Source organism: Callorhinus ursinus, unplaced genomic scaffold (assembly GCF_003265705.2).
Source record: "Callorhinus ursinus isolate GAN/ISIS: 27379988/994484 unplaced genomic scaffold, GSC_fseal_2.0 scaffold20, whole genome shotgun sequence".
NCBI lineage: Eukaryota > Metazoa > Chordata > Mammalia > Carnivora > Otariidae > Callorhinus > Callorhinus ursinus.
In genome coordinates, this window is record NW_027397082.1 from 16607345 (window position 1) to 16668292 (window position 60948).

General features: G+C 51.9%; 1 protein-coding gene across 1 annotated transcript; it reads left to right on the forward strand.

Moving 5' to 3' along the window:
* Nucleotides 1-9188: 9188 nt before the first annotated feature.
* On the forward strand, nt 9189-60253 carry COL17A1 (collagen type XVII alpha 1 chain). Its single transcript, XM_025880941.2, has 57 exons — nt 9189-9381; nt 14924-14986; nt 17148-17192; nt 18591-18695; nt 19689-19820; nt 23256-23303; nt 24447-24482; nt 25552-25599; nt 26984-27127; nt 28408-28566; nt 29155-29226; nt 30871-30942; nt 31698-31766; nt 32830-32991; nt 33365-33445; nt 34575-34619; nt 35528-35716; nt 36245-36466; nt 36742-36771; nt 36955-36981; nt 38369-38395; nt 38496-38558; nt 39282-39386; nt 39976-40038; nt 40675-40710; nt 41289-41342; nt 41601-41636; nt 42118-42153; nt 42838-42900; nt 44084-44119; nt 44387-44458; nt 45237-45263; nt 46182-46217; nt 48215-48250; nt 48447-48527; nt 49612-49647; nt 50177-50254; nt 51158-51211; nt 51349-51390; nt 51545-51598; nt 52241-52300; nt 52633-52659; nt 52943-52975; nt 53063-53116; nt 53409-53459; nt 53955-54080; nt 54843-54980; nt 55467-55532; nt 55882-55986; nt 56286-56375; nt 56480-56590; nt 57021-57167; nt 57356-57712; nt 58310-58447; nt 58692-58754; nt 58921-59001; nt 59373-60253. The coding sequence occupies exons 2-57, from the start codon at nt 14935-14937 to the stop codon at nt 59423-59425; spliced, it is 4473 nt and encodes a 1490-aa protein (XP_025736726.1). The 5' UTR covers nt 9189-9381; nt 14924-14934; the 3' UTR covers nt 59426-60253.
* Nucleotides 60254-60948: the final 695 nt, after the last annotated feature.

Genomic DNA, 60948 nt, shown 5'->3' on the forward strand with positions numbered 1-60948 from the left:
GCTCCACGGGAAGCCTGCTTCTCCATCTCCCACTCCCCCTGCTTGTGTTCCCTCTCTCGCTGTCTCTCTCTGTCAAATAAATAAATAAAATCTTTAAAATACTAATACCAACACCATATTCAATTATGTATGGTTATGCTTTATATATATAGCGTATGCTTGTATGTAAGTAAAATGAAAGACAGCAGGGTCGCCTGGGTGGCTCAGTTAGTTAAGCATCCAACTCTTGATTTTGGCTCGGGTCATGATCTCAGGGTTGTGAGATTGAGCCCCACGTCAGCCTCCTCGCTCAGCCACAAGTCTGCTTGAGGTTCTCTCTCTCCCTCTGCCCCTCCTCCCACTCGTGCTCTCTCTTTCTCAAATAAATAAATGAAATCTTAAAAAAAAAAGAAAGTAAAGAAAATGGCAAGTTTAACCACAGACTGGGATGAAGTAAATATCTGCAAAAACACCTCTCTCTAAAAGGACTTATACCCAGAATATATAGAGAATTATCAAAATTCAATAATAAAACAACCCAATTTGAGAATGGGCAAATATTTAAATAGACACTTCACCAAAGAAAATATATGAATGGTAAATAAACACATGAAATGATGGTCCACATCTTAGTCAACAGAGAAATGCAAATTAAAGCCATAATGCAATACAACTCCACACTTATTAGAATGACTAAAATCAAACAAACGAACAATACTAAGAGCTGCCAAAGATGTGGAACAGTAAGAATTCTCATACATGACTAGTGGAAATGCAAAATGGTACAAATATTTTTTAAAATAATTTGTCAGTTTCTTAACAAATTAACTCTATATTTATCTAGGTCAACATTCCACCCCTAGGTATTTGCCCACAAAAAATAAAAACTTATGTTCATACAAAATAAATACATAATGCTTTTTTTTTTAAAGATTTTATTTATTTATTTGACAGAGAGAGACACAGCGAGAGAGGGAACACAAGCAGGGAGAGTGGGAGAGGGAGAAGCAGGCTTCCCGCGGAGCAGAGAGCCCGATGCGGGGCTTGATTCCAGGACCCTGGGATCATGACCTGAGCCGAAGGCAGACACTTAACGACTGAGCCACCCAGGCGCCCCTAAATACATAATGCTTAAAGCGACTTTTTTCATAACTGACAAAAACGGGACACAATCCAAATGGCCGTCAACATATGAATGTATAAAAATTGTGTATCCAAACAATGGAATATGACTTAGTAATAAAAAGAGGCAAACTAATTATGTACACAACATGGATTAATCTCAAATGATAGTCAAAGAAGCCAGGCTCGAAAGGCTATGAATTGTATGATTCCATTACATGACATTCTGGAAAAGGGAAACCATAGGAATGAAAAACAGATTAGTAGTTGACAGGGGCTGGAAATGGGAATGAATTACAATGGAGCACAATGGAATTTGGGGATGTGATGGAACTGTTCTAGATCTTGAATGTCGTGGTTATACAACTACATGCACTTGTCAAAACTCATGGAGCACAAAAAAGGGTGAATTTTACTGAATTCAAATTATTTGATTTACATCTGATTCTGGCAAATGACTAAAATACAGGAGCCCCAAAACACAAGTTGGGAACCACTGATGTAAGAATAGTTTGAAAATTTTTAGATGAGGGGCACCTGGGTGGCTCAGTCAGTTAAGGTCTACCTTCTACTCAGGTCATGATCCCAGAGTCCTGGGATCTAGCCCCAGGTCAGCCTCCCTGCTCAGTGGGAAGTCTGCTTCTCCCTCTCCCACCCCTCTCTCGTGCTCTCTCTCACTCACTCTCTCTGAATAAATAAATAAAATCTTTAAAAAAATTTTTGGATGAGTGTTATAATCACTGGAATGTTGAGTCAATGAGCATGTCAGGCAACAAGACATGATTTTCAGTGAGTCTGTGTACTAGAGGTATACCCATGAGGAAAATAGTGGTAACCACAAACCAGATAATAGGGTGTGGTCTTCATCTTAATGAAGATAGTCCTTGTGTGGACATGTTTTGTGAGAACCAAGCCTGTCTTCTGAATCATGGCCTATAGTACAAAAGAATGTTCATCACCTGATGCAGACATTTCAGATCTTTGGCCTAAAAGCCATTAAAATCCAGTAATAAATCCATCTGTCAGGTGGCTTCCTGCTATTTTGTTGAATTGTTTTTCCTTGCTCCCCAATAGAGATCAAGTCTAACATACATTTTAAACAACTGGTCTATTTATATTCAGTAATTCATTTTTGAGAGCTCATCTTTTTTTCTATGAGCACTATTGAACTGTTCATCTCCTTGATGATTCTGACATCCCTTCCATGTAGTTTCTGAGCACATAAAGTACAAATAACTTGGCTTACCCCAGTTCTTAGAGAGGCTTAACACTGCCAGGGTGGGCAGGTGAACAGTGCCAAACAGAAGACTAGGAATGACTTCCAGCCGAAACAGGATTTTCATTTCTTCCATAAATGGGGGAATCTTTTGGAATCTAAGGAGTATATTTTCTCTGATAGTGAAAGGGTAGCAACTGTTAAGACTAACACTTCACATATTTTTCTTTGGCTCATTGCTGTCTTTTGATAAAAAGTAATCTATAAATGTTTAGTTATTAGAAATAACTTACAGGGGTGCCTGGTTGGGTCAGTTGGAGGAGCATGGGACTCTTGATCTCAGGGTTATGAGTTGGAGCCCCATGTTGGGTGTAGAGATTACTTAAATAAATAAATATTAAGGGGCACCTGAGTGGTGCAGTTGATTGAGCGTCAGACTCTTGGTTTTGGTTCAGGTCATGATCTCAGGGTCATGAGATGATCCTCGAGTTGGGCTCCAGGCTTAGCTCAGAGTCTGCTTGAGACTCTCTCTCCTTCTCCCTCTACCCCTCCTCCACCCCTCTCTCTCAAATAAATAAGTCTTTTTAAAAAAATAAATAAATATTTTAAAAAAGAAAAGTTACAGATAATTTAGTAGAGCATATGTTAGAAATAACACATGGTGGTTTTAAACTAATTAAGAGTATTATCTATAGGTGATATATTTTAATATTATCCTATTGTCTTAATTCTAAATTCTTCAAGACAGAAAATGAAACCATTTTTTTTTTTTTTTTAAAAACTTCCCCTGTGTTAGGTAATGAACATAGGACAAAATGGAGGCAGGGAAAAGTCCAAACCAAGGGAATGATCTTTTTTTTTTTCCCCATATCCTTCTGTCAGCTCTAACAGGTGGTCTTCTGAGGAAGGTAGAAGGCCTTTTGAGTTAGGGAAAAGGAGAGAAGTTGCTGTGGTCAGTGGTTGGCTTGGAAAAATCTCGGTGTCATCCCAAGCCCTACGCTCTTGCTCATCCTAGCAGCAATCACTCAATGCTCTGTGTCTTCCCAGCCTCCCTGATATTGGCGCCCTTGATTCCTTTCCTTTCTTCATCTTTGCCTTGCTAAACTTCAGCTTTATCTTTCACCTCAACTACTGCCCTGGTGTCCTTTATTGGTCTCACTGTCTAATCTCTTCTGGTCCACTCTACACCATCACCAGATTAATCTCCGTTCTACCCAGTTCCCATCATTCCATTTCTCGACTTCCCATAAATCCCTCTCACCCACAGACCAACGTAGACATTCTTCAGACTGGCATTTCAGATTCCCCATGATCCAACCGGCACATCCTACACTTCCAACCTCTCCCCATCTACTCTTTTTTTCATGGTATATTTTACCATCCTCCACCCAAGCCTTACTGTTTCCTAGGTCTGTGCCTCTCATGCTGGACTCTGTGCTTGAAATTTCAGCTCCAGCCTCAGTTTCTTAATACCACCCATCCTTTTAAGTCCAGCTCAAATAACAACTCTTTCATCAAACAATAGCTGACACCCACAGCTGAATATCCATATACCTTTTTTTCATACTGTAAATTCCTTAAAGGCATGTTTTACATCTCATCCTCAATTGTATCTATACACCTAATGCCTTGCTCAGAGTAGACACTCAATAGGTATTTGTTTACTCATTCAACAAATACGTATGGGTTCTAAGTGGATAAATGAATAATAGATCTGAAATTAGAAATGGAAGGAAAGAAACCAGGTGCTTTGTTATTATATTAAAGGCAGCAAAGAACACAGTTTGGGAACAATTCAAGAACCATTATAGACAGGAAAAGCAGATAGAGACCTAAAGCCCAAGTGTGAAGGGCAGGAGTTGGTATGCTGTATCTCAGCTGCATCCTTCCAAAAGCCAAACTGCTCCATAAACTGTGACATATGCTGTTGTCATAATTGTTTACAGGGAAGTCTTATTACCCAGGAGTACATGCAACCAAAGAGAAAGCTAGGTGGAAATATGGTCTTCTGGTCTTAGAAATATAGTAGCAAACTGCAACAAATAATTATTGTATCATTTTTATTTTAATATGTAGGAATTCACTTTTTTAAAAAATCAGTGGATTTTCTATCCAACAAAACAGCTGAATCACTGACTCTAGGTACTGGAATTATCTCATTAAATATAAAATTATTTTCTCTCACCTCCTCAGTGGACTTCTTATTGTCTCTTAGGAATGCAAGGCAAGTATATCCCAAAGCTTCAGGATTCCTGGATGAAAGTATCATCAAAACAAGATATCACTATCATGTGATGTTGTTTTATGAAAGGAAGGTCACAAAGTCCATAGAAATCCATTGATAGGGTACATTCCTTTAAACCAAATAAAGAAAATTCAGTGTTCACAAAGATTAACGAGGTAGTGAATAGTCATTTGACAAAAACACCCTGTCACCAAAAAATGGATTTACACATCAATTTTCAGAAACTTGGCAGCCACGTAAAACGGGGTCCACCTATACTCAACATTGCTCAGCAAGTGATGAGAATCTGGTCACCAGGTGCCAATCTGGGCTATGCGTGAACAGGCATCCTTTCTCCCCAACCTATTTAAAAGTCAGTAGATAATTTGGGGAGGATGAATATTTTTCCGGTTGCCACTTAAGGAAATTTTCTTTCTAGTCCATCACAAATAGATTAAATGTGACTCATTAACACAGCTCTGAATGGAGCAAGGAACAAGAAACACCTTTCCGGTGTCTTAGTCACTGCTATGTCCTAAATCTGACTCTGGTCCTTCATTTCAGCAAGAATTTCGCTTTTTTCTGTTAAAAGACAACTCCCTTAGTACCAGGCATATGGTAGGAACTCAATATATGAATGCTGAATGAACATAAGATTTCTTTCACTCCATGTACCAAGATAATTTCTTCTTATAAATGATTTTGCCAAGCACAATAAATGATGAATGTTGAGTACCTGGAATATAAACACTTAAATTCTTTTAATTTCCTTCTATCCCAAAGTGCTTAGTACAGGACTCTGGAAACAGCATACACATGCACACATACACATAGGCGTATTAGCTATTGAGTTAGCTTAGGGGATCTTGATGAATTACTTTGGGGTTTATCTATTTTGGGTCTGATTTTTCCATTGTCCCTGGAGAATTATGTTATTACAGGACCCCAAGGGGAAAAAAAAGCCATGCTGATTCCAATGGTTGGTTAGCATGTCTAGGTTTATACAGTCATTATAGTTAAATAATTGGTCTATGGTTGCCAAGTCCTAATAGATAGATTTTTATCTAAATGCATCAATAAATTATACCAACACCATAATGCTGTTGGCAGCAAATATCCCCACTATTCAGATGGTTTTCATTCTGATTTAAGTTGTCATTTGTTCTTGGCCTGATCTATTTTGATAATGCCTATTTTCTTTCAGTTCAAAGCTATGGGCATATTTAAATTTTAATGATACACCAGGTAGTGGAAAATGAGAGTTCAAGAGCTGAATGGAATATAGGCTCTGCCACTGTGTGTAAACAAACAAACAAACAAACAAAACCCCAACTGAGTCCTCCTCTTGTGTCTTCCTTTACTCTCACGTCACTGCCAAGCCCACAGCACTGTGGACACTCTGGTCACCAAATGGGGGTCAGGGGGCAGGGGGAAGGGTTCCCACATCAGGCAAGTCCACAACAACAGCTGCGTGTCCCACAATTTATCTCAATTCTGACACTATCTGCTGGGAGACAGTGTCAGATCCCCCAGGGTAGGGGCTCAGTCCCGCGAGACTGCCCCCCACTGCAGATGCCAATTACAAGTAATAGATCCCCAGGTTACCCACAACTTCTGTCCAACGTGGCAATAAATCAGAGGTTCCCATGACCTCCTCTCTCTTGGATTCAATTATTTGCTAGAGGGGCTCGCAGAACTCAGGGAAACATTTATGTTTGCCAGTTTATTAAAGGACATGATAAAGGATACAGATGAACAGCCAGATGAAGAGAGACATAGGGCAAGGTCTAAGAAGGTCATGAGCACAGGAGCTTCTGACCCCCTGCAGCTGTGATGTCTCACCCTCCTGGTATGTGGATGTGTTCATCTACCTGCAAGCTCTCTGAACACTGTACCATTGGTTTTGTAAGGAGCCTTCATCATGTAGATATGATCAGTCATTAACTCCATTTAGAGGCCCTCCGCCCTTTCTGGAGCCACTTATTAGATATAAAATCTTTGGCCTGGTTACTCAACTTCCCTGAATTTCACTTTTCTCAGCTATAAAATAATAAGAAAAATAATAGTATACACCTCTTAGAGTTGATATAGGGAATAAATAAAATGTATATAAAATATCTGGTGCACAATAGACCTTAGAAAATGTTAATTTCAGTCTCTCTTCTTTCTTAATGATCCAAACACTCACAGGTGCCAGTACGGAGTTGCTTTCTAATGTCAATTTAAGAACATTTTCCTAACACCTAAAAACCCTCCCTCCCGTGGCTAATGAGGCCTTCTGTGATCTAGCCCCTGCTCTCTCTCTCTCTCTCTCTAGCTTCTCTCCTACTGCTACCCTCCCTTGCTTTGGGACACTTAAATAGACTGGCATCACTTTTCGTCAAACTTACTTGGCTTCTTCTACTTCAGAGCCTTCTCAAAACTTTTCTCCCCATCTAGATTCTAAAGCAATCTAGATCCTTCCTTTCACCTGTATGACCTCTGCTCAACCTTCCTCTATTAGTCTAAATGTTACCTTCTTAGCCGGACTTGCCCTTCCATCCCTCCTCCGGATGACCTCTCCTCCTCTCTGATAGAATCCAGAATTCCTTCTTTATAATAGTCATCACATTTTTAATTGTATATCAATGCATAATTGTTTGTCATGAACATCATTTGTTGTAAATTGTGTCCCCCTCCTAAAATTCAGATGGTGAAGCCTAACCCTCAGTATCTTAAAATGTGACCACAATCTGGAGATAACAGCTTTAATGAAGTAGTTAATATGAGGCTGTTAGGATGGGCTCTGATCCAATCTGACTGGTGTCCCTATAAGAGATTAGGACACAGAGTGAGACAGCGGGGATGCACAGACACACACACAGAAAAGGCCATATGAGAACACAGCAGGAAGACAGCCCTCTGCAAGCCAAGGAGGGAGAGGCTTCGGGATAAACTTAGTTGCTGACATGTTGGTCTTGGACCTCCGCCTTCCAGAACTGTGGGAAAACTAATTTCTGTTGTGTAAGCCACCAGAATTTTGTCCAGGCAGCCTTAACAGAATAATATATTGTTTAAGACCTACCTTCTTCCGCTAGACTGTGAACTCCGTAAGGACAGAGACTATGTCTACATTTCACCACTGAACTCTCAACATACAGTTTAACGCCTGGCTCCGAGCAGGAGCCAACATGTTTTTGTGTAATTCATGAATTAGTGAGTAAATGAATGAATGATGCAGGCTTATGTCAATTTTATGCTGAAAGCTCCCCCTCTTCTAGATTCCCAGTGCTCTTCTCCTAGGAGATTGACAGCAGACATGTTGAGTAAGTATTTACTTGGGGTGGGCAGGAACATCCCAGAAAGCAAGAACCCAGTACTGTCACATTCTAGGTCATCAAAAGGCTTCTGAAATGCGTGACTTCAATGCAGAATGTTGGGGGCTTAGGAGTGAGCCTCCTACAGGTGGTGCTCGGTGGTCCGCTACCCTTCCACGTGGAGCGAGTGCCCACAGGAGCAGGGTGCAGACACGCATTAGTGCTACACTGCAGGAATCCTACAGCTCCCCTCTGGACTGGGAATACCACCAAAGTGAGTTCCAGGGTCAGACTCCCCATAGTATCCATACCAAGGGTCTCAAGCTAGTCTCTAGGGGTCCTAGAAAGCCAGATCCTAAGCAGGCATTCATTGGTGTAAATTGACCCTTTAGGGAAGACCAATGGCTCCAGGGAATGAGCTGAGACTAGAGAGTTTCTGGGAGTCCACACATGCCTTTGGGTGTATGGAGACTGTGTTTGCCTGATTTGAACGGCAAAAAGGCCCTTAACCCTCCTCAGCAGTATCTCTCTGTTATATGGTGGCAAAGTGCCTAATATCTTGTCACTAACACATCCCTCTTTGGAGTCAACATCACTATATCTGGCTGCCCCTTTTTAAAAAATGAATCCCTGGGGCACCTGGGTGGCTCAGTCGGTTGAGCAGCTGCCTTCAGCTCAGGTCATGATCCCAGGGTCCTGGGATGGAGCCCCGTGTCAGGCTCCCTGCTCAGCGGAGAGCCTGCTTCTCCCTCTCCCTCTGCTTATGCTATCCCTCTGTCAAATAAATAAATGAAATCTTAAAAAAAAAAATGAATCCCTGTGCCATCAATTGTCCCACATTTTCAGTCACTAACATCTTATTCTGAACGAGTTCACCCCTTTCCTCCAGGCGGGCTTGACCTGGCCTGGTCAGAATGAAGGAAAGAGAGCAAAGGCATGTGTAGGAGAAACAGGTCTTGAATGTAAATCCTGCCAACTTCACAGTTTTTCTAGGAATCAAACGCTCTGACCACAGGCCCCCCACAAGCCTGGCCACACCATGAGTCATGCACCTTAGGATTTTTACTATTCTGTGGCCACAAGGAAGGGGAATACCAAGTTGTGGCAGCTCTGTGATTATGAAAGATAAGGAAAAGTCCTAAAGGGCATTTCCTTTACCTTTGTTCATTTTTCCCCACAAACCCATAAATGGTTAATGGGCCTATCCTGGTTGGAGAGATGTTCTGCCTCCTGTGAAGTTTGATTCCTGGAGGCAGATCTTTTTTAAAGGCTGCAAGTGTCCAATAATTGGAAGGGTGGAGTAACTGTAAACCTGACACACCTTTGTCAGGACTTGTTAGGGAGCAAAGAACTGAGAGAAACAAGGGGGAGAGCAGGAGAAGTGAACATTTTTGGAAGATCACTCAGCTCTAACACACCTGGGCTGGGTCTGGATAAAAAAAGTGGTGCCTGCAAACATCTTGGAGAAAACATCAGGAGGAGAGAGAAAGAGAGAGGGGGGTATATTCAAAGTTGTTTCCAGTCCCTTCCAAATCTCAAAGAAGGTAAGTTACAGGAAGGTTTTGCCCTTTTTCTCCCTTCGTCTGGGATTTTGACTTGGCATTTGCTAGTTGGAATTTAAGTGTTTGTTGGAGAAAATAAGATGAAATTGTTATGGTTCAAGCCTTGCGGTAGTAGGGGCAGTTAATTGATTGTGAAAGGTTGCTTTCTGCATTTTGCTTAGGGCAGGTCTTTTAAAGGAACAGTAAGAAAGATTCATCTGTGGGAAGGAGAAGAAAAAGGCTGGTTAAGATAAATTGGGTTCTAGGGCGCCTGGGTGGCTCAGTTGGTTGAGCAACTGCCTTCGGCTCAGGTCATGATCCTGGAGTCCCAGGATCGAGTCCCGCATCAGGCTCCCTGCTCAGCGGGGAGTCTGCTTCTCCCTCTGACCTTCCCCCCCTCATGTGCTCTCTCTCTCTCTCATTCTCTCTCTCAAATAAATAAATAAAATCTTTAAAAAAAAAAAAAAGATAAATTGGGTTCTAGTGGCCAGTTGGGTTTTTCTTTTTTGGTATTATTTTCAGTATTGTAAAATGGCTTATGTTAAATTGTTTTATTTAGAATAAGATAGAATTATGATTCCTTAAATCTCAGTCTCTTGCTCCCGCTCTCCCCCCTCCCTTGAAGGCAGAGACTAGTTCAGAGGTGAAGTTACAGTGTGGGTAAGTGGGGGCTTAGTAGAAATCAGCCCCTGAGCACCAAGAGCTGAGTTGCCACCTGGGCTGTGCGCCAGCAGGTCCTGATTAAGCTCGAGAGGATGGATGGACATTGTTGTTTATCATACTCTCAAAATACTGCCTCTCATCTAAAGTAAAGTGTAACATCTGAAATGATATAACTAATCCAGGAATTTCCTGGAGTCAAATTTAGAGCAAGAAAAAAGGGGGGATGTTCTGTCTGTGTACACACATTTACTGGCGAATTTTGCCCCCTCTCCCCAAATCATTTTGGGGTGAGAATGACCAACTTCAGTATCTCACTGGACAGCCTTAACTGCTCCATGACAAATGACCACACATTGCTTTTTCAAGTGTAGGCAAAGGGTCTGGCACATCGCTTCATGTGAGTAGCAGTTAATCAGTAGCTAATGGTTGGATTTGTTAATGTCCATAAAATATAATGAGGTTTTTAAAAGATAGTCATTTGAAAAGCAGAACCGTTTCTCCTCACCCCTGTCTGCTGTGTCTTAGACGTAAGGGACAGGTCTAAGTCAGCTCCTGATGGCTGCCCTTCAGAGAATCAGAGGCACCAGCTTTACTCTGAGCCCCTTCAAAACACCCACACACATCTGACCAGAGTTTACCTGGGGACAGTAAACAGAGTCTTGCTTCAGGCTTGGTTAAAAACTCAGATTCGTGAAACTGACCCCACCTAAGAACCAACCTCATTCTCAGATTATGCTTGACCAAAAGAAGACTAGGTCCGTGCGGTTGGGCTCATTTGCTATTATTAACGGCAGGAGGACTTCACAAAACAGGGCTGTGAACAAGAGGCAGAATCACAAAGCTGGTGCCCAAACTCCCCCAACCCTAAATTATGGAAATCAAGGATGCCAAATGTAGCTAGGGGCACACCCACTGTCGAGGTTTGTAGAGACAAAAGCCTCTGAGACAATCCACCCTAGGGCGCTGGTTTTCCTGGCCTTCAAACTGCTTGCCCCATAGAGTAGTGCGTGGTTTTCTCGCACTGTGACCATTTTGTTGTTTTGTTTTAAAATTTGAAGCATTCAGAGATGGGAGTAATAGAAGCTGTAAAAATACTTGCGGTTCCTTAGCAGAGGCTAGGGAGATTTAATTCTTAAAATAGGAACTAGAAAACACTTGGCTTCTTCATCCCCTTCCTTACTGAAGACCAAGTGTTTCATGGGTCTTTATTTTTTTTATAAAGTTTTTTATTTTATTTTATTTATTTATTTGAGAGAGGGAGAGAGAGAGCAACATAGATGGTGAGCGAGCACACGAGAGGGGAGGATAGGGAGAGGCAGGCTCCCCTCTGAGCAAGGTTAGATTTCAGGACCCGGGGAGCATGACCTGAGCTGAACCACCCAGGTGTCCCTCATGGGACATTAGATAAGGTCAGTGTGAGAGCTGACTATCCCTAAGAGCGGTTTGTCCTTGCCTGTGTGTGTGCCATCATCGGAATAGTTTTAGGTGAATGTGACATCATTTAAATGCAGTGGAAAGAAAAGAAAATTCAAAAGAGTAGAAAAATGATTTTGAATTGCGTCTTCCTGCATAAAAAAATATCATGGGATCGTTTTTTTCTACATCTTCTAAAGCACATTAACTATAAATAACCACGAAGCAGCCCCTTAGCACTATGGATGGAAATTAGCATCATTTTGGAATTGAGAACCTAGAAACCTGCTCTTCCTTGGTTCTAGAGAAGTGGCCTAAACATCGAAGAAGTTAAAATTTAAAAAGTTAAACATTATGTTACTTGACAGTGCTTCCATTAAGTAGTGTTTTGGGAGGAGAGCACGCGGGTGAGCTTGGCGGGGAGAGGCAGGCTCGGGCATGTGCCCGGGCTTGTAACTTTCCTTTCCCTAACGTTACACTTCTTAAAACCATCCGCACTGAGAATGTTTAAAAAGGAAGTCCTGCAGGAATACCGTAGGTCCTATGGGATGATTCCAGTCTAGGTTTGTGCCTCGACCCATCACTTTCCTTTCGATGACTCAGTCTTAATGTTTGGTTTAAAGGAATCCCCTCCCAGCACAACCCTGCTTATCAGACTATCAGTGGCAAAGTCAACAGAACTCTGGGCTGGGTATTTTAGGCCCAGGAAATCATTCTGCACAGCCTGGGACTCAGCCATTTCAGGGCCCTCAGGCTGAAAGAGAGGCAGGGGCCCATCTACCTGCCCCAGGCTCAGGCCCATTCTCTACCTGAGCACCTTCCAGTAAGGAGCCCCCAGGCCCTGGAGGAGGGTATCTGATTTCTTAGCAGGTGGTCCCTCTCCTTGTGCCCACTGGAAGTTGGGGAACCCTTGGCATTTTGCTGTACACCTCAAAGCTCCATCATTAGGACTTGAGAAAAAGATTGGGAGTACCTAGAACAGTGGGTTATTTTTCTGGGTCCAGAAAGAACAAGAAAACACTCACTAGGTTTGCTGTCTGGACACGGAGACCCTTATCAGTGGGAGCTAGCATCAGCCTGCCTTGATGGCTACAAGTAAAAGAAACCCAACTGAACCCAAATGTATGGTTTCTGGCTGCAGCTTTCTTTAAAGGATCAAAACACACAATAACTTGCGGGAAGTAAAAGCCTCCATTGCCTGTTATAAACAGTTCCTTTCAGGATAGTGTTTCACATCAGTTCAGGTACCACCCTAGGTGGCTCCCCACCAGCAGCCAGGTGCATTTGAGTGTTTAGTTTCCAAAATGCCTCCTGGTCCACAGCTAATGACCAATTAAAAAAAAAAAAAAAGCAGAGGGGCTTCAGAGGTACCAGAGGCAATTACTGCTTAAACAAAAGATTTCAAAGAGGGTGTCTGGTGGCATGTAGGTTTGCTTGCCAGTAGTCACACAGGTTAGAGCCCAAATGCAGACACAGACACAGGCCAGGTTTGGCCTTCTAAAGAGGCTGGACTCCCTCGTGAAATTGTTTATGGAGTCCCTCTTCTTTGGCTCTGGGAAACATACCAGAGCCAGAGCCACCTTCTGTGGCTTCTCAGATCCAGTCACGAGTTTTTCCATGATGCCTCATTCCTTGCCTAAAGCTGCATTTAAGAAACTCCAATGAGCAAGAAGTTGGCACATTCGACCAGGCCCGGAAGCTAACTGTGCCGATCTCAGAGCAGCCAGTCTCCTGTGGTCTTGGTTTTCAGCAGGGAAGTCACCCAGGGCCGCATTATGACTTTCGTGGGCTCTAGATGCTTTTGCTTTTGTGGACCCCTTCCTTCATTTAAAAAAAAAAAAAAGAAAAAACCTTAAAAAATTATATTTTGTAACTGCATTGAAATAATACAAACCAGGTTGGATTGTGTTCATTTCTCCTTCTGATTGTAAAGATTTTCTTTTTAAGATTTATTTATTTATTTGAGAGAGAGAGCATTCATGAGTGGGGAGAGGGGCAGAGAGAGAGAATCCTCAAGCAGATTCCCCACTCAGCACAGAGCCCGACGCAGGGCTAGATTCCAAGACCCCCGAGATCGTGACGGGAGGCAAGATCAAGAGTTGGACGCTTAACCGGGTGCCCCATTTCTCCTTCTGATTTTAATTTTTTTATATTTTTATTTATTTATTTGAGAGAGAAAGAGAGCATTAGCAGGAGGGAAGGGCAGAGAGAGAAGCAGACTTCCCACTCAGAGTAGAGCCAGATGCGGGGCTCGATCCAGGACACAGAGATCATGTCCTGAGCTGAAGGCAGATGCTTAACCGACTGAGCCACCCAGGCGCCCCTCTCCTTCTGATTGTAAAAAGAAATTAAAACACTTTCGTGGGCCCCCAAAAGTATGATAGGATTAGGCATTGTGCCTATTGGAGAAGTTGACCCTGAAGTCACCAAGCAGGTAAAAACGTCTGAAAGGAGAAATCGTCAAGCAAGGGGCATCCTGGGCAGGAGTGGCTTGCCCAGAATTCTAGAATCCAATTTGAACTGCATCCAAAAGAGGAAGGGAAGGTTAGGGGGAGGAGGGAGAACCACAGGAAAAGCCAGATTTCAAGTCCTCCCAGACATGGAACTGGGAAGCCCAGCAAGAACCCAGTTGGGATGAGGATGCCTGTTGTGCTCTTCTGTGTGTTTAAGCCTCACCCCCACCCCAGCCTCTTGCTGTCACATGGCCTCAGTCCATCTACACTTCAGGACACAGTGCGCAAGATCTTAATGGTTTTCCCTTCCGGAAGCAGTGAGTGAAGGGAGAACATAGATAACATACAAATATGCCTTTCCTATATATTTCTGTAGATTTTACACATTTTCTTCATATATTTTTCCTACTTGTGTCTGAAAATAAGCATAGTGGGGCTAGCTTGCTATGAAGGGAAAGTTCCATATTGTGAGAAGTGTTAAGTGCCATACAAGTACCAACAATACAATAATTTTTTTCCCCAAGTTAAGTCCATCAAATGTCATTCTCCCATCTAAACTCTAAATGATGAAGCATGAATGTCTTCTGTTTATCCAGTTCCCTATAGAACACTGAACATTACGGGATACAACAAACTGAGTTCGTTAAAAGCACCAAGTGCCTTGACAGATACCGTTCAGCTGTTACTTTGGCAAAGAATGAAGTTTTACAAAGGTCAGGGCACCACATCTTCCATGTAATCCTGTTAATGCTCAGCAGGGGGCAGCCTGGTCAATGAGATCCTGAAAAATGAGCTCTCCATACAGAATAGAATCCAAAGTGGAACTATTAGATGACTCCCTCATAACTGAATCAAGAAGTGGGAAGGACCCTGTAAAAAATATGCACGAGAAAGAATTATGCCTTGAATTCTGGGAGTCAAATGTTTTTGGTTCTCAGCTTGCCTAGTAGGGACCCATGCTTCCTAAAAGTGATGGTCAGAGTCATGGCTGATCATGGTTTCTGGATTTTCTTCAGGTGGCTATGGTATGGATGTAACCAAGAAAAACAAGCGAGATGGCACCGAAGTCACTGAAAGAAGTAAGATCATGAGACATATCATTATAAAAGTAATAAAAAAATTGAAAAGAGTAAATAATTCATGCCTGATTCCATCACAACTACTGTATCATTTCTAAATTATTTATAGTTTTTCTTGGAGCTTTTTTTTTTTTGCTTTTTTTCACTGTATTATTTAAAATGTTTTCCTAAGTAGACTTTAATCCTTCCCATAAGATAGCTTTTGTTGATTTTTATTTTAACATACTTGTAATCAAAATGTGTTCTACTTCTTCTTCAAAAGTGAAAATTACCATTTTCACATATAGTTTTCATAATTAGCACTTTTAATAGCTGCATAATGTTCTGTGGAATGAATCTGCCAAAGGTGTTTAACCATTTCTCTATTTAGAAGACAGGGCAACAGAAATCCGAAAGAATAATATCCTACTTACTGCAGGGACAAAGTTAGAATAACACTGGTGTCACAGTTGCAATCTACATTGAAACTGAAAACAGACACATTTCTTTTGTGAAACTGCCCAAATGATAAATTCAGAGACATTTAAACTATCCCCGAAACAGTTCTCTTTCATTTATCCTGTGACTTTCATATATCTCTAATAAAAAAAATCCTGGCTTCACAGACTTGGAACGTTAGGTTAAGAAATTATTTATTTTTATGTGTCCAAGAATCCCAAAGGTCCCACACAATGAGAGACTTAGTGAAACCTGAGGGATTGTTATTCAAATTAAGCTGCCATTTTAGTCTGAAAAACCATTTCCTGTTATGCATGGAACGCAGTTTCTGCCACAGTCGTCACCCCAGGTTCCTGCCAGGACAAGGAAATCAATTAGGAAATACCCCTGACGAAGGAAAAAGGGTGGGGACAGCAAGACTGGTGCGGGATGGAACAGTGTTGTGCAGGACGGCTTAAATTGGCACAAACGATCCTGCACCTTTTCTCCTTTCACCACCCCTACCAACACACAAGCACACACATGCACATATACCCGGGCATGTGCACATACACACCACACATACATATACATCTGGGCATGCGCACATACACACCCCCCCCACACACACACACACACTGGGGCATGCACATATACATATATAACCGGGAACGTGCACATACGCACCAGACGTAGATACGCCTGGGCATGCGCACATACACAGCATACGTACACATACGCCTGGGCATGCGCACATACACAGCATACGTACACATACGCCTGGGCATGCGCACATACACATATACCCGGGCATGTGAACACGTGGGCACACCGCAGGAGTGTGCTATTAAAGATCCATGACCCGATCTAAATTGTTGCTCCTTTATGTCCCACACAGAGGGAGGTGGTGCTGATGGTCGCTGTCAGAGCACAGCGTTGGCCCCACTGTGGTTTTAGGAATCTGCCCACCTCCCCATGTTGCTGCAGGGGAGAAAGCAGTTCAGGAAGGCAACCCGTCTTTCTTCTAACCGGTATTTAAAACATCCTGGAAGCTTTTATTACCTCCATAGACTCACCGTCACTTGGGAGTCTAGAGAAACTCAATCTGGGGAGGCAAAGGCACTGGTTCTTCAAGTCTGTCTTCGATGTTCCTCTATCCCTGATTTCACCAAGCACCAAATATGACTTACTAAACCCCCGGCCTTCCTCCACCGCCCGATACTCAGGGATGGCCCTGAAGATTTTAGAATGAATTATGTCCTTCAGACACCCCGAGTTGAAAAAGAAGTACAAAGTACTTATCCACTTCACAGTGAGATCACCCAGGATGATGCACTGGCCCAGCCAGACTGGGTGACTACTTGGAAGGGGCAGTGCAGACAGAGTGTGGCTCCACACACTTGAGGGTGACTTGAGGCCCTGGTCCTCCTTCAAAGGTGAATCAGGCCTGGACTGGATCTAATTGTTAAATGAGAGACATGAATGCCAAGGTAAGTCATCCTTCTAATCAGTGGGTAATTACATTTGGTTCCAAAAGGATATAAACGTATTTTCCAGGTACATTAAACCCCATTGTTATTGCACATAGGTTCATGTACAGAGGGTCAGAGCACATACCTTAAAGCACAAGTATACAAAAATCCATGTTGAACCTAATTTAAAACGCTGAGCCCATGATAGATGTTAGACCTTGCCAAAATATAGGGAATTTGGTGTGTTTTATCTTTTTATTGTCTTTTTCTAGTTATCACGGAAACAGTAACTACAAGACTTACATCCTTGCCACCAAGTAAGTGACTATCGAGAGCTTTCTTCTCAGCAAGCATGTGTGAAGGACTCCACATGTAACCTTTCCCATAGGCTCTTACTCTTCAGTTGAGCAAATCCAAAATATCTGAAATATCTTGTTTAACAGCTGTATAGACATTAATTTATATACCACAAAATTCACCAGTTTGAAGTATATATAATTCAATGGTTGTTAGTTTTGTTAACCTTAAAAATAAAACTGCCCGTTATTTTACCAGCAAAATATGGGTTTATTTGGGAATAGCAAAGAATCACCACCTGGAACAAGCAAGCTAAGACAGAACCATAGGCAAGTCCAACAAACAAAGGAGAGGGACATTATTTTATGGAGAAGAAAGAGGAAGCTGAGAGGTGTTGTTTAAACGAGAGACCATTGGAGAAAAGCAAGAGTTCAGGCTGTTGTATGGTTCCTCACTGGCCAAGTTGCAGGTGTAGATTTCCTGTAGGAGATGCAATGTTCTCTTTCCCTGTACATTGGGACCTGTAATTGATGACTCTTTCCTGTTGAGGATTCTTCCATTATGTCTGTAATTGACATTAAGTGGCATGGCTCCCCTTCCAACCTCCCCCTCTAGCATCAATTCACTTTAGCGAGGTTTCCTTTTATTAATTTTCACAGTATATTTACGGAGTTGTGCAGCCATTGCAACAATCTGATTTTAGAACATTCCATCACCCCAAAAGGAAACTTCACAGCTATTACCACCCCTCTCCTCAGCCCCCAAGAACCATGAATCTATTCTCTGTCTCTATAGGTTTACCTGATCGGACACTCGTATCAAAAACCTTATCCAGCCTGAGCATAGGGTGGGAGAAGAGAACCAGTCGGGCTTCTGTCTGAGTTGACTCGTTTTCTGAGGGGGTTCTTAGGTTGAGTGGATTCTGTATTAGAGAACTGAGCCCTAAAGCTACCCCTGCTCCTGCCAGGCAGCCTGACTTACAGAGGATGGGGACGAGAGGTCAGAGCATGACGGGTCACCATGTGCCATGAACACCAACGACACAGAGCTGTCACTCACCCCTTCAACAAGTTTAGTGGCAGCCATTGTCTGTGGCACTGACCAGGCAATTTCCAAAAGTCAAGCCCAGCCCACGTCCTGGCCTTACAGAGCCTTTCATCACTCAGTTGCCTTTTCTAATACTTCAGTTTTCCTAATGAGCAACTTGCTATGCTCCATCCAGAAGACTTTCCTTATAAATGGGGTAGAATATTTGCTCTTGACATTTCTACCACAAACAAACAAATGAGAGTATGGCAGCTTGCACTTGCAAAGGGACCCCAAACCAGCAGGGTCATGGGTGATAAGCCAGGGGTGGAGGACAGGACCCCCTGGCCTGACTCCACCCATAAATTGTCACCTGCTTTTTGTTTGTGCAGAAGGGGGAACCAGCAACGGCTATGCTAAAATGGGCTCTCTGGGTGGAGGGAGCCGGCTGGAGAAGCACAGCCTGACCCATGGCAGCAGTGGCTACATAAACTCAAGTAAGTGGCTGCTGGTGGAGGGACTGGGGGAAAACAGATGGACAGGGGCAGAGGGAGTCCTACAAGGAGAGGGATGGTCACAACTGCTTGTCATCCTTTCCAAATGCCCCCAGTTGTGTAACTGACACAAGATCCCAGCCAAGGTGATACTTTTAAATCAGCCGCATTTGAAGCCTCCTTACAATGGGATCAATTTTCATTAAGGCCCCAGTATAAATAAGAATCCTCAAGAATGCTTTGTGGGGAGGTCACCCTTTTCCCACTGAATCACTCTCTTGCAGCCATTTCTTTTAGGGAAGGGTGTGTACCCAAGAGGGTTTACAATTTGAATTAACAACAAAAACAAAAGAAACTTAACGACTGGGTTACTCTGCTCAGGGAGTCTAGTGACACACAATCCCACACTGAGTTTCCACTGGGCAAGCATCCAACACAGGCCCATTGTTCCCAATGAAACACTCTTTCACGGTGGTAGCTTTCAAACCGAAACAAGACAGCGAGCAAGGCAAACAAAACAAAAAACAAGCACACATATAACCCCTGAGGCTGTTTAAACCATCTTGGATTGACACTGAAAAAGAAGACCCAAGACACACAAATAGCCAGGTTGACCAAGAGGCGTGGTTGCCGTGAGCTGTCAAGGACTACCTCGTCGGATTGTATTCTGGTCCATCCAGCAGTGAGCTACAATTAAATGCCAGGTCCTCAAGAAAAATCCTGCCAGAGCCTCTCCATTGCCATGTGCAGCCACGTCCACAAAGGGCCCCCCGCCTTCCTTCCATGGTTAGCTGGGGAAGGACCCTGGTGATGATCCCACCTCCCATTTCTGAGCAGCCGCAGAAGTGCCCAGGTGGACCCCGTCAGCAGCGTTCTCAGAAGGTCCTCAGGGCCTTCCCGACGGCCCTCTTTTATCTTGAGCAGCCTGAGTGTGGTCAGTATAACTGCAGGCCAGTCTGAAGTGCTGTGAGACTTGATGCTTTTCCCCACTCGCAGGTGGGAGCACACGGGGCAATGCCTCCACATCCAGTTACAGGAGGGCTCACTCCCCTGCCTCCACTCTGCCCAACTCACCAGGCTCCACCTTTGAAAGGAAAACTCACATCACCCGCCACGGAACATATGAAGGTATCAGTCCCATATATTTCATTTCATTTTAGAGAGTGAGAATGAGGGGGGAGAGGGGCAGAAGGAGACGGAGAGACAGAATCTTAAGCAGGTTCCACGCCCGGTGTGGAACCCAATGCAGGGCTCCATCTAATGACCCTGAGATCATGACCTGAGCTGAAATCAAGGGTCCGATGCTTAACCAACTGAACCGCCTGGGAGCCCCTCAGTCCCACAGGTTTTAGAACTACTCTCTCCCCCAAAAGAACTTCACTCATCCTTTGAGGTTGGAATTATTGGCCACTGTGTTTAGCTGTTTCTGCCCTCAACTTTCTCTTTACTCGTGTTTTGATGTGGTTTGGAGTGTGGGGTCTGGAGCCAACAGCCAAGAAAGAATTCTCGAGATGTCTCTAGTGCAAAAAGGTGGTTTTATGATAGCCCAGGGACGACCCATGGCAAGAAAGAGCTGCTGCCCTGGGATTGTGAGGAGCAACTGATTATATACTTTGGAGTTCGAGGGAGTAAAGACAAAGGGAAGTTCCAAAAGGATTTTCATAATGCTAAAGAAGACTCACTGGATACTTGAGTTCTGGCTATTGTCAAGCTAAGGTTGTTTTTCTTTCTTTCCTTTTTTTTTTTTAAAGAATTTATTTATTTATTTGACAGAGAGAGAGAGAGAGAGAGGGAGAGTGTGCACAAGCAGAGGGAGAAGCAGGCTCCCCGCTGAGCAGGGAGCCCGATGCGGGGTTCCATCCCAGGACCCTGGGATCATGACCTGAGCTGAAGGCAGACGTTTGACGACTGAGCCACCCAGACACCCCAAGCTAAGGTTGTTTTTCCCTCTAGCACAGTGCTGACAGTAAGACAGTTGGGAGCTTCCTGGAAGAATGTTATACTCTGCCTGCCTCAAGTATTTGTTAATGGGCTGCAGGTTATAAGGACATTTAATTTCATCTACATTTCCTTCTGCCTTTGTTTCCCACATCAGTTTCATTTCCTTTATGGACTCAAGTTGGAGATTTCATTGACTTACCCACCCCCTTATTCATTCATCCATTCAGTATTTTATCACATATCTACCATGTGTTTAACACCGTGTGGAATGCCTTAGTGGACACCGTAAGGGCCAAGGGCTAGCTGCCCCAAGACAGGCCACTCTGGCACGAACCTTATTTTGGGTTAAAAGCAATCAAAGCCCAGCAGATTCAGGAAAAGCTCTTTACCTCCCCCTCAACTGCCTGCTTATAAGAAGAGAGCTATTAACAGAGATTCCCCTACCTAAGACACTTACCTACATAAGGCAATCTTTGTTTTCCAACCATCTCCTCTCACCTTCCTGCTAATGGTCTGTCTGCCCTTTGTATCCTCAGACCCCTACCCCTCTCCTCAGCTCACACAAGCATCATGTTGCCTGTCTCTGGAATTTCCATGTCTGTGTGCATTCCCTGTATGTACAAAACTAAATTTGAATTTCTCCTTTCTCCTGTTAGCCTGTCTTATGTCAGTTTGATTCTTAGTCCCACTATAAAGATCTTGAAGGGTAGAGGATACCTACCCTTCCTCTCCAACACTTAAATGAATTAGACGTGAGGGCCGTCTGGGTGGCACAGTCGGTTAAGTGTCCGACTCTTGGTTTCCGCTCAGGTCATGATCTCAGAGTCGTGAGATTGAGCCCCCCACCCAGCGCTGTGCTCAGTGTAGAGTCTGCTAAAGTTTCTCTCCCTCTCCCCCTGTCCCTCTCCGGATGCACTCATTCTCGCATGCTCTCTCTCTCTATATATAAAATAAATAAACAAGTCTTTTAAAAAGGAGAAATGAATTAGACATGGATCTTGTCTTCAAGTTGCTTCTGGTCTAATAAATTAGCTAAGATGACAGGTAAAAACTATGATGTAAAGTTGAAGGGGATGAGCATTTCCAGCTGAGTGCTCAGGGAAGACTCTATGGAGAGGTTGCCTCTGAGCTGGGCCTTCAGGATGCCTGACGTTTCGGGCCTGGTGCGGGGGGCGCTCCAGCCTGCAGGGGGCGCACTCAGCACAGACGGGCAGAAGTCAGGGCTGGGCAGCAGGCCGTGAGGTCCTGATGTGAAGAGAGCTGGAGGGGCTCAGATTCAGGGCTGGCCTGTGATGTCTGGACTCTATTCTGCAACATTGAGAAGCCACTGGGATTTTTCAGTAGAGAGTCGATCCTCTTCGAGGTCCGGGACTAGAACTCCGGAAGCCATGCACAGGAAGAACAGGGAGGAAAGAGGCTGAACATGGTGACAAGTTAGAAGATGCTTATAGTCAAGGGCAAACTTGGCTGGGATTAGGGTGGTGGCAATGGGAGAGGAAACAAGGAGCGGGAGATGGAATTGATGTTTGACAATTGATTAAATATGAGGGGAGAGGGAGGAGAAGGGAGTCCGGGCCACTGAGATTCAAGCACAGGTGGCTGGGTCCACGGCGGTGCCAGCAACTGAGAGAGGGGTGCCGGAGGCAGGCCCCTGCGTGGACGAGCTCAGTAAAGCTCCCAGGTGGGGCTCCCAAGCAGGGAGTGTGAGTGGGGCGCCCAGCACGTGAGCTCGCGGAAGAAGTCAGGCAGGATACCCAGTTTGGAGCCATTTACAAAGAGATGTTAGTAGAAGATGGAAAACTAAGGAATCAGCCAAGGAAGGGAACAGGAAAGCAGAAGGGAGCACAGAAAAATAAAGGTGGGGATGAAAGGGACACAGGAGGACGGGGAGTCTGGGGGGGTGGGGAGAGCAGGACCCTGACAGAGACATGGAAGTCAGTGCAGGAACGCACTCAGGGTCAAGAAGCAGAAGGCGGGCGGAGGACATCTGGGTTTGGCTCCTAAAGTCCCCGCAGTGCCTGGTGACTGCAGAAGCCGGTTTGGTGGGAAACAGACGAGCCAGGCAGCAGGGGGTCTGACCGGCACCGGAGATGGGTCTGGTGGTGGAGAAGCAGGACTGAGGGATGGGTTCGCCAGTATGTGATTTAAGACCCAGAGCTGTCAGGGGGTCTGGGGGGGGGGGGGGCGCGAAATCCAGGGTTGTGTCACCACAGCGCTGCGTGATGTGAGGCCTCCCTGGGTTGGTGCCTTCACTGTAACGGGGTCCGCGTTCGGGACGAGCTTCACAAGGTCAGTGACACTCCCATGCTGACAGCGCATTTACTTGACCAACACTGGTACAGGGAAAACCCAGTCAAGGGCTTAAAAACAAAAAGAGAAAAGCCAACCTGCTTTTCTGTCTTCCAACCCTTCGCCATCTGAAGTAGATCAGTGACCAGGATGAATCTCGGCAGCTGGGTCCAGCAGGCGTGTCCTATTTCAAGAGCGAGCCCGCTGCCGAGCGCCTACATCCTCCTGACCCGGGGCTGCCGAGGCTCAGAAGGGGACACCTGGCACACCTTCCCTGCTCCGAAGCCCCCGGCTTGCGTGGCCATGGGTACTAAGTGTTTTCTCGTCCTGCAGGGAGCTCCAGTGGCAACTCTTCTCCGGAGTACCCTCGGAAGGAATTCGGTAGGTCCTTTCCTTATTTTCTGAAGGCACGGTCGGATGTGCTAGGGAAATGCCTGGGGTCAGGGGTGGGGGGTGGGGGGACACTGAGTTCAGTGGATTCTTCTAAAGGACTTTGACCCTTGCTGATCAGTTTTTCCCTTGCTCTTTATCCTGAAGCATCTTCAGGCCACGGTCAGCCACGTTAACTTGCTGCCATTAGCCATTGCTCCTGACACTACCGAAATGGCAAGTTGGTCACACAAGGCTCAGACTTGGACAGAGAAGCCCCTAAGGCCAGGCAACAACTGTAGGGTGTGTCCTTCCACAGGGTGCACAGAGACCTCCCAGCAAAGACAGCAGGGGTTCGAATGCACACATGCCAAACATCCCAGCACCTCCGCCACAACGGGCGGCAGAGGGGCACATTTATATGCCAAGTGAAACCCCAGGCTGTCTCTTCACTTGGCCTTAAGTTTGTGGTCCATGTTCTTGGATTCTCACCATGCATATGAATTGATATGATCATTGTACAGTGATTATAATTTTACTGCTTTGCTTACAGCAGGAAGACCAAGGCAGTCTCTAACAAAAAGCTAAAGAGAAGATCTGGCTGTTTTTTTTTCTAATACATTTGGTCAGTGTAGACAGCCAGCCCCAATGACTAGGCTTCCACATGGTTACCTTAGTTAACTCAGTGTGAGCCAATTTAACGCCCTAAATGCATCGGACGGAGCCCTGCAGAACTCACTCTGCCCTTGGGCTATGACGTAATCGTTATTAAGCGTCCACCATCGAACTCGGGTGGTTTGGGTTCACTGTGGGGCCAATGATTGAACTAGGGAAGCCAGGTGGAGGTCTCCACGTGGACACATTCCATCACCTCATCCTGAGGCAGAGCTGTCTGGGCAGGCCTCCCAGGGAGGAAGTGGGATGCACAGGGCTTGAGCTCCAGGAAGAAGGCAGGGCAAGATACTCAGTTTGGACTCCTTTACAAAGACTTTGCACAGTGTTAGTAGAGACATAGAGGATGGCTCCCATCTGGATATAAAGTCACAATGGAAAAAATCTCTTCCCCCCCCCCACTCAAACAGATCTCCTTCCAGGTCAAAACTATCTAGTGTGCCCCCTCTTCTATGCCTAAGATTACTTTTCTTTGTTCCTCAGCATCTTCTTCAACGAGAGGAAGGAGCCAAACACGAGGTGAGCTCTGTGGCTGGGTTCAGTTCAGTTCATTCAGCAAGTTTTTTCTGAGCATCTAATGTGTGTGCTCAGATTTGAGCCAGAAAATGGGAGGAGTAGAGAAGTCTAAATAAGGCGTGGTTCCTGCTTTCAAGGAGCCTACAGTGTCCTGGGACTCTTCTGCTGGCCCCATCAGGATGCAAAGGGTAGTTTGGGGCACTGATCTAATATGGAAGTGGAAGTGAGGGTACAAACACCTGGTAACCACCTGGGGACTAGTTTGTTCTGCTGTGGATTATGAAGATGCTGGTGCCACATCTGGTTTCTCTTGGAGTCTCCTGGTTGACTTTAACAAGATGCACTGTAATTGCCTTTATGTAGCGAGAAATGAACAAAAGCTCTTCTTTTTCAAGTTATTCCAGGGGACAGAGGGTTCCGTGACAGTTTTGCATTCTGCAAGTCTGCCCATGGATAAGGCTCTAGGAGGGAAATGGGCTCCTGGGGAGAGCTGGCCCGGATGCATCTGGTGACGGTTGGGGCGGGGGGGAAGTATGTCTGGGCTGTGCTGAAGGCAGAATTTTCACAGGCTCCAGTAGCTCTCCGTGATCACAACTGAAAGTTAGGAACACACCAACCACCCATAACTTTAGGCTAATAGTTGAAAGATGTCAATGGCCCACCTGAAGCTAACTGATAAGGTCAAACTCAGAGGTGGCTCAAGTGGCTAAGTAAAAGTTATGGGTTTTAGAATTCCATCTTCCTGCGTCAGAAACCCAGGAGGCAGGAGAGCAGCTTGGTTTGAGTGGCTAGGAGACGGGCACCAGGAAGGGGGTCAGTCATTGTTGAAGGTGATCCAGGCTCCTGCTCAGCCTGCGATCTCATCAGAGCATGTCCAGGCACTGGGAGGTGTGCAGTGGGCCGGTTGGGGTGTGGGGAGAGGATCCCTCCTTTTAAGGAGCACTCGTTCTGGGCACACTTAGGTTTCCTGTTCCCAGGACAGATCTCAGAGTAGCCCACATTTCTTTCTGCTGCCCAGAGCTCAGGGTCGGACTCCTTCATTTATACCTTCTCCATCTCTTCCCTTGTACAGAGAGTGAAATCCGAGTCCGACTGCAGAGCGCGTCCCCATCTACCCGATGTAAGTGGTCACTGTCTGAAAACAAAGGATCCAGGAATCCAGGGTCACCATGGCGTGCGTGCATGTGTGCGTGCGTGCGTGTACGTGTGTGGTCAGTCACTCGATCATAAAATGTGTTGAAGGGCCTTCTGTGAGAGTGACTCTGGTTGAGGTGCCGGGGGTCAGGAGCTGAGAAACTCCTGTTCCCTGCTGCTGATAGGGAGACAGAAAACCATCTCACCATGACCTCTCAGGGAGCTGAAGGAGCAGGGAGCCAAAGAAACCCTCCTGGGTCAGCGTCCCTTGAAAGGAGACTGAAGGCTCCATGGGATGAGCTGGTATGAGACACTTGAGGAACATAAGCTCAGACATTGGAGGAATGTTCAGTGTGGCCAAAGGAAAAGGAGGAGGAGGGGACCTCATAGAGTACTTAAGGTTGGAGGAGAGTCAGAAGTAAGTGGAGTGTGAGAGTTTCAAGTTTATTTTGCATGTCCAGGATGCCCCACTCCCTGTCCATTAACTCTGTTAGACTCCTGCTCTTGTTAGAGGTGACTGGACATTTTGAAATGAACCCAACTGATAGGACGGGAGCCAAGTACAAAGAGTAGAAGGAAAAAGAGGTTGTTGACCTAGGAATCAGACACTGGGGCTGGCCCAGAAATCTCCGGGCCCTGGGGTCTGACGCTGTCTCCCCAGAGTCCTTCCAGGCTGGGCAGGGCTGAGCCAAGGTTCGAGCTTTCAGGGAAGGGGGTGCCTGGGCAATCCTCCAGCACGTGTTGTGTGCAAACCTGTCTCTTACGCGCTGCCCTTGCATGATACCTCCTTCCTCTCCTAATTTGCCCCGTCGGGAGGCACAGGGAGCTTGCATCCCTCGGTGACCTTGCTACAGGTAATAGCAGCCAAATGAACTTGAACTCACACAAAAGCAGCATACTGTTAAGAAGTTATGGGTCACAAATTCCTTGTGACACTCCAGAGCATACAAGGTTAGGGACCCAGCATTCAAGGTGTCCTGGCAGGGGATGAGACCACTGTTGAGCCATTTGTTTCAGGGGATCTGGTTCTCACTGCTTTGGGTATAAATCCCGGAGTCCCCCAATCTAGGATGACAGGGCCTTCTAGCCACAGAATTCTCCCTGTGGTGCCTGATGAGGAAATCTATACTGAGGACCTCCCCATGGAGGCGCTATATTTATGAGGCCATTAATATTGCAAAATGCCCATTTGATAAGTGCTATATATTGACAAAATGCAAAAATTAAAAGGCTGACCAAAAATATCCCAGCGTGTGAAGCAGATGCCATCCCCCCCCTCATATTCTGGATACCATTAATGTTCCTCCCACTGCAGTTGGACTCAGGAAAGAATCCTGGGCCCAATGGAAAATGCGGGAATTACCTTACAGGGACAGAATTGGATGATGTTAAGCGTTTGCTCAAGGGGAGCCGATCAGCAAGCGTGAGCCCTACCCGGAACTCCTCCAACACCCTCCCCATCCCCAAGAAAGGCACGGTGGAGACCAAGATGGTGACAGCGAGCTCCCAGTCAGGTCAGTCCCAGGGCCCCGGCTGCCATGGAGGAAAGGAAACGAGGGGGCAGAGTTACCCCAGCCCAGGGTCTCAGCCGTGCCCCAGCAGGCCTTCCAGGTGGTGGCAGAGACCTGACAAGGCGCTGAGCGTCCGCGCTGCGTGCTCTGTGACCACATGGGCTGCACCTTGTCGGCTCCACCATCCCGTGAGTGTGTGGCTGGGCTCCAGATCCTAGAGATTCTCGGCCAGGACATTCTTGACCTCTCTCGGGAATGTGTTGGCCAGGTTCCCCAAATGAAGACTACTGGGGACGCTTGTAGGATTGTCCTTCATTTATTCAGTGCATATTCTGTGGCTCCTCTATGCCAAGTACCAGGCACTGAGGAGAAGCAACAGACAGAGGAGACCCAGCACCTCGTGGAGCGGAGGGCCTCTGGGGGGAGCCAGACGGATAACCAGGAGCTTGTAGCCAAGTAGGATGAGTGTTGTGGAACCCTCAGAGATCACATGCCTACCAAGTGGGTTGGGCGGGGGGGGCGGGGGTCAGAACAATGAATAAGCAGATCCTCAGAGGGAGAGGAGGAAAGAAGCCAGTTGTACTGTGAAGGGAAAAAAAAAAAAACCCTTGAGATCGTGACCAGACCATGACCTGTCTCTTGTTTTATAAATATAACACTAAACCTCGGGGCAGTTTTTATGACCTGCATGGCCAGCTCCCCCCAGTGTGGTGAAGAAGCAGAATTGGCTTCAAATCTGAAGGAACACCAAAGCCCCCTCCCAGGGGCAGAGTGGCCCTTGGTTCTGGTGGGCACGTAGGAATGTTTACGGGGCACTTACCAGGGAAGACTACCCTCGGCGCAGTATGGTCGCAGACCCAGGCCTTTGCTGCCCGTGCCTGCCGCATGCCTGGAAGTCGGCGTGGGATTTGCTGTTCCCGGGCATCTGTGGGAACAGAAGGTGGAATCAGCAAGGGGTGGAGACACCATTGGTCCCCACCACACCAGCACACCAAGAGGTGGGGAGGGGATCTTGGAAAAATGGGCAGACCCCAGAGCAAAACTGACCTACTTGAGATTTCACCAAGAGCCAGCAAGAATTTCTAACACAAGAGATCAATTTTCACCAGCTCCAGGGTTTCGGATGGAAGTGGGGTGACCAACTTCCCTGGACTGAGGGAGTTCCCAGACATGGAACCTTCAGGGCTAAACCCATCTGGGCTACACCGACCTGAATGGGTTACCCCAGCATGGAGTGCCAATTTGTCTCTCACTGGGGGGTGGGCATGCCTGTCTGATTCCAGTGTCCGGCACCTATGATGCCACCATCTTGGACACCAACCTTCCAGCCCACATGTGGTCTTCCACCTTGCCGGCGGGTTCCTCCATGGGGACCTATCACAACAACGTGACAACCCAGAGCTCATCCCTCCTCAACACCAACGCCTATTCTGCGGGATCGGGTACGTGGTACAGGGCACTTCCCTTCTAACCCCTGGGCCCCTTGCACCTTTACTGGAGCTGAGGGACCCCTCTGGTATTGACTTTCACCTCGGGTTCCCTGAGGGGTTTTCTGCAGCCCCGTGTCCCACGATTTTCCCAGCTCAGGTCAGTCTCCAGGTGCTTCTTTTGGTGGGTCTCCTCTGAGAAGGACTGTAGCACAGCGTATCAGAAAAAAATGTCATGAGAAAGAACATGAAAACAGATCTAAAGAGCCTAGTTTCACTCCACGTGGATAAACTGTGCCCTTGAGTACATCAGTTAACTTCTCTGGGCTTCAGACGCCTTCTCTGCGAAGTGGTGACTCACAAGAGGGGCTTTGGCTAGACCCCGTGTCCACTCGACCACCCAAGGACCATCCCTTGGCTAGGACCCAAGGCACACCACAGACGATTGGGTTCTCTGGTGCAAGGCAAGAGCCCAAGATTTTCCTAAAACCAGCAATGTAACAAAACCTAAAACTGCAGCTCTGCCCTACCCCCCGGGGCTTGCGTACGCCCGCCCCTTCTAGGCCCAACATCCCTCTCACCGGCCTTCCTCCTCCCCTGCAGTCTTCGGAGTTCCAAATAACATGGCGCCCTGCTCTCCCACGCTGCACCCAGGGGTCAGCACCTGCTCCTCAGGTCAGTGCTCGCCAGCTTGCATTGTCTGTTCTTGGAATGTCTGCTTAAAAAGTTAGGGATGCTCCCTCCTGCTGAGAACAGTGGTTTCTGCAGAAACGTCCTTTCTGCCCCCAAGCCTGAGGACTTCACCGTCAGCGCACACAGGGATGCAGGTGCAGGGCCCAGGGGGTGCCTGCCTGCAGTCGTAGGTAGAGCTCGGCCCCCAGGGCCAAGGCCTAAGTTGGAGGGGCCAGAGGCTTCACTCACCTACCTGCTTGTCCTGTGTTGGTCCCTTTCTCTTCTGTGAGTGGTAGAGAAATGGAGCCAAAGGGGCTGAGTCAGCGCTCTGGCCATTTTCAGGTAGAAAGTGTTGTTAGAAGGATCTGACTTTAGAAATTTTTTTTTAAAGATTTTATTTATTTATCTGACAGAGAAAGAGAGAGAGAGATCACAAGCAGACAGGCAGAGGGAGAGGGAGAAGCCGAGCAGGGAGCCCGATGCAGGGCTCAATCCCAGGACGCTGGGATCGTGACCCGAGCCGAAGGCAGGCACCCAGCCGACTGAGCCACCCAGGTGCCCCAGGATCTGACTTTAGATCTTTTTATAAATACTGTAGTTCATTGGGGGCTCAACCAGGGTTACTGCTTAGTTCCCAATGCAAACATGACCATTTTAAAGAAACATGCATTCACTCTATTTCCACATAACTGCCTGTTATGTAAATGTTACCAGCCCACATATTTTTTTTTTCCTAAGGACTCTGCCTTTTCTCTCTCTCTCACTGTGATTAATAAATGATGTGGGCCTTCTTTATTTACTTGCCTGGTATATCCACAAGTGTGTATGTAGCATTTTCATTTCAACACCTCCATTTGACTAGAGCCCCACCAAACCCAGAAGACAGTGGGTTCAGGTTTCGTTCCTTCTGCCTTTAACCTTCTGAGGAAGGTGGGCTGATCTTGGACCCAGGACCTGTGCCCCAAACACTAGAGACAATGGAATAAGGGAAGCTGTTAACTGGGGAGGAATGAGCTTCTGCACGTTATTTAAAGACCAACAAGCAGCCTCTGAAATCATAACGGGGGCTAGGGGAGTTTTATGTGTTTAAGTCTCAAGGAGGAAGTGTTCAAGGGAAAAGCAGGGGTATGCCAGGCCAGCCCTTCCAGCCCCGCTGCGTCTGCGTTCCATGCCCACAGTTCCACACTGTGCACCAGGGTGCCCCAGCAAACAGGGACCCTGGGATATTTTTAAGTAGGCTCGACATCCAGTGCAGAGCCCAGCGAGGGGCTTGAACTCACGACCCTGAGATCAAGACCTGTGAGCTGAGACCAAGAGTCAGACACTTAACCGGGGGAGCCACCCAGGTGCCCTGACCCCTGGGATGTTTTTAAATGTGCCGGGATACAGCAACATCTGTCAGACCCTGTGCAAATGACCACTCTTCAGTTGTGTGTGCTCACTACCCAGTGCTTGGAACTGCTGGTAGCTTTTGGCTTGTGGTGGGGGGACCCCTGTGTCACTCGCAGTGTGAGAACTGAGAATGTGGGGCCAAGGTGTCCTGTGCCAAGGCCTTCATCGTGGAAGTGATTTGGGGGGTCCAGGGGCTGCCTCAAGCTAAGGGCCCCCCCCACCTGCGCTCACCTGCCCCGCCCCTTGCTTTCACAGTGTTTGGCATGCAGAACAACCTGGCGCCCAGCTCATCCGCCCTGTCCCACAGCACGGCCACAGCCTCCACAGGTCTGTATCCCAGGTGTGACGCCCCCGGGCCCCGGGCAGTGACACCTCTTGGCAGCTGTAACTCACAATATCCCTTTTCAGCAACTGAATCGGAGGCACCAAAATGTCTCTCAAAATCCGTCAACCTTTCCCACCAAAGTAACAGTCCCCCACCTCCCAACCTAGAGATGCCAACCTCTGTCATGTGCTGGCTCAGACATGAGGGGAACCACGGGGGAGCCTGTGCTGTGGTGTGTCACCTGTAGAGCCCTGTCTCACTGCTGTTCCTGATAGTCCCGTCACTGCACGTTGATCACCTGGCTGATTTTCTGGTGCAGCCCCTGTACAAGCCTGGGGAGGGGGAGCAGAAGAGGTGTGACCCTTAGCCTTAGCCCTCAACTTGCTTACTGTTTACTTGGAGTAGAGAGTCTAATACACGTGAAACAACGGGGCATCCTATAAGACAACATGAATCCAGCTATGCAGAGCAGGTGTTTGGGTTATGGGAGTTCCGAAGGGAAGGAATCCTAGGAGGAGCTCATGGAGGAGGAGGAATTTTGGAACAGTCCTAAAAGGATGAGGATTAGACCAAAGAAAGGTTCATCTATACTCATTACTGCCCTTGTGGCTGGAGAGAGTTGCCTTTGTTATTACTATTCACTTTATTTATTCTTACTGTCCTCTTCTCACCTGGGGGGCTGGTCAGGCTGCTTCTGAGCTTCGTGGAGCCGCCCTCTCACACTGGCCCCGCTCACTCAGCGGTTCCTTTCTTGCAGCGTATGGTGTGAAGAAGAACCTGCCGCAGAGCCCCGCCGTCGTGAGCACTGGCACGTCCACCTCTGCCGGTGAGCACTGTCCCCGGCTGCCGAAGGCAGGCTTGTGCAGGGCTCTGCAGTGACACCTGCTCTATGCGAGGATATGGAACCCATTGCTGGTCTGAGGTCTGCAAACGTGACTCGAGACAGAGGCCTCCCAGTTCCCATGACAGAGCAGAGATGGGTGTGCCCCTGACCCTACCTTGGCCTTCCTGTTCAAGGGGTGGGGCAGGGAGTTCCACCCTCCACAGCTGCCTAGGGTCAGACATTTGCACCCCAGTCCCCAGCAGTGTCTGGAAGCCCCCGGCCTGCTCCTGTTATGTGTTCCCCAGTGTAAGAACCAGGGAGTCCCTCAGAAGCTACCACCCCACCACACACACTTCCAATAGGGTCTTTATCAACTTGGGCTCACCGCAGCTGGTGGGTTCTTTCCTCCATTGCTCAGATCCTGTTGCTTTCTTCCGTTCAACAATTTGTTGATTCAAAAAAGATTTACTGAGCACCTGCTTTGTATGAGACGCTGTTCTTAGGGCCCGAGCAGAGGCGTGAACAAGGCGGACTAGATTGCCACCTCAGCAGGCTGACCGCTGCAGTGGAGGAGGCAGATAGACAGGGAGACCAAGTACAGGACGGGATGACCGAGAAGAGCACCCACTGGAAGAAATAGGTGGCTCGCTAGAGACAGGAGTGTGTGCGCCTTAGATCGGGTGGTCCGGAAGGGCTCCCCCCAACCCAGGACGGGAACCCATGAGGCTGAAGGTTAGAAATGAACCCACCATGTTAACTAAAGAAGTGCCTGCCTGACAAGGGGACTGTGGCCCTTTCACTAAAGATCCTATAACGTCCAGGTGGGGAGGCAGCTTCAAAGGTCAGCTGCCCGGCGCTCCTGGCATTGACCTCTGATGGCCAGGCCCACCTGGGTGGGGGAGGGTGCCTTTGGTCCCCAGGAGGCTTCTTGGTAACCACTGTTGGTGAGAGCAGGAGGCCCGCAGACATACCCGCTGATGACTCCTTCTCCCTCCTGCTCTTCTCTTCCTCCTCCTTCCTCTTTTGCTTTCTTCCGTCTCCCTTGGCCGACTCCTCTCCTCCCCAGCCTGCACCACAAATGTCCAGAGTGATGATCTCCTGCACAAGGACTGTAAATTCCTGATCCTGGAGAAAGACAACACGCCAGCCAAGAAAGAGATGGAGCTGCTGATCATGACCAAGGACAGCGGGAAGGTCTTCACTGCCTCCCCGGCCAGCATCGGTTCAAGTACGAGGGGGGGCCCCGGGCTATGCAGGTTTCAGAAGAAAGGCAGACCCTGTAGGAGACAGAATGTCCCAGCAAGGTGGTTTGAGACATTTTAATAAGAAAACCACAGTCATCCCGTTCAAATGAAAAATGCCTGCCTGAATAGGGTGTTCCAGGGTCTGCCTTGAATGTAGATAAACATTCAGGAAAATCCTGGCAAAAGGCTCCCAGAGGGGTCTTTGGGCAATAGGAAGTCTAAGCACAAACACAGATATGGGAGATTAACTCAGGAAAGCCGGGCCCTCTTCCTACCCGGTGTCCACGCAGGAGCGGCCCTGGGGCAGGCAGGGAGTGAGGACAGAACACCCCGGATGATCATGGGTTGTGCGCACAGCATCTTTTTCAGACGACACCCTCAAGAAAGAAAAGCAAGCTGCCTACACTGCGGACACCTGCCTGGTTTCAGAAGCTAATGGTGAGAGGAAATCTGAGACTGTCCCTCTGACTTCGGTCTGTCTGCATCTCATTTATTTATCTTCTGAGACCTCGCTACTCAAGAGTGCGGCATCCGGCCCAGCGGTGCGGGCGCCACCCAGGAGCCTGTTAGAAATGCAGAGTGTCAGGCCCTGGCCCCACAGCTCCGCAGCGGTCTCGTGTGTGCGTGTGCTTGCGTGTGTGTGTGTGTGTGTGTGTGTGTGTGTGTGTGTGTGTGTGTGTGTGACTGCAGCGGATGCCTCCCGGGGCGCGTCTGACGTCTACGGCGGGATTGTTTTTCTCTGCTTACTCCCTGTCCCATAAGTTTCAGAACTACTAGAAAATGCTTTGCAAAGCACTTGCTACGTTTATTTTTTTTTCTTCTCAAATATTTGGATTCTGTCCCGGATAACTGCCTTTCTCCGCATGCTCTGGGACCTGTAGACTCTCCCCAGATCACTGATTTCAGGGAGGTCAGTAAAGGAAAAGTTGGGTCCCAGAACATCTTTTCAAAATGCAAATGCAATCCGTTACAGTCTTCAGCAGGCCTGACTCTAAAGAAATGCTTACTTTGACGACACACATTTCAGGGGTGGAAATAGGGCTACGGAGACAAAGATTGCCAGGTCTGATGAAAGCTGTACACGGTGTTCCCAGAAAACGTCACACGTGCCCACACTCAGTGGCTGAATAGTAGGAGGGACTCATGTGCCAGCCCTCCGCCCCTCCGTCCCTCCGCCCCAGGTGAGGAATGTGTTCGGAGCCGCTGAACCAAGAAATCAAGAGTCCTTTCTCATAAGCACATTTATCGTTTGAATGCGAATGTCACCCCTAACACGGAACTCCAAAAATGTCCTGGGCTTGAAAGATTTAAGGTCACAATAAGGTCAAGACCCTGCTTTTTCCCTTGACAAGTGCTTGTCAAGCCACGTCTCTCTCGATGGAATTGTTGCAAGTACCCCATCAGCGAGGACTGTGTGAGGGAGGGTCCCCGCCCGCTGGCTCCTCCACGTGCTCAGTTGGCATGTTTCCCTCAAGTTCTGCCCACAGTCCACTCACAGGCTGTCCTGTGGGCTCCTGTTGTTGAAAAGCTCGGGTCCAAACCTGCGTCCTTGGTGTTTGCCTTCCAGGAGACGTGAAGACCGTGTCCACCAAGGGCAAGGCCGCCTCCGCAGGTGAGTGACAACAGCAGGTCCTGCGGGGACGGGGACGGGAGCTGATGGGGCTGGTGGTGATGGATGGAACGGATGACCCCCCCCCCCTCGCCTGCAGCTGGGGCACACAGGAGTGTTTCCCTGAAGGCCCAAAGGCAGCAGGGTGGAGGGCAGCAGGGGGTGCAGGCTGGGGACTGGAGCAGGGCCGCAGCAGGAGCTTAGCTCAGGGGTGGGGCTCACAGGCCGTCCAGGGTCCCCCAGCCTCAGGAAGCCCCTGCCTGGGCTTCAGAGCGCCCCTGAGACCACATGCACATCTCCAGCCCTTTACACTGAGCTCCCTTGCTTCCGCAGTCTTGTGAGAGAAGCAGGTCAAGGGTTATCAGCCCATTTTAGTCAGAAAAACCTTTTTCACTTTAAAAAGAAAAAAGCCCCTGGCCACCCCCATAGGTGCTGAGTGTAATTCCGGGCGCCGCAGGGGTTACAAAGAAGGAGCAGCAGGAACTGAGATGGGGAGCTGGGGATGCATTGGGTTTGGCCATAATCAAATGCGGGAGCTTGTAGCAAAATCAGTGGTCATCGAGATTTTTAAACTCCGTGCCACCCGCTGCGTCCTGAGCTCACCGCCTTGCGTGCCTTATCTCCCTCATTCGGCAGCCATCCTAAGAAGGAGGCAAGCTTTTAACCCCATTCTGTAAGAAAGGGAACGGAGGGGAAGGGACCCCCTGCGGGCCGCACACCCGGGATGCTCAGGCTCTTCACCCGCCCGGGGCCCTGTGTTCTGTCCAGGAGCCAGCCACCACCTCTGTGGAGTCGCCAGCCCCCACCAGCATTCACTCAGGCCCCGAGCGAGGCCCCCAAACCCGGAGAATTCGGAGGGAAGAGGGCGCAAGCCTGCTGCGTGCACCTTACCCTTCCTCTGTCTTCCGTAGAAATCCACGACTACAGCCACCGGGGCGGCAGCGGCGGGGGCGGCGGCGGCGGTGGCGGCGGCGGCCCGTGGGGGGCGGCGCCGGCTTGGGGCCCCTGCGGCTCCTGCTGCAGCTGGTGGAAGTGGCTGCTCGGCCTGCTGCTCACCTGGCTACTGCTGCTGGGGCTACTCTTTGGCCTCATTGCTCTGGGTATGTGACAGCAAGGGGCCCGGTGACAGGCCCCACTGCCCGTGCAGACGGCAGGAGTCCGCCCGGCCCAAGGATGGAGGGGCCAGAGCGGGTGGGTGCAGACCCCTCATCACTGCAGATGAGCACGCTGAGGCTCTGGAGGTGGCCGAGCAGGGGTGCCCGTGTGGCTTCCAGCCTCAGGGCCCTCTGTCCCTGGAACAGCCTACTAAGCAAGCTTTTTGTTGCCCTTACTAGCCAGGCCAGGCCTCTCTGTAGCCCCGTGGCCTTTCCCCTCTCCCACGCCCCGTATGGGTCTCTGTGTGGCCCCCACACCCGCGCCCAGGGAGAAGGCCCCCCCCCCCCCCCCCCCCCCCCCCCCCCCGCACTGTCACCACCGCGCACCAGAAGGCTGGCTCCCAGGGCTGGGTTGCGTCACCGCCCCCGCGTGCGGATTGCAGCAAGATGTCCCTAGAGCCCCAGGTGGGGCCCACGCTGAGGCGTGGCCGCCCAGCTGAGAGGCCCATTTCCACCACCCCCCCTTCCCTGCAGCGGAGGAGGTGAGGGCGCTGAAGGCCCGGGTGGCTGCGCTGGAGCAGAGCCGGGACGCCGGGCTGCTTTACGAGGAGAAGGCGGAGCGCGCCAACAAGGACTGGCTGCAGGGCGCCGGGCCCGGCGTGGGAGCAGGCGCGGGGAGACTGGGGCTCGATGGCCACAGTCAGGAGGTGCTCTGGCTGTTCATGAGGGACAAGCTGATGGCTGAACAGGAAAGCGGTGAGCGTGGCGAAGAGCCCCGCCTCCCATACTCCCCATTTGCCCCTGTCCAGGGGCCGGGAGGGGGGCCGGCATTGCCATCCCATCTGACTGCTGGGAACACTGAGGCCCGGCAGGAGAACTGCCCCAGGTCACAGAGCTTAGAGTCTGGGTGCCAGTCCCCGCCTCCGTTTCTTTCCCCATACCGCGGCGATCCCCACCTCATGTTCTTCTGTGTGCGTGTGTGTGTGACACACAAGTTATGCCGCTCACTCCATGTGTACCTTCCTTTGTAGGAAATCTCCGAGGAAGCCCCGGCCCAAAAGGTACTGGGTAGACTGAGCCCTGACCCTGCTCTCTTTTCCTGCCCTTGGACTGGGGTTTCTGGTTGGAAATTTTCCAACTGAAGGATGAGCAGTGGAAAGATCTTACGGTATCTGTCGGGAGGGTTGAGAATGGTCCTGGGGTTCTCACCCCATCTCATAGTTTTCATATTTTTCTGATTTTAGGTGACATGGGAAGTCAAGGCCCTAAAGGTAAATTAAGCATGGTGATTTTGACCTGGAATATCAGTAAGGGTTGGTTTAAGGCAATTGGCCAGGGTCTGATTCCCGCACACCCCGTCTTCCTGGCCAGCTCTCCTCGTCTAAGGCCTGCAGACCCTTGGGCTTTTGGGGTCAGGGCGCTTAGTGACAGAGCAGGGCTCTGTGTCTCTGGGGCAACACTGTCCCTCGTCCCTCCTCATGGTTCTCAGGACTTCCCCAACAAGGACTCTGATTGCATCAGAGGCCTGCATCTCCCTCCACTCCAAAGGGCAGCCCAGGGGCCTGCTACTCTACACAATCCTTAGGGAGATTTCTAGAAATACAGATTCCTGGGCCCTGCCAGGAATCAGATCCTCTGGGACTGGATCCCTCCTTCCCCTAGGTTAATTCTGATGACCCAGGTCAGGAACACCACTGCAGGTGAGCAGTCTGCTCCCAGGGGTCTAAGTTGGGGGAGGCTGGAGGTGACCCCCAGCAGTCAGAAACGGGGCTCCTGTGGGGGAATCCAGTAGGGACAACACCACCTGCCTTCAGGGAGAGGGCAGTGTAGCAGGGAGGCGGGACATATTCACAGGAAAAGGGGCCCCACAGTGTTAGTTGGGGAACAATCGTGTGCTATCTTGTGTGACACCTTCATGTGCCATAGGAAATATATTTCCTCAGAGAAGTGGTTTGACAATCAGTGGGACAGGCTCATGGGCAGAAGAGTTTTCCGATCCCAGTTGACCACAGCAGCACCCCTTGACCTAGCTGAGTGGGGTTTGCAAACTTCAGTGTGTAGGAGAATTGCCAGAAGATGCTGAGCCCTCCTCCCAGAACCTCTGATTTGGCAGGTGTGGATGGCGCCCGGAGTTAGGGTCTTGCTCACCTGTGTAGTTCTGAGGCCAGGGGTGCGCAGACCACTCTGAGAACCACTGTTCAAGATGACAGGGCTGGCCCTCCATCCCCAGCTTTACCTCCCTTCCCAAGAGAGCCCAGTGCAGGAATGGGGGTTCCTCCACCTGATGGCCTTCCACTTCTCTTCCGGACTCCCTACCCCCACCCCCAGCCTGGGTCACTGCATGAGCCCCCTTCATGAAGGCTCCAGCTGGCAGGCCACACACCCCTTCTGACCATGCTAGACGTGAGGACGGTTGGTCCTGGAGTCTCTCTCTGGCTGCCATAAAATACAAGACGTTAAATTTGAATTGCAGTTAAATCATTTTTCACTATGTCGCAAATAATTGCGTTAAACGTGTTTAGACTACAGATGTACTCAGTGTTTATCTGCATCCTGTATATTTGCTAAATTTGGCAATCTTACTTGAGTTCTACAGGGGCTCTTTGAGGTAATGGGCACGAGTCTGCTGACTTCTTGCTTTTCTCTCTGTCCTCACAGGCGACCGAGGGCTCCCTGGGACTCCAGGTGTGTAACCTCTGACTGCGTGGCTAGTGTCGCGGGCGGCTTGGCCCCGGCTCCCGGTTCTAGGGGAAAACAGGGCTGAGGTGTTCTTGTGTCTCCACAGGCATCCCTGGGCTCTTGGGCCGCCCAGGTCCAGAAGGACCGAAGGGTCAAAAAGGCAGCGTAGGTAAGTGCCTGCTGTGTGCCAGGCTCTGTTTTAGGAGCTGGGGGGACATTGGTGAACGGACCAGAAACCCCTGCTCATCTTTGGGTTGGGGAGAAAGACCACAGACATGACAAATAAGTAAAGTCCAGAGCAGGGTTGGAGGTGGATCATGAAATGAGAAAGACAGAGCCAGGCAGGGCCCTGGGAGCGTGAGGGGGTAAATTTAAATATGGCTGTCAGGGAAGGCCTCACTGGGAAGGTGCCATTTGAACAGACTTGAATAGACTCAAAGGGGGTGAGGGAGCCAGCCTTGGGGAGATGGGCGGGGGCGGGGGGTGGGGAACACTCCAGCCAGACGGAGCAGCCCTGGGCCCTGGGGCAAGGGTGTGCCATGGTCAAGGAGCAGGGAGGGGGAGGAGGGGAGGCCTGGCTGGAGCCCACCAGAAGACTGAGGTGGGCCTCTTGATCATGTGGGGCCTTGGAGGCTGTGGTAACACTTCATCTTTTACTGCCAGTGAGTTAAGAAGCCATTTGCAGGTTTGGGGCAGAAGCAGGTTGTGATCCCCTTGCATTTCCTAAGGGTCACTCTAGCTTCTGGGTTGGGCCTGGGCTCTAAGGGTAAGGAGGGAAGCGGGAGACTAGTGTGGAGGCTCCAGGCAGGTATTCTGCCGGCGAGATGCTGCCGCTGGAGTCCTGAGCCATGGCACTGGGTCCTAACTCGGTGTTGGCTGTGCATTTCTTTAGGAGAGCCGGGCCTGGAGGGACCCATGGGCCAGAGGGGACGAGAAGGCCCCATGGGACCTCGTGGTGAGCCAGGGCCTCCTGGGTTTGGAGAGAAAGGGGACAGAGGTAAGAGGCTCTTCCTCCTTCCTTTTACTCCCCTTTGCTGAGTACCTACCTCAAGCCGGGCTCTGTGCCGGGCCCTGCAAAGACCACGCTCTAATGAGGGGATGTGGGCTGGGCTGACGGTTCAGGTGTGAAGCTAAGAACCCCCCAGTCCTTGGAATCCACAAAGAACTTGGCAACGGGGAGAAAGGGTCTTCCCGGGGGAGACACAGGCCCAACCCTGGAGGAGATGGGGAAGATTTTACATTAGATTCTTAACCATGAGTCTGCTTTTATCAGGGTAAACCAAGCACAGACACCAGAAATGCTCAAAATGCCAAAAGATCATGAGCAAGAAGTTTATTTTTAGCTTCACTTTCCCTTAAATATATTGTTTAACCAGGCAATAAATATTGTGTACCTACCAGGTACCAGAGCTCATGGACTATAAATAAAGGCTCTGGGGGCAGAAACTGAAGGTGTTTTGCAGATTCGTGGCCTCAAGGAGGTATCAGATGGATCAGAGACCTCCAGCAGCCTGGGCAGTGTCCCCCAAATGACACTGCCTGACTGGGTGGGCAACCAAACTGAGGGGCCTCCCCTTTCTCCCCAGGGGTTGCTGGTGAACCCGGTGTTCAGGGCCCACCTGGTGTCCCAGGTTCTGTGGGTCCCAAAGGTAAGTCAGGTGCCAGGACGGTACCCAAATTTGCCATGTCCAGGACCAGGATGGATCACAGAGGTCCGGGCACTGGGAATCCTGGCAAGGCTGACCTATTGCCCCAGACCTGTGCAGGGACAGTGGGCCCAGAGAGTGTCCCCCCACAAAGGAGTCCCGGGGGGGGGGGTCAGGACTGGGGCTCTATTTTTGGCTTCATGGAAATTTGGGACCATGTTTGCATCTCTCTTCAGTGGTCCCGTTATATGGCCCCTAAGTGGGTGGATGGGTAAGGAAGTCCACAGTCAGACAAGTTCCTCACCTGACCTGTGCCCAGAAGCGCTCGTTCAAGAGCAACATGTCTGGACAGCTCGGGGCAAATAGGGCCTTCTCAGTTTGACGCCCATCTGGCCAACTCTCCTCCGTACCGCCGCCCGGGCCCAGATGTTTTACTCTGACCGGGGAGGAGCAGGGGCCTCTCAATCCCACCAGCTGCAGCTGCCTCCCGAAGGAGAACTTTGCATTGGGGTCATCCTCAGATCCACTGACTTGGGGTCAGCTGGGAGTGAGCCCCGCCCCCCCGCCTTTCCCCGTGGGGTCGGACGTCCCCGGCCTGTGCCTTGCCCCTGATGGTGGTTGTCTGCTCTTCCTTCTCAGGTTCCAGTGGCTCCCCTGGCCCACGGGGTCTCCCAGGTCAGTGTGCTGCCTACATCAATACGTGCTATTTCTGGGGAAAAGAAAGGGATGCCTAAGGGAAGAACATTTTTAAAGCAAAAGAAGTAGTTATAAAGTGAGCCTTTGAGAGACCCCAAACTCCCGTCCGTCCCCAGGTCCCCTGAAGCCGAGGTCAGGTTCCCAGTGGGTCTAGTGAGATCCCTTGCGACCTGGCTCTGGAAGCTTCAGCAGCAGGCAGCCCCCATCCCACTGCGCCTGAGCGGAGTCTCTGCACCATCTCCCCCCGGGGGCCAGAGCCCCTCTGCCGCAGCGGGCCTGGAGCTGCAGGCCACTCCGGGCCTCAGGCCATTGTCTCTGCTCGCGGCCCACATGGCGTCCCCACCCCCGGGCCTGGTAACACGGGCAAGGAGCTGGCCCAGGACAAGGGAGCCAGGGACATGGGGAGGCGTCTGTGGAGCGCAGCCCTTGACTTTGCCCCAGGGTGTGTGTGTGTGTGTGTGTGTGTGTGTGTGTGTGCGCACGTGAACGCGTGTACATGCCCCTCAGCCCCAGGGCTGGGGCCACTCATCTGCCCGCATGATTTCCTTCGCTTGCAGGCCCTATAGGTCCCCAGGGGCTCCGAGGGGACGTTGGACTCCCTGGTATTAAAGGTAAGCTTGGGAGAGGGCTTGGGGGAAGGGGATGTCACCCTCTGGATGCCCCTTGCTCAAGGAGGAGGTCTGGCGGGCAGGGAGGGTCTGACAGGTGTGACCAGCGGCCAGTGCAGGCTGACAGGTACGGGAGCAGAAGGGAGGTCAGGATGGTGGGAGAGCCTCTCTGTACACACAGACCCTGCCCTTGCTTGGTTGTCATTCCCCCCCCACCACCACCACCAAGGCTCTTTACAGAGTTGTCTATTACCTTTTCAGGGGACAAAGGACCTCTGGGGTCACCAGGACCCAAAGGTATGTTGCTGCTCCTCATACATCCCCATCATTGCCTGAGTCCTAGGAACCCAGCTAGGACCCCTGCCTCAGTCTGGGGGTGTATGTGAGAGCTCATTCTAGCCCGGCCTCCCGCCTGGGGACACGCGGGCAGGAAGCGGGGAAACAGCAGCCGCGTCACAGTGCTGTGGTTGGGTGGTCTGCAAGGGGTCCGGGACACGGTGTTGAGGCGTGTCCCCTCTAGTCTGGTTCTCCTTGAACCCGTGGCGCCCACTTGAGTGACAGCAAGGGACTGGGGTCGGTCTGTGGGTGACCCTGGGGGAGGGCAGGCGTGGTCCTTGGTCCACCAGTTCTTGTCCGGTTCTTGCCAACCTCCTGACCGCAGCTTGCGGGCACAGTGACAACTACTCGCAGCCAGGGGTCCCTCCCGCTGAGTGAGGGGGTTTTCCTGGCTCCCGACTGACGCTTCCTGCCCCCCGACCCTGCCCCATGTTTGTTGCAGGTGACCAGGGAGAGAAAGGACCCCGGGGCCTCACAGGTCAGTCCTGCACAAGCATCTGCAGCGATCCCTTAAAGACTATCTTGTAAATCCACCGGGCCCTGGAGGTGGAAAGAAATACGTGTGAGACAAACCCTCTGTCTAAAAACCTCTAGAAAACTTATAATCTAAAAAAAACAAAGCAAAACAACAAAAACAAAAGCACAAGATAAAACAGTGAAGGGAGTGGAAACCAGCATCAAAATGTATGTATAGTCCAGACAGTAAATGTTTGGAACAGAAAAGGGAGTTTCCGATTGTCTTGGATTATTTGGGGGGAATCCAATTGGGAAAATGAAGCTCTTCCCAAAGTAATAGAGCGTCCACGCTCCTTGTGAGCCTCTCATCCACTTAACCTCCTGCCAACTTGAAGGACTGAAAATGGAATCCGGAGCAACAGGGCGTTGGCTACAAGGGGCAGCCATGTGGGGCCAGGGAGTAAGAATCAGGCCCGCGTCCCTTCAGCCCTGGTGTGGCTCTGGGCCCATCCGTGCCCATTGCTCAGGGACGCTGACCGGTAGCCACTAAGCAGAGGCCGTGTCCCCAACCTCTGTTTGTCACCTCAAGCTCTCTGGTTGGGCAGGCGGCAGTCTTGGGGGTGGGTGGGGAGGGAGGAGCGTCCTCATAGGTGTCAAACACCCATATCTTGGAGGCCTCCAGGCAGCTAGCCCGTTTCCTTTGCAGGTGAGCCAGGCATGAGAGGCTTGCCTGGTGCTGTGGGTGAGCCCGGAGCTAAAGGAGCAGTAGGTGAGTGTTGCGAAGGAATGGATGCAGTAGGTCTGCCCCTGCCAGTCGTCATGGCCGGAGAGCTGAGAGCCTGCTTCTAGAGCTGCCTCTCCTGTTCTCCAGTCTGCCGGCCCCTGGCCCGTGTACGTGGCTGGGCCTGGACAGTCGTCTGGGTTTCTCACTGCTTGGGGGCAGGGGGGAGGTTGGTGACCCATCCATGCTGGTCCCTCCCTCTGAGCTGCTTGGGCCCATGGGGAGGACAGATGAGTATTGAGGTCCTTTGGGACCTGCAGTGTTGCAGGCCTAGGCCTGGTACTCCAGAGCTGACGTCCCAGCCAGATCCAGGGTTTAAGTATTTTGCTGATGCTTAGCGTGGTGCTTGCCCAGCAGGACATGGAAGCTGGCCACGGACCCTCCGAGGGTCGAGCATTTAGCACCAATTCCTAAAAGGGTCTAAGTTCCATCAGTGGGGATATGGTAGGTTCACTTTCTCATTCATTTAACAGAGCAAGGAAGCTCTGGATGTACACAGGATGCCACGTGGGGCAAGTCAGATGCTTTACCTTCGAAAGGGGAGATAAAGCTCGTATAAGGTGATAGGTGCCCTGAAAGGTCCAGAGTGCTGTGAGGGCACAGCAGAGAGAGTCCTTCCAACTAGAGGGATGGAGGAGGGGGCATTTCGTCCGGCCTTAGAAAGTAAGGAAGACTGCATCATGGTCAGGTTGGAAAATTCCACACACAGACAAAATGAGTGAGGAAAGACAAAGTGGGGGGAGCAGAGAAAGCGAGACCTGGTCCCAGGAGGACACCCCTTAGGACAGAGGTTAGCGTAATGCCCAGAGCAGAGGCGATGAGCTTGGAGGACCTTGACTCCTAGGACCTTGAGTGAACAAGGCGGACACATACTGAGCATCTGGTGTGTGTGGAGCCCCCCCATAGGCCCTGGGGATGCAGTGGGGAGTCGCTGACCTGTTAATTCTCTGCAGGAAAATACAATTACTGGTTGAGGGGAAGAGGCCAGGGAGAAAGTGCCATCCAGAGGGGGTCCCAACGACGGGGCTGCTTCCGTGGTTGGTGGCTGTGGGAGGGGCCGCACGGGCTCCCACCTGGGAGGCAACCTGCCGAGAGGCTGCAGGGCATTTGAGGGGGGCAGGCCCGAAGTCACTCCTGGGGTAACTGCTGAGCCACGGTTTGGTTTTCCTAGGACCTGCTGGCCCCGATGGACACCAGGGCCCAAGAGGTGGGTCATTGCCCTGCTCTCCTCACACTCACTGCCGGGCCGGGCCTGCCCTGCCCACGTCCTAGCAGGCAGGGCCCCATCCCCTGATCCTCACGCCCGCAGGGCACACGTCACGTGGACCCTGCGAGGCCCAGGTCTGACTTCCCTTCTCCTTTCCACCTGCCCACAAGTTACTCAGGAAAACCCCAAGAAAGCAGAGGCTCAGAGGTGCTGGCTGGGTCAGCTTTCCTAAAAGGAAAACCTTTCTGTGTTGCTGGTGCTCTCTAGGTGAGCAAGGTCTAATGGGGATGCCTGGAACCCGTGGCCCACAAGGGCCTTCTGGAGACCAAGGAAAGCCAGGTAACGGACTGGGAAAAGGGAACCACAGCTGTGTGTGTGTGTGTGTGTGTGTGTGTGTGTGTGTGTGTACACGCCAGTGCGTGTGCCTTATCCCATCTTCCTCCAGCATCTCAGCTGCTGCAAGGGATGGCTTGCGCTGTGTATAGTGACCACGGGTCCTGACACCTCTGAGTCACCAACTCTGGCGATCTGGTGGCAGAGAATGACAGTTAACAGATTAACAGAGAACGAGTTTTAGCAAGGAGCAAGGAATGTCTTAAAAACTGCAAAGTTTAAGGCGATTTCCATACCTTGCCCCATCCATCTCCCCTCTGGCCATCCCTGGGCCCTCACCGAATGCCCCCCCGTCTGATAAGAGGGGCCACTGTTGGGGTTTCCTCTCAAGGCCCAGTGGGAGCCAGGCCACAGGGCCACAGGGGGTGAGACCAGAGCAAGCTGGCAGAGCTGCAAGGGCAAGGTGGCGATCGTCAAGGGGCCTGCTGGGAACAGGGGGGCCCCTGTTCCTTCAGTGTGTGCTCAGATAGGGAGCACTAAGGGAGGGAGTCTTGGGGGACAGCACTGGGGGTCCGTGAGTGTATGAGCTTGCTGGGTTCCTGGCTCTCAGATGCCGAAGGGTGTGACCCCAAGCAGGCTAAGAACCATCGCCTGATGGGGCAGTGGTCACGTCACTGCAAAGTCCAAAGAAACCTTTGTCCAGTGCTGGGAGGACCCTCGGCTGAGGGTGTGGCTCCTCGGCCCTTCATCCATGTCTCTCTCTGTCTCATATTGTTTTCTGTAGGTCTCACAGGACCCCAAGGACCTCAGGGTGAGTCATGGGGCCCCTCCCACCCCCAGACGACACCTGCCCAGCCGCCTCCTTCCGGCAAATGCCTCACCAGTCACCTTGGGGTTTCCTCTCCTCCCTGCACTACCCCCCCCCCCCCCCCCGCAACCCCACACGCAGATTGGTTCAGGTCCTTTCACTGTGAGTCTTAAGAAACATCTAAGGAAGGAAAAATACAAAATCCAGAAAGCCATTGTGGAGACCCGAAGTTAAACCATGTGCCGATTCAGTCTGCCTGGCCCAGGGCGTAGGAGCCCCAAGAGGAAGCTCCAGGCCCAGGAGCTGCACTGGCCCCACAGAGGCCCCCAGGGTAGGAGAGGGGGCTCCCCTCATGCAAGGGCCCAGTCTCCCTGGGACAACTTCAGCGGCAGAGTCTGTCCTACAGTTGCACTAGCGTTTACCCGTTTGTTTTTGAGCTGTTACCATGCCCACCCCCAACTCCTAAAGGAAATTGGGTAAAGATGTGAAATGAAGTCAAGCCACAGGTCTCCCCCCAGAAGTTGAGTACACGGGGCCTCCTTCTCATGCGCCCTGGTGGAACTCAGCCGCAAAGCCCAAGTGGGAAGCAGCAGCCCAGCCCCTACTCCCCTCCACTGCTGGCGGGCATACGGTGGTGGGGGGGGCTCATAACCCAGACCGACTGGGATCCCCCAAAGCTGCGTCCATGGGCTCTGCCTCCCTCAAGCCCAGCAGTTGCCCCGTTTCCTAGAGAGGGAGAAGGGCTCAGAGCAAGAGCTCCTCGAGGGGCCCCCAGGCTAAAGCAGGAGGCAAATCCAGGTGGCTCTGCAGGTGTCGCTGGGCACTGGGGGCTGTGCCCAGTGACGGAGCACAGTTACTGCCACAGGGGTCTGGAATTGCTGGCCCTCAGTCATCCCCACTGACTTGTTTTAATCTCATCAGGACTTCCTGGTACCCCTGGCCGACCAGGAGCTAAAGGTAAGTAATTTTCCAGTTCAGATATTCCTTCTTTTTACTAGCCATTTTTGCGGGAGGGGAGAGGCTAGCAGGAGGGAGCCCCTCTATGGCCAGAGTCTGGATCAACAGTGGCATCTAGTGGCTTCAGCAGAAGGCAGTGAAGCTGGGGAGCCAGATTCGTTCTGATCCACTGAAGCCCTGAATCCTCGCGCCCCGCCCCGCCCCCACACCTGCCCCCTCGGTCCTGAGCCTGGCCTGGTACCAGATGTCTCCAGGCCATTGTTGGAGGAGGAGCTGGAAGGGGGTGCTGCCTCTCAGAGCCTGTCCATATCCTGGCTTGCCTCTAAAACATCCCTGTTCATGCTCTGTCTCCCTGGCTTAGGCTTGGTCCCCCACAGCGTGACCCTTCCGTCGGACAGGGACCACCTTTGTCCTGTTCACTCACGCAGGCCTCCGTGTGCCTGTGCACCCCACAACCTTCTCTGGCAGGGGCTCTGACAGGGGGGGAGGAGCACCTCAGTGCCCCTCAGAGCGCAGAGTCTAAGTTGCAAGAGGGGAGGTCCTCTGCAGGGGTCTGGCCAAGGCCACTCTGGTACCCCTGCACACAGGGGACACTCTCATCCTGCTCCGGTCCTTTGCCATTGTCCCGTTCTGCAACCCTGGGCCAGTCCAGGGGTCAGCGGTGCTCAGGGACAGTTTTTCTCCTGTTCCAGTGACTCCACATTCCCGAATCCTGACATTCCATGGAGCTATGCTGTCGTGAGCAGTCACTATCATCTTGGGGAGACCCTAGGAATGGAATTACTACTTTCCAGAAACTATTCCCAATGACTAGTTGGCCCAGGGAGTTCTTTTGGTACAAATAAGTGTAATTCCAAAATAATAACTGAGTTCCTCTATCCCAGGCAGATTAATCTCTGGGGCTATAGATCTGTTCATGGATTGATAAGCACCTTTAGGAAGAGACTCCTAGGTTTGGGGATCCCTGAGGATACCAGACAACTTCTCTTTCTCCAGGGCCTGTGACTTCCTGTCCAAGAGGGGTTTCAGGCCCTTCCTGGGGAGTGTGTGCAGGAGGTGGACATTTCACCTAACACCATGTTGTGGTCCAAGAAAACAAACACCAGTGCTTTCTCCTCTTGACCTTGACCCAAAGGGAATGGCAGATAGCAAGCAGAGAACCACCCTCTACTTCCTCCAAGGGGGAATCATGCTCTCTGTCGTGGTGTGGGTGATGGACTTGCCCACAGATCATGGGAAATGACAGAAGAGGCCCCCGAGGAGCCCCCAGGGGAGGGCTTTTCTGTCCTCCACTCTGTTCACTCAGTTCTCTGGAGTCAGTGCATTTCCAGTCCTGAGAGATGCCTCATGGAGGCAGTGTCCAGTGGTCCTTAAGTTTGGGAAAGTGTGAACCCGAATCCCCTGGTTGTAAGTTCTCCACCCACATTTGCATTTTCGACTCTCTCAGACAGAGGCAGGAAAGAAGTCTGTCAACCTCTATGTAACTCAGGCTCTCCCACACTTACCAGCCACGGCCCCCCTTTCTACTCTGCTTAGCCTCTACTACTGTCCCAGGAATTAGCATCCTGAGGGGCACTCCGGGGACCAGGCTCTACCTCCCAGGCTCTCCGCCTCTGTCCTTTGGCCTCTTGGGACTCTTCCAACTGAGGCAGCTCCCAGCAGAAGCCTGAGAGGCCCAGCGTGGGAGTGGGGATGACTTCCGGCCAGCCTGGAAAGGGAGACTCTCCCACCTCCTCAGAGGAAGGCCCTCCTCAGAGTGCTGGCTGCTTCCAAGAGCTAACGTGGGCCAGGAAGCCGGAGGTGGCCTCAGGGTCTCTGGCGGAGAGATTGGTGCTTGGTGCATCCTGCGTGCTCCCCTGCGGTTCATTAAAGTGCCTTTAGCCCGCGGGTTGGAGGCACAGGAGTGGCTCTCAGACTCCATCGGAAGCCTTGGAGATGATTGATGGAGCCACTAATTGACCTTGGGAGTAACTGTTCTCTTTCACCTCCCCTCCCAGGTGAACCTGGAGCTCCAGGCCGGATCATGACTGCAGGTAGGCAGGCCCGGGAGGGTGGACATCTGCCCCCAGCTCTGCCTTGGCACCCTCGGGCAGTGCTATTCAGGGCTTCTGGCAGCAGGGGGGAGGGCTCTTGGGTCAGAGGTCATGGGGGCACACATGCCTGGCCTGGGTTCCCAGCACCTCTGAGCAAGAAGAGTGAGGGTCCCTGTTCCGTGTGCTTTGTTTTCAGAGGGATCATCAACGATCACTGTCCCGGGCCCCCCAGGGCCTCCTGGAGCCATGGGACCACCGGGACCTCCAGGTGCCCCAGGTCAGTCGTTTTCTTTACTCTGAGGTTGCATTTAAGGACAGCAGTGTTTGCTCAAATCCTGAACCCCAGGAAGAGTAAGGAGCCCCCTCTGGCCCAGCCTAGTGAGCGCCCATCACACCCCAGCAGGTACCCCAAGCACCTGGCAGGCATCGCCCCACCAGGCCCCCACAGCCCCCCGGGGAGCCTCAGGCAGGTGCATGACTCCCCTGTGGTCACTGGGCTGAGTGGCAGCAGGAGCAGAATTTGGCCCAGGTCCTCTCCCCTCTGGAGCCTGTGTGTGACTTCAGTTTGTTGCCTTTTGGAGAACAATTTGATAAAATGCATTAAGCATAACAAAAATGCTAGGAATCTGTTTGGAGAAACCGTCTCCACATTGTCCAACCACAATGAGATGGCTACTAAATCACAAAGACTGCGAGCCGTTATTGAGAAGTGCGTGTCCTCCGAAGCTGCACTTGTATTTTTACAAGATGAGAAAAAACATGCTGTAAGAAAATGAAATGCTCACAAATTAAAGGATTATAGGTGATACTTTTTCTATTTTTCTAAAAACCTGTGATTTTGTTATATCTTTTTTTTTAAGTTTTTTTTTTTTTTTTAATTAAATAATCTCTACACCCAACATGGGGCTGGAACTCACGACCCCGAGATCCAGGGTCACATGCTCTTCCGACTGAGCCAGCCAGGCGCCCCTGTTTTTTAATTTAAAAAATTTTACATGTAAGTGGAGTAGGTGACTTAATACAACCAACGCCAATATGGGACCAGCCTTCTGTCCTGATACACTCCAGCGAGAAGGGGATGACTTCTGAGAAGTCCCTAACCCCGGGGGTGGGCCGAGAGGGCGGCCCTGCCTATCCCGGAGCCCTGGGGTTCAGGAGAGGAACTCTCACGGGGTGGACCACAGGGCCGGTCTCAAACTGCTTATTGCTCTCAAGTGAGCAAGCTGACCTTTTTGGGCCACTGTTCCATGCCTTGGGAGGTAGCTACGGGTCTCCCCGGTCACCTGCCCTTCCTTCAGTTCTTTCTAGAACTGTGACCCTAGAGGTGTGGTAAAGCCTTTTCTTCTCGACTCCATCTCCAGGTCCTGTGGGCCCCGCTGGTCTGCCTGGACAGCAAGGTATGTCAGTCCTACAGGAGCGTAGGACTGTGGGCTCAGCGGGGAAGGCTTCCTTCCCAGGCTGGACTTGGGACCCCATCTTTAAGTGAGGTGACAGACCTGCATTTGGGGAAGGGAGCTGAGGGGGTGACCTGGTGCTTCACCAAGGGCCTCGCAAGGCCTCAGCTGCAAGGGGAAACAGCTCTCCTCCTTCCCATGTTTCTGAGAACATAGGGGTCCTCCAGACAGGGGGTCGAGGCTCTGTGGCCCCCTGGCCAGGGTCAAGCTTGACTGTTTCATAGGTGTCATGCCTCTTGTGAACAGACCCTGATCATTGTGCCACTGTCCCGCGATTTAGCCAAACACCAAAAAACGGGCTTAGGAAAAGTTGGTCCAGTTGCTCCTGGGCTGTTGGGGCTGCAAACAGGAATGTTCACAGCCAGCTCTCCGGCCCCGGCCCACACCCCTGCGGGCCTCCAGGCCCTCTGGACAGAAAGCAGGTCGGGGTCGCTGCACATGGTGCCCACCTGACCCTGTGTCCTTCTCACAGGTCCACGCGGGGAGCGAGGACTTGCTGGCGAGTCGTTCGTGGGTAGCCACAGCTCCATCTCCGAGGTCCTCTCCACCCGTGAGTGCCCCCGTGTTCTCTGGGGAGAGGTGACGCCGGGGCGGGAGCGGGGCGGACGGCAATGCACTGGGGCCCCACGGCAGCTGTCCCAGTGCGTCATCCTGGGTCCCGATGTGAGCAGGGATGACAAGTTGCTCTGAAAGGCGATGCTAGCCTCGAAGCAACAGCAGGGCTTTTGTTGCTCTAGGGGGTGAGTCACTGGGATGGGGCAGCTGTCAGAGGTTCTTGGGATTCTAGGGGGGCTGGGGTCAGGTGGGGCCTCTGAAGTGAGCTGGGCGCCAGGAGAATGGCTGGCAGGAGTCCTGCATCCCCCACTCGGAGCAGGGACCAGGGGTCCGTGGGTTCTTGGCCATAGGCCCGGCCTGGGAAGGTGAGTTCTGGGTTCTTCTGTTCCTAGGGTCCTTTAAAGAGCCCACGCAGACATGCTGCTGGGCCTCCCGCGTAGACACCTGAATGGCAAAGACCACAGCCAAGCCTGGTCCAACAGTCACCGTGTGCTAGACATGTGTCGTGGGACCTCCCTGGGTCTACACAGTGCTCCTGTGACATAGGTCTTATGCCTCTGGTTTAGAGAGGAGCCAACAGAGGCCAAAAGAGATCAAGAACTTGCCCAGAGTTGCCAGCTGGAAGGAGCAGAGCAGGAGTTTGAACTCAGGCTGACAGCAAAGCCACGTCCTTAGCTGTCGGGGAGTTTGCCTGCAGCCCTGCCCTGCCTTGCTTGTGAGCGAGGAGCACCCCTAGCAGAGGGGGTCCCAGAGGGCCTTGGGCCATGACCCACAGCTGGCCTCTGGGGTGGGAGTGTAGCCCCGGGCCCCGGCACTGATGATCCTAATGAGGGATGATGCTGGCAGAGAACAGCCTCACGAGAGTTTCTGCTCATTTCTGCGTTTTTTCCCTCCACAGAAGGTCTTGATTTACGAGGTCCCCCAGGCCCACCTGGACCACCTGGGCCTCCAGGTGAGCATCTCAGGAATCACTGGAAGGTGGGGAATTGTGGGAGACAGGGCACTTAGTGAGGAAGCCGAGATCCTGATCTCGGGGAGGTCGGGTTCTCTGCTGGTTCAGCATGGCCTCTTGCTTGCTCTCTTCTGTAGGACCTTCCGTTCCAGGCCCGCCAGGACCCCGAGGCCCAGCAGGTGAGAGCCGAGCTCCCCGGTGAGAGACACAAGACTAAGGCACCCAGAGCCCAGGCCCGGCTCTCAGGAAAGCGCTTCCCTGCCACTTCTCCCGGGCCGAGGGGTCTTGGCCCATAGCTTGGCTTTACAAAGTCTTGGTGGTTCTTTTATCTAGGAGAAGGCCTGCCAGGCCCACCAGGCCCACCAGGATCTTTCCTGACCAACTCAGGTAATGTTATACAGTCAAGTCCCACCTGTTTTCCATCTCAGCCCTAGCTCCAGGACGTGCTGTGGTCACAGGCATGTGGTCTTCCTGACCTGCTCACCATGCTTCCTCCTTGGGACCCTCCACCACAGTGTGTGTGCATAAACTCCGTAGAACGTAGAACGGGAGTTCTGCAGGTAGAACAGGAGACCATCCCAGCCCAAGCACCCTGATAGCCCCTACTAACCTAGTCGGAGGGAGGGAGCCGGTTCTGCGCTTGGGGAGCTTCTGGACTGACTGGTTTGTGACTGGGGACCTGGTTTCCATCCTTGGGAAGCCCAGGTCTGATAAGTAGGTGGGACACACCCACATGAAAGAAGATAAATGTTGACCATATGACACAGAAACATACGGAAATAACTTCAGAGCAAACGTTAGCCCCGAACTTGTCCCTTGTGGAAAATCCACCCACCCATCTATTTGTCCATCCATTTGTTAGTTTTTTCTCTCATTTATATTTCTGCCCAACCTTCCAACTATCGATCCATCCACTTATCCTCCCATCTGACGAGTGTGGATAGAGCATCTGCCGTGGGCCAGCCTCTCACAGATGGTGCTGCTCCCTCACAAATACCATGTCCGCACTCAAAACTTTTTTCTCCGCAGAGACCTTCTTCTCTGGTCCCCCAGGCCCCCCTGGCCCCCCTGGCCCCAAGGGAGACCAAGGTGAGTAACGTTTTAGGGCACAGAAGGCTGTGCGTCCCTGTTTGCTCGAGGGGGCTGGGAGGCTGGACGAGGCTGGATGACCTGCGGCATCTGTGTGTCCTTCTGCCCTAGCCCATTGGGGCTCGGCAGTCTGTGGGGGAGGGGGCGGGGGGCACAGGGGCTAGAAGCTCCACAAGGAATCCCCGCCTCTGCACTGGCCTACTAGGAGGGGAGGCATGAGGAACCCCGCGCCCTGGGTCTGCTCCAGCACAGGAGCCCATCCCTTCCCCAGGGGCCCCTTGAAGCCACGGCACCTAGTAGGTACGCATCTCACAACTGTCTCCTTCCCTCAGGCCCCCCAGGCCCCCGAGGACACCAAGGTACAGTAGAGCTGGCGTCAAACAAAATGTGGGGTGGGGGTGGGGTGGGGTGGCAAAAGCTGACCTTCCTAGAGCCTTGAGCTTCCTGTAAATGCATTTTGTCCAAACGAGCGCGGGTGGATCAGTGTGGGTGTCTGAATGGTTGGGACCGCATGTGTGCACGTGCGTGTGGCAGCTCGAGGTTGGGGGGCCTTGGGAGGGAAGGTGGGGTGAGGGCTGGGCCTGGGGAGGAAGAGGAGGAGGGGTGCGCCGCTGACTGACCCCTCTCGGGTGTGTCCCTCAGGCGAGCAAGGCCTCCCAGGGTTCTCAGCCTCGGGTAAGTGCTAAGCCCCCGCCCCCACTGCTGGCTCTGGCCAGAGCCCCGCAGCCCTGGCTGACGGCTGTGTGTGTGGTTGGCTTCCAGGTGGACTCAACCTGCAGGGACCACCTGGCCCCCAGGGACCCAAGGGGGACAAAGGTCAGTGAGGGGAGCAGCCAAGAAGACAGGCCTGAGAGCAGGAATGGCTCCCAGAGTCTGACTAGAAGGCAGGGAGTGCCTGTGCTAAGGCTGGGGAGGAAGGAGGGGCTGGAGGGGGAGCGGGGAGGGCGTGAGGACAGCCTCTGCCGGAAGGGAGCTCGTGGTAGCACTGCAGAAACGGAGGGACTGGGGACAGCTGTTGAGTCACCTGCGGATAAACATGGCTGGGTCTGACCAGGGAAGGGTTCCTGGAGGAGATGATGCAAACAGGGCTTCTCGTTTTGGATTCCAGGTGATCCTGGGGTCCCAGGGGCTCCTGGCATTCCTGGTGGTCTCTCTCAAGGTAAGAACCAAAGGTGACCAAAGTCCTTCTCCCCCAATTCAAGCAAGGACACTGATTCACTCATCAGTCCACCCACCCACAGTCCCGTGTTGATCAGGTCGCTTCTCCGTGTGCTAGGCCTCGGGGCTGCCTTCACGGTGGTCCTAAGTTGGTGGGGGTGGGAGGGAAGGACCCTGCACAGCAAAGGTGGCTCACAATGCAAAATGTTGGAGAACAGAACAGACCTGGGGGCCAGGGGCACGGGGAGGTGAGAGAGCCTCTGGGGGGGTGAGCAGGTTGAGGAGGGAGGGTCTGGCCTGGGCAAGCTCAGCTCTGAGCCCCTTGCAGACAGTGGCTGCTACAGGCACTCCCTTCCTCTCCTCTGGGAGGGACCCTCCTCTCTGTCACCATCTTCTTTCTCCCACTAAGAAAGGCCCCCCCCCCTTCCTCGGGCTGTGGAAGCAGTGTCGGGGCCCTTCTTTTCCTAGTAGACTCAGAAGGCTTTCCTTCCTGCAGGGGGATCGTCGTCAAGCACCATGTTCATGCCAGGCCCCCCAGGCCCCCCAGGCCCCCCAGGGCCTCCAGGCTCCATCAGCAGCTCTGGCCGGGAGATCCAGCAGTACATCTCTGAGTACATGCAGAGTGAGTGCTGGGGTCTGAGTGAGTGAGTGTGTGTGTGTGTGTGTGTGTGTGCACGCGTGCGGCGCATCTGCTCTGGCTGGGGCATCTCCAGTGCTTTCTGAAGCTCAGCTATTTCAGGAAGTCTCCAGTCTCCTCCTCCTCATGTAAATAAACGCGACAGATCCCGTTGCCTGTACCAGCAGGGGAGGCTCTGGAAGTGGGTGGGAGCTGGAGGCGGCGGGCAGGGCCAGAGGGGCGTGCTTGCGTGTGCGTGAGTGCGTGTGTGCAGGGGACAGCGGTCTGTAGGCCAGGCCTAGATCAGAAATCCACACTTGGAGCCAGGATGCGTGTCCATGCACGCTCCTCACAGCCACCTTCTCACAGCTCCCCACACAGGTTGGTCCTCACCCACACACCCACACGCTTGTCCACGTGCGCACACAGCCACACACACGCACACTGTCACACACGTGTGCACCCCCGACCTCCTCCCTGTACTTCCCGTACATGTGAGGGTGTGATTTACAAGAATGTGGGCACAGAGCTTTGTCAAATGGGTGGCTGACTAGAGCCTCGTTGGTCCTCGGTCTTCAAGTAGCCCCTGGCCCGGCACAGGCCTTGGCCTCGGTTTCTGTCTGTAACCAGGAGTCTAGGCTCCCTGCTGGCCCTGTCTTGGGCCATGGAGGTGGTGGAGAAGGCATCTCATCAAGTGCTTCAAGGCATCTCTGTGGGGAGGACATGCCGTCTCGGGGACAGGCTTGACTTTGCTTTCTTTGTTGGCAGGCGACAGCATTCGGTCCTATCTCTCTGGAGTTCAGGGTCCCCCTGGACCACCTGGTCCCCCAGGGCCTGTCACCACCATCGCGGGGGAGACTTTCGACTACTCAGAGCTGGCAAGCCGCGTCGGGAGCTACTTACAGAGTAAGCCTCGCCCCACCCCTGTAATGACGCCTTCCTCCCACCGTCACTTTGTTCCAGAGCATCCTCACTTACTTTGCCCTTCTGGATGTGGAGTTCAGTTCTGGATTGATGGCTCTCCAGCCGCTGGGATCTGCCTTCTAGAAGGGGTTGCTCAGATTAAGAACAGAGGCCACACTGCAGAGCCACACTGGCCGAGCCTTCTTGCCATTGACAGATGTGTCCTAAGGGTGTGAAAAGGGAGCGAGGTGGGTGGGATCTGGAAGGAGTTAGGCTAAAGCATACTCTGGAAAACAAACTGCATTTCTTGCCAAACAAAACAAACACAAAACCACCTTTGATTTTTTTCACGCCTTCACAATAGCTCCTCACACCCCCGTTCATTCATTTGGGCAAAGGAATGGCCAGCCGGGTCGTGGTGGTGCGGCGGTGGGGAGGCTCTGGCTTCGGTCTTGCTAAGCAGGTCACACAAGGTTTCCTTCCCCACAGCCTCGGGGTACAGCATCAGCTCCTCCACCTCCATCTCTTCTGAGGACATCCTGGCTGTGCTGAAGCGTGAGTGTCCGCGGTGGGCTGGAGGGTGGGAGCTCTGGAGGCCCAGCTCATCCCCCATTTGAGCCCGGTGAGGGCTGCAGGGAGGGGGCGCCCCTTCTCGTTCCCCGGCCACTTGTGAGTCCGGACTCACTGGAAAGGGGGCAGCAGATCTCCCCGTCCCCAGGGCCAGGTAACCGGGCAGGTGCCTTGTCAGGTACCTGGAAGCTTGCTGATTCCCCCTGTGGACCGAGAACCCAGACCCCGGAGGGGCGGGCGCAGCCTGTGGGGGCAGACCTAACTATGGCCAGCTATGGTGCTGCGGGCCCCTGGGGCCTGGGTGGGCCCGCTCCAGCACATCCTGTCCTTGCAGGGGGCGACGTGAGACAGTATCTGCGCCAGCATCTGATTGGAGATTGGACCCTCCAGTCTTTGGACTACGCCGAGCTGAGCAACCGCCTTCTCAGCTACATGTCCAGTGAGTGTCTGCCCTCCTGGCCTGCCCACTGCAGGCAGGGGGTCGGCAGGGCCCCGGAGGACCGGGTCGGGGCTGAACTTGCCTGCACCGGCCCCCGATGCTCCCCTGCCAGGTGGCACCAAGCCCAGAGGGAGTGAGCTGTGTTCAGAGCCATTCACATCGACGGCCCCAGAGCAGGTGGCTGAGCCTGGCCCAGGAGGCCAGGAGAGTCTGGGGCACTGTCCTGTATGGAGGTCACACACAACTTGCATACATGTATGCAGTGTCAATCTGTCACAACTTGGGGTTTTGTTCCTCAGGCTCTGGAATCAGCATTGGGCTTCCTGGCCCCCCGGGACCCCCCGGCTTGCCAGGAACATCCTATGAGGAGCTCCTCTCCTTGCTTCAGGGTAAGGCTGGTCAGGGGTCATCTGCCCATGTGGCTTGGGGTGGAAGGAGGAGGCCCTTGACCCAGGCCCCCCACTGACTCCTTGCTCTTCTTTGGGTGTCTCAGGGTCTGAATACAGAGGCATCATTGGGCCCCCAGGTCCCCCTGGGCCCCCAGGGATCCCAGGCAACGCGTGGTCCAGCATCAGCGTGGAGGACCTCTCTTCTTACCTGCACAGTAAGGCACAGGGAGGAGGGCAGCCATGGAGAGTTACTATTGGACCAGTCCCCCAGTCCCCCTGAAGCACATACAGGGCTGGGCCCTGGAGAGGAACACCCTTGCTTTTGAGGTGCTTTCAGCTATGACAGGGGGACTGGCTGGGAGAGACAGTGCTCCCAAGTGCAGCCCCTAGAGAAGTCCCGAGCAGGGTGTGATCCTGTGGCAGGAGAACGGGGGAAGGGGATGGGATTCGGGCTGAGTGAGGCTCCGGACAGGAAGCGGGAGGGCAGGCCCGAGGAGTGGCTCCAGGGTGATGCCAGGAGCGGGGCCCCCGGCATTCCCTCCTCCCCTTCTTGCAAAGAGGAGCTGCACCCTAGTGCAGGCTGGGAACTCCGCTTTCCCAGCGGTGCCATCCCTAACCTTTCCCTTTCTCTGGCCTCCCATTCAGCTGCCGGTGTGTCCTCCATCCCCGGCCCTCCAGGCCCTCCTGGTCCCCCAGGCCCTCGAGGGCCTCCCGGGGTCTCGGGAGCTCTGGCCACCTATGCAGCCGAAAACAGCGACAGCTTTCGGAGTGAACTGATCAGCTACCTCACAAGTAGGTGCCCCCTTCCCAGACCTTGCTCCTCCGAGAGGGCAGCTGGTGCTTGAAGGAAACTGGGCGGCCAAATGCATGAGCCCCGCTATCGGGGAGAACCCAGGTTCCTCCTTGCCGGCACTCCTACTCCAGTGCAAGTGTCCTGAGGTTCGCACCCTGCCCCACCTAACGCGGTCTCCTTCCTGCAGGCCCGGATGTGCGGAGCTTCATCGTGGGCCCCCCGGGCCCTCCAGGGCCCCAGGGGCCACCCGGGGACAGCCGCCTCGTGTCTATGGACGGCTCCTACAGCCGGGGCAGCAGGTCCTCTCACAGCGAGTCGGCCAGTCGGAGCTCCTCCTACAGCTCTTCCACAGGCATCGGAGGGTCCAGTGGAGGCTCCCTCGGTGAAGGCGGGGCCTTTGGCCTAGACATGGGCCTGGGCCGAGGCTACGGGGGCGCAGTAGAAGGCGGCATGTACGGTGGTGGAGGTGGACCGTTTGGGGCTGGCTTCGCCGGAGGTCTGGACTACAATGAGCTGGCTGTTCGGGTGTCTGAGAGCTTGCAGCGTAAGTCCTAACCCTTGGGCCTTGGTGCTGTGGGGAGGTTGGAGGTGGGGAGTCCGTGAGCAGCTCAAATTATAGACTCCAGGAATTCACCCCCTCGTTTTCAGAATGCCTAGGCTGTGAGGACAGCACTTCTAGAATCAGATGGGCGGGGACTGAAGGCAAGAGGCCCAGACCCAGTTCACAGCCAGCCTAGTTCAGGAGCCCCAGTCAGGACAGGGCCTCTGTTGCAGGGAAAGGGCACGTGGGGGTCTTTGGACTTTGCTTCCCCAGCTAACTAGCTGTGGGTCTGAGAGGTCTTTATGACAATGATGGTTTCTCATGGGGCTGAGGGAGGGCTGTTGGTTAAGAAATCCTCTCTCCCTGTAGCATCTCAGCACGGCTTTGCCGTCAGCAAGCCTCTGATGAAAGGCCATGGCAGCAGAGGCACGGGCCAGTCAGCGGTGTGGGGGTCGGGGGCAGGCCGACAAAAGGAGCCGGCAGGGCTTCTCCCTTGCTGCCACCTCATCTAGTGGGATGTTTGGCAATCCAAGGGCTCTGTTCTGTGAAGAGGGGGCTGGGGCACTCTGCTGCCTGTGCCCACACCCTGGTGCTTCACAGGTCAGGGCCTGCTGCAAGGGATGGCCTACACTGTCCAGGGCCCACCGGGCCGCCCAGGGCCCCGGGGCCCCCCCGGCATCAGCAAGGTCTTCTCTGCCTACAGCAACGTGACTGAGGACCTCATGGACTTTTTCCGAAGTAAGGGCAGCTCCCTGGTCACTTTCCCGACACTTACTTTGCTGCACAGTCTCACATGGGAGAAACCAGTCTCCCGAAAAACCTTGGGTTATTAACACTTGAGAGGCTGAAAAGCTGATAAATTCTGAACTCTGTTTTGGGTCCCAACTCTACCTCTCCCTTCCTGTGCTTCTCTGAACAAATCCCTTTGCCTCCCAAGCTCCAGAGTAACCTCTTGTCTGAGGCCAGTCTTCTCCCCCTGCAGCTTACGGAGCCATTCCAGGCCCCCCTGGGCAGAAAGGAGAGGTGGGCACCCCAGGACCCAGAGGTAAGTGGTGGCAGGGAACTAGCCAGCGGGATCCTATATAACCACGCTCTCTTGCTGGGAAGCCGCCCCCTTGCCAGTGCTGTCTAGGGGGTGGGGGGGGGTGTGTGTGTCCCCTCCAGGCCCCAAGCTCCCACTTGACTGAGCATAGCCCTCTCTGTACTCCCAGGTGAAAGGGGCCCCGCAGGACCACCAGGTCAGCCTGGGCCACCCGGCCCTCGAGGGCACAAAGGAGAAAAAGGAGACACAGGTAAGCCTTGGCTGCCAGTTTCTGCAGTGCTGGCAGGCTGATGCTCAGGGTAGTAGGCAGTTTGCTCCAGAGCAAGCCTGAAAAATTAAGGGAAATGCCAATTACTAAGGCAGATGCTGCCACTGACATAATTTGCAAAACAATGAAACGACCAGCTAGGGAGAAAGGAAAGAGACTGCCAATGGGTGCAGGAAAAGAGAACCACTCGGTGATGAAATAGGGTAAACAATTTAAATAAATTGATAGTCTTACAAAAGAGTTCATCTTTCAAGCCCGTTTTGCAGTTGTCACGGTTGCAATATAATTGCCCAAGCTGAAGGCCACAGGCCACAAGATATTTAACTTCCTCCTCCTCCTCTGCTAACTTCCAGGCGACCAAATCTACGCGGGGCGGAGAAAGAGAAGCATCGCTGTCAAGCCGTGAGCTTGGAGGGACAGCCTGGCTGTTCTTGCAGTGGCTTATGGTGCTCCCGTCAAAATCTCTCCAGGGGGCGGAAACTGGCGGCTCACTTCCTCCTGACGCAGCACAACCAAACAGTTAACTAGAACGCCTGTTTTAGTCTGGAACAACCTCTCTATAGGTGTATCATCCAGTCGAAGCCACACAGCCTGAACCACCGCACGGGGCGACGTTACGGCAGCCGTGGCCGTGGAGCAGGACCGGCCGCTCGGCTGGCTCGCGCTGAGCCCTTGGCCGCTTCAGCTCTCGGTTCTGGCCGCAACCCAGCACAGCCCGTTACGCGGAGGCTGGCTTGGGAGTCCTTGAGCTTTGCCTAAAAATGAGCCAGAAGAGGGAAGACGGGGCTGGGGTGTGTTCTGGTCATCACTGCAAGGATGTGCTGTCTGCCCCTTCCTCCCTGTCGGTTCTGCATTCTCTAGTCATAGAAAGGACTGGGCTAAGAAGCAACTCTTGCAACTGAAGAAATTCACTTGCCCTGAAGCTGGTGACAGGGTTTCTCATCATTTCTCACCACGTGTCCTGCCCCCACTTGCTCAGTGGGTCCGCCTGACGGTAGCTGGGGTCTCCTTCCCCGGGGCGTGCTAGGTTCCAGAGAGGTGTCCTACCGAACCGGACCACAGCAGGGGGGAAGGGCGGTGGGGAAGGAGGGGAAAGAGAAAGCCTGATGCTGGGAAATGGCACGGGGGACTGGGCACAGTCGGTTTTTAAGCATTTTTCAGTATCTCAAACATGTATGTTAGATGAAGTCATTTCAGTTGCAAAATTTAGAATTAAAGTTTTTTCGTAATATTATGTGTAGTGTGATCCATCTAACCAAAGTGGGAGAAAGAATGAAAAAAAGGGAGGAACGGGGAGGGAGACAAAGCAGGAAAGAGAAATGGGGGATGCAGAGGGTAATAGTACAGAAGGAAAGACAAGAAGGAAACAAGGGAATGAAAAAGAAAAGGAAAGATAAAAGAAAAACGAAGAGGAACAGAGACACAGAGGTGGGAAAAGACAGACAAGGAGAGAATGAAAAACGGAGACAAAGAAGGAGTAAGAATGAAAAAGAGGAAAAGGGCAAAAAACGGGAAAGATAAAGGGCGGGGGGAAAGGCTGGGGTCAGCCACATCCTATGAACTCTTTACACCACCACCACCAGACAGACAGACAGACTACGGACATCATTAAGCTCTGTGATGAGGACGCAGTATTTTCCCAAGTACCCCTACCCTCACGTCCACCCCCCACACCACCCATTAGCACAGCACCTTGGTGCCGGCCCGTGAAGTGGAAAGGAGTACTGTGGGCTGGAAGAAGCTACTGGCCCAGAAGGGACAAACATTTGGAACCCAAATAGGATCTCCTCTCAAGTTGGGAGTTGAATCTACAGTCTACCTTCTACAAGTCTGGATAGTTTACTTTCCAGGGGGTCTCTCCCGAGTACCTCACATATGATCCCGGGAAAAAACACACCATTCAGTGTGCACTGAACTGCTAGCAGCAAC

Excerpts from the sequence above, each read along its gene's own strand:
- COL17A1 (XM_025880941.2), top strand. The coding sequence starts at position 14,935 with ATGGATGTAACCAAGAAAAACAAGCGAGATGGCACCGAAGTCACTGAA. Across the intron at positions 44,459-45,236 it reads TGGAGACCAAGGAAAGCCAG|GTCTCACAGGACCCCAAGGA; the intron begins GTAACGGACTGG and ends TGTTTTCTGTAG. Across the intron at positions 52,976-53,062 it reads CCCAGGGTTCTCAGCCTCGG|GTGGACTCAACCTGCAGGGA; the intron begins GTAAGTGCTAAG and ends GTTGGCTTCCAG.